Below are 72,089 nucleotides of genomic sequence, written 5' to 3' on the forward strand. Positions count from 1 at the left end.
GGTAAAGGGAAGGAGGAACTTAAAATTATCTATGTCTTTTTTTCGAAGAAAAATCAGTTTAAGGCCCTGTACCCACGGGAGCTTGCTTCTGCGGAGTTTGCTGCAGAAAACCTGCGGATTTATCCGGATTTCCGAGATAAATCCGCAGGTTTCAGCATGTACAAATACTCCCCATGTTATCCTATGGGACATGGGGAGTGCTGTGTCCACGTTGCGGAATGTGTGGTTGCGGAATATACTGCAGATATCCCGCAGCCGCACATAACTGCATGTCAATTATTCCTGCGGCATTACCTGCGGAAATCCCCTGCCTTGGTCCCATACTTACCTGCCTTGATAGCAGACACCCGGTCATTTTCCCTCAGTGCACAGGAGTAGGAAGGAGGAGGTGGGCGGGCCTGCATGAGCTCCGGTCATATGACAGTAAGAGCTAGTTCAGGCCCGCCCACCTTCTCCTTCACAGTGTAAACACGGCCGGAGACAGGAGAGAAGTGCTGCGTGATGGAGGTATGAACGCCCCGATCACTCAGCACTTGTTCTGCATTGAGGATACAGTGACGAAGCCATGGATATAACCGCAGGACACTTTCCCCCTTGGGAAACTTTTCAGTAGAAAAGTGATTTTTCTCAAGAAAATTTCTGGAGAAACTTCTGGGAGTTGAAGATTACCGCACATGCGGTAAAAAAACGCACCAAAACCGCGGGGAAAAACGCATGCGTTTTTGCCGCAATTTTGCCGCATTTTTGTCGCGGTTTTTCCGCAGGGTGGTCCCTGCGTTTTTTTTATGCTGTAACTGCAATAAATAACATAGATAATAGATAGATAATCGATAGATAGACAGACAGATAATGGATAGAGGGAAAGATGGATAGATGAATAGATAGATAATAGATGAAATAGACCTGTATAATATCCCACCTCCCTTCATATTCTAAGCTGGCACCCTTTAGTGACTTTCATGTGGCACTAAAGGGTGCCTAGCCTTGTATTTAGCCAAAAAATAAATAAATAATAAAAAAAAACGACTTGCGGTCCCCCATATCTTTTGTAGCCAGTTAGAGTAAAGCCAGTTAGAGTGCAGCCTGCAGACCACAGCTGGCAGCTTTACCTTGGCTGGTAATCCAAAACAGAGGGCACCCCACGCTGTTATTTTACATTAAATAAATAATTTAAAGCAAAAAACGTTGGGTCCCCCCCAAATTGGATCACCAGCCAAGGTAAAGCAGACAGCTGTGGTCTGGTATTCTCAGACTAGGGAGGTCCACTGTTATTGGACACTCCCAGCCTAAAAATAGCAGGCCACAGCCGCCCCAGAAGTGGCGCATCCATTAGACGTGCCAATTCTGGTGCTTCGCCCCAACTCATCCCATTGCCCTGGTGCGGTGGCAAACGGGGTAATATATGGGGTTGATGCCAGATGTCTAATGTCACCTGGCATCAAGCCCTGGGATAAGTGATGTCACGCATCCATCAGATACCCGGCATCACCAACCCAGTCAGTAATAAAAAAAAAATAGACAACAAAAAAAGTTTTATTTGAAAAAACACTCCCCAAAACATTCCCTCTTTCACCAATTTAGTGAAAAGAACAATGAATTCCAGGTTTGGCATAATCCAATAAGGGGGTCCTACGATGATCCATACCATAGTCACTGTCCCAGTCAATGAAGAACAGAATGCTCCCCATTGGCTGGGAGAGTAATGCAGTAACTTGAGCTAACATCAATAGGTGAGCCCAGGTCACTGCAGGGGATGACCTGGGCTGACTTCAGGAGGTTAGATGAGATCATTACCTGCTGTGACGATCTCCTGCTCTCCTAACGTCAGTGCTGTCACTGCCTTCTATGTCCGCCGCGTTCCCAGCAGTATCGCTCGTGACGTCACCGCTAGTAACAGTCTTGGACCGCCCGCGAGACGGGCATAGAAGGCAGTGACAGCACTGACATCAGGAGATCGTCACAGCAGGTAATGACCTCATATAACCTGACACAGGGGTCGTCATCCCCGCGGCTGCCAGCACTGCAGTGTGAGAAGCTGCTGATACTGCGGGCAGACACTGACAGTCCAGTGCAGGCAGCCGCGGGGCTGGAGCGGGACACAGACTGCACGGGCACCCTATGGAGGTCATACGGAAGCGCTTCTGTGCGGCGTCCAGGGAGTGTGACGTGTGTGTTTACTCTGCTCCGCTTCCTCGTCCTGTCATAATGACATCACTTCCCTGCAAAACGCAGGGTAGTGATGAACATTACCGCAGGTAAACCGCGACTATACCGAGGGTATACCGCATATCATTTGCTACCTGCGGTATACCCACGGTATTTCGCGATTACATTACAGTGAATGGAGTGAAATACCGCAGGTACCTGTGGAAAAGAAGTGACATGCACATTTTCTCAAGAAATTTTCTCATGAAATTCTGCAGAAAGAATGTTCTTGAGAAAAAAACGCAGCGTGCGCACAGCTATTTTTTTCCCATAGGTTTTGCTGGGAAATGTCTGCAGAAGAATTACATACATTTCTCAAGAAATTTCTGCAGCAAAACCGCGGGTAAAAACGCAGTGTGCGCACAGGGCCTAACTTGTGTTTTCTTCATTGACGTCACAGATATTTGTACGCCTATGAGTCCAGTGGGTGGTTCTACTAATGATTGACAACTATCTCTGCATGCACAGTTATACTGGTAAAGTACCCAGTTCATGTGGGTGCAAAAAAGCCCAAATCATCACCCCTACCCTAGTTGGTAGTGTTCTTCTGTGTTTGGTTTTCGGCAGACATCTCCCCGTTGTTTTTTTTTGTTCAAAGGATATTGTTCCAGAAGTCTTGTGGTTGTTTCAGATGCAAATTTGCAAACATTTAGCTGTGCAGTCATTTTCTTTATCAAAAGAAGAGTGTAATGGAAGTCAATGGGGACTTCAGGAAAACTCTTCAAATTCCCCATTGACTTCCATTACACTCTGTACTCAAGTCGCGCCCATCCAAGCGTCTGTCTGCTTGTTACGAGTATTGAGCACCCGAGCATGGCAGTGCTCACCAATCACTACCTATAACCCTTCCCAGATTGATAAGCAGCAACAATTTTTGTTTCTTTAAGATAATTGTTGATATCTTCCCTCCTTGGCATTACGTTAACACATACTTGAATGCTCCCAAATTTCTGCTTTTATAGAGGTCACACTTGCTAATGAATAATATTAATCAAGGGCATCTGATTAGCAGTAAATGGCTACTACACACCCTTATAATCCTTTGCAAGCAGTAAGGGGTACTTTGCAGGCTGCAACATCGCTAGCCGATGCTGCGATGTCGAGCGCGATAGTCCCCGCCCCCGTCGCAGCAGCGATATCTTGTGATTGCTGGCGTAGCGAACATTATCGCTACGCCAGCTTCACATGCACTCACCTACCCTGCGACGTCACTCTGGCCGGTGACCCGCCTCCTTCCTAAGGGGGCGGGTCGTGCAGCGTCACAGAGACGTCACAGGGCAGATGGCCAATAGCAGCGGAGGGGCGGAGATGAGCAGGATGTAAACATCCCGCCCACCTCCTTCCTTCCGCATTGAAGCCGGGACGCAGGTAAGAGATGTTCCTCGCTCCTGCGGCTTCACACACAGCGATGTGTGCTGCCGCAGGAACGAGGAACTACATCGTAGCTGTCGCTGCACCGGCATTATGGAAATGTCGGCCCCTACACCGATGATACGATAACGACGCTTTTGCGCTCATTAATCGTATCAAAAAGGATTTACACACTACGATATAGACTGCGACGCCGGAAGTGCGTCACCTTCGATTTGACCCCACAGACATCGCACCTGCGATGTCGTAGTATGCAATGCCCGCCTTCGCTTCTGAATTTTGTGGTGTAATGTTTCATGTGTTGTTGTTCATCTGAGGTTGTATTTACTTGATTTTAAGAAGATTTTTTTTTATTACGACCTAATAAATAAAACTATCGAATTTAAAGAGAATGTAATTAGTTTTAGTTTTTCTCATCATGACTTTATATTTATATTTCTTTCACTGCTTTTGGGGGAGAATTTGCTAACTTATTTCTGTGTGATTTAAAAATAGCTTGATTTGCAATTTGCATCCCATATGTTTGCTTCATTTTAAATTTAGCATTTGAAGACAGCATTTTGAAAAATAAGACGAAGAATTAACACAGTGTGTGACATGTGTTATGAGCTCAATGCTGTGTAAAACAATTGCAGCACAAAATACAGCATTATTATGGAAGATACTATGATTTTAATAAGGACCTAGAGTCTCTCCATTTTAGGAAATTTATATTCCACTTTTATTTTCTACTAGCTGTAGTACCCGGACGTTGCCTGAGATAGTATCTGGCTCTCTGGCTCTCTTCGAGTTTCTGTCTGTCTCTGTGTGTCTGTCTCTGTCTGTATCAGTTTCTCTATCTGTCTCTGTATCAGTCTCTCTCTAGCTCTGTGTCCATCTGTGTCTGTTTGTCTGTCTGTCTCTATCTGTCAGTCTCTTTCCCCGTCAGTCTCTTTCCCCGTCTGTCTCATTCCAGGTCTGTCTCGTTCCAGGTCTGTCTCGTTCCAGGTCTGTCTCTTTCCTCATCTGTCTCGTTCCCCGTCTATCTTGTTCCCCATCTGTCTCTTTCCCCGTCTCTCTCTTTCCCCATCTGTCTCGTTCCCAGTCTGTCTCTTTCCCCGTCTGTCTCTTTCCCCGTCCTTCTCTTTCCAGGTCTGTCTCTTTTCACGTCTGTCTCTTTCCACATCTGTCTCTTTCCAAGTCTGTCTCTTTCCGCATTTGTTTCTTTCCCCGTCTGTCTCGTTCCCCGTCTGTCTCGTTCCCCGTCTGTCTTGTTCCCCGTCTGTCTTGTTCCCCGTATGTCTCGTTCCAGGTCTGTCTCGTTCCTGGTCTGTCTCTTTCCAGGTCTGTCTCTTTCCCACTCTGTCTCTTTCCCCATCTGTCTCTTTCCCCATCTGTCTCTTTCCCCGTCTGTCTCTTTCCCCATCTGTCTCTTTCCCCATCTGTCTCTTTCCCCGTCTGTCTCTTTTCCTGTCTGTCTCTGTCTCTTTCCCTGTCTCTTTACTTGTCTCTTTCTCTTACCCCATCTGTCTCTTTACCTATTTCTGTCTCTTTCTCTGTCTAGTTACTTGTCTCTGTCTCTTTTCCCATTTGTCTCTTTCCCTGTCTATCTCTTTCCTTGTCTCTGTCTCTTTCCCTGTCTCTTTCCCTGTCTGGCTGTCTCTTTCCCTGTCTCTTTCCCTGTCTGGCTGTCTCTTTCCCTGTCTCTTTCCCTGTCTGGCTGTCTCTTTCCCTGTCTGTCTCTCTCTGTCTCTTTGTCTGTCTCTTTCTCTGTCTGTCTGTGTCTGTCTGCCTCTGTCTGTCTCTTTGACTGTCTGTCTCTCTCTCTCTGTCTCTCTATCTGTCTCCCCACAGACATCTTATTAGCTAACACATAAGCTTCTTATACTAACAATGTCCTTTGTTCCTATAGTAACCACTCACAGCTCCTATTAATAACCTAATAGCTTGCAGCTGCAATGACTTTAATGGAGGCAGGATTTTTGGAGAGTAACTGTAAAGCGCGGGGTTAAATATTCCCATCCAAACATAGTCTATGACATTCCCTGAGTCACATGGAGTGTCTGTGCAAAATTTCGTGATTGTAAATGCGACGGTGCGGATTCCTTTAGTGGACATACACAAATACATACATACATACATACATACATACACATACATACAGTACAGACCAAAAGTTTGGACACACATTCTCATCTCTAGAACAACTGTTAGGAGGAGACTTTGTGCAGCAGACCTCCATGGTAAAATAGCTGCTAGGAAACCACTGCTAAGGACAGGCAACAAGCAGAAGAGACTTGTTTGGGCTAGAGAACACAAGGAATGGACATTAGACCAGTGGAAACCTGTGCTTTGGTCTGATGAGTCCAAATTTGAGATCTTTGGATCCAGCCACCGTGTCTTTGCAGAAAAGGTGAACGGATGGACTCTACATGGCTGGTTCCCACCGTGAAATATGGAGGAGGAGGTGTGATGGTGTGGGGGTGCTTTGCTGGTGACACTGTTGGGGATTTATTCAAAATTGAAGGCATACAGAACCAGCATGCCTACCACAGCATCTTGCAGCGTCGTGCTATTCCATCTGGTTTGCGTTTAGTTGGACCATCATTTATTTTTCAACAGGACAATGACCCCAAACACACCTCCAGGCTGTGTAAGGGCTATTTGACTAAGAAAGAGAGTGATGGGGTGCTATGCCAGATGACCTGTTCTCCACAGTCACCAGACCTGAACCCAATCGAGACGGTTTGGGGTGAGTTGGACCGCAGAGTGAAGGCAAAAGGGCCAACAAGTGCTAAGCATCTCTGGGAACTCCTTCAAGACTGTTGGAAAACTATTTCCGGTGACTACCTCTTGAAGCTCATCAAGAGAATGCCAAGAGTGGACAAAGCAGTAATCAAAGCAAAAGGTGGCTACTTTGAAGAAACTAGAATATAAGACATTTTCAGTTGTTTCACACTTTTTTAAGTATTTCATTCCACATGTTTTAATTCATAGTTTTGATGTCTTCAATGTGAATCTACAATTTTCAGAGTCCTGAAAATAAAGAAAACTCTTTGAATGAGAAGGTGTGTCCAAACTTTTGGTCTGTACTGTACATACACACATACACTCAGCTTTATATATTAGATGTCTTCAATGGAAGAGGTGCAGTTATTCAGTCCTGCTTGAGACCCCCATTTATGATCCAGAGTGGAGAACACTAGAACTGAGTGTCTCTCACTTTGGTGGCATAATCACAGATATTTGCTACATTATTACATGTGTATGACTGCTATATACTACTTGGAGGGTATTTAAGTCGCTGTGTGCAGCTTTCTCTGGTGGTTACTACTGATCAGTGGTTATAAAATCTGGGCTTGCAGCATTCAGATGATGCAAATATTTAACACTCAAAATTTTGTATAGGCTTATCCTCCAGTCATCTTCTCTGGTTAAATAGCTAAACGTTTATTTCTTTAAAGCATGATGCCGGTATTTTCTTGATTTTTTTCAGTGCTGGAGTGATGCTTCTAATGTTCCTGACCCTAGTCTTGTACTCACCTGCTGATATCTTCAACTGTTATCGACACCGTTTCGGTCCTGTGGCGCCATCTTGTGACCACAACTTCGAATTGCCTGAAGTCAAATGTATGGGTCACAAGGTTTCAATGCAAGAATGAAGTTCTCATAGACTTGTCCTGACCCTAGTCACTAACGTGTTGCAAATCAGTACACGGACAAGTCATGAGGCAAAGATAATCGAATGTTCAGGAGTCAGATACTAGGAGAGCAAGTAAAGGATTAATGAGATAAACAGAGGTGTAGTCAAGTCACATTTGGGGTCAGAATACCTTGAGGATAGCGGATCAGAGCAAAGGGACAAGGCAAATGGTAGGTCCCTTGAGTTCCAAGGTCAGGCAGCAATAGCTCAAAACACAGAGCGCAGGTGAACTAGGCCAACAAGCACCACTGAGCAGAATACTACGACTGTCAGTGTTCTGGGATTAACTGCTCAGCTAAATAGCTAGGCAATCGCAGCAAGAACAGCAAAGACCTGAGGAAACCCAGCTCCTTCCAGTATCAGATTGGACAACTGAATTGTCACTCAACACAATGATAGCTCAGCCCAAGCCAACACCAGTTTGGATGACTGAGCTGTCACTCATCATACTGAGAGTTCAGCATGCCCTGATTTCATAGTACAGCAAATAGTCGCTCATTGCGTCCAAGACACACTGAGCATAGGAATTGTGACAGTACCCCCTCATCTACGGGGGCCACTGGACCCCAGGTTTCCCAGGAAACCTATGATGGAAGGTTCTGACCAATCGATTGGCCTTCACAGAAAGAGCCGAAACCCAGGAACTCTCCTCTGGTCCATATCCCTTCCAATGAGCCAGATATTGGAGGGAATTCCAGACTATTCGAGAATCCATGATCCTCTGTACCTCATACTCTAAACCCCCATCAACATAAATGGGAGGAGGTGGCGTCCAGGGAGACAATAGTAAAGGACAAATACTTTTAATGGGGATCTGTGAAAAATGTTAGTGACACGAAGTGCTTGAGGGAATTTCAATCTAAAGGCAACCAGATTGACCACCTCCAGAATCCTGTTCAGGTTAATAAATTTAGGACTCGACTTCAACACACTGACAGCTCAGCCCGCCACGGCACCGCATTTGATGACTGAGCTGTCACTCACCAAACTGACAGCTCAGCGTATCCTGATTCCAAAGTAGAGCGAACAGTCACTCATTGTGTCCAAGACACACTGAGCAGGGGAATCGTGCACTTACATTGAAAAGTGACCTCTGGCTCACTCCAGCAAACACTGGAGAGATCTGGAAGGTCACAAACTGCTGGAGACTGATTGGAGCAGTGGGGATAGAAGGTGAAGATGGTGGTAAGTATAAAACTGAGAGCAGGGAACTTAGATTAGAAGCACCACTCCAGCAGTATAATAAAAAATTAATAAATTGTGCTTTAATAAAACAATTCAAATGAGACAATTTGTAACATATCTTACTAGAGAAAATGCTTAAAGGGAACCTGTCACCACTTTTTTGGCCTATAAGCTGCAGCCACCACCACCGGGCTCTTATATACAGCATTCTAACATGCTGTATATAAGAGCCCATGCCACTGTGTAGAACATAAAAACACTTTATAATACTTACCTAAAGGTTGCGCTGTGGGCCTTATGGGTGTCTCCGTTGTCCGGTGCCAGTGCCTCCTCTTTCGGCCATCTTCGTCCTCTTTCTGAAGCCTGGGTTTATGACGCGTCTACGTCATACACACTCGCCGGTCCTGCGCAGGTGCACTACAATACTTTGATCTGCCCTGCTCAGGGCAGATCAAAGTGTGCCTGCTCAGGACCTGAATGTCGGCGAGTGTGGATGACATCAGAGTCGTCATGCACCGCGGGTAGAGAAGAAAGAGCACAAAGATGGACAAAAGAGGCGGCGCCGGCACCGGACAACAGAGACGCCCATAAGGCCCACCGCGCGACGGTTAGGTAAGTATTATAAAGTGTTTTTTATGTTACACCCCCGGCCTGGGCTCTTATATACAGCATGTAAGAATGCTGTATATAAGAGAGCGGTGGTGGTGGTCGCAGCTGATACGGTAAAAAAGTGGTGACAGGTTCCCTTTAATTCCCCACTTAGTTACTATTTTCTTCCTGCAGTGATCGATCACTTTGAAAAAGAAATGTGGAAATCTGTTTCCAGTGAGGGATCAAATTACATACAGTATGTTTCCTATAAAACCCTATGTAGTGGGAAGAAGGGGACTGGAGGGAAATAGAAAGGCACAAAAAGAAAGTCATGAGACTTCTAATACAGGGGGATACCTACTAGAAAGAGAGGCTACAAGTAATGTAATGGCCAGAAATAGTGTTGTTCTTCATGTACACAATGTCAACCATTTCTTATTCAAAAGTGTCACAAGGAGATTTTTGCAGACATCAACAACTGTCATGGTGGCATCAGGATCATTCTAGCACTCTGTTAACTTCTCTGATGTCTGTGATCAGTGCAGGGAAATGTGTGCGTCAATCCACAGACTTACATATAGAAGTACACTGCACACTCAATGAAGTGAATAATGTATTAATTTATTGAGAATTCAAAAAAAACATGCAAAGGAAAATGAACTAAAGGACAGAAAATTGCTCTGACGTTGCGGCCACAGGCCTTGTTCACAGAGTCTGCTGTCACTAATAGTTCTGTATTCCAGGGAGAATGCTGTATCAATATATTAGTAGAGAGATTGCATATCCACAGACTTAGGCAGGCTAGCAAGAGTTAATCTCTGCTGGGCTGCTTGTTAGTCTCTTTGATCATATGCTGTTGGGGAGCCAGTCACATTCGCTCCCCTCCTATATATGCTGGCTGGACTATTCACTTAATGCCAGCTTTAGCTTACCTATACTGGTCTGATGAGGTGTTGTGCTCCAGACTTACTGGTGGTTGTTGTGCATTATTGCAGTGAGCAGTTATGGTGTCAACCCTTGTTGTCTTTTTGTTGTTGCCTTCGTGCTCTTGATTTTCTCTTTAGTCTTTTACTGTTTAATCCTGTGAATTTGCAGGATCCATGAGTTTTGTTTTATCCATGTCTGTCTTAATCTGTATTTCCATCATACTCATGCCCCTTCCTTCACTGGTGGGGGTAACAGATTAAATCTGGTGTCAGGAGAATAGTAAGGAATGGGACTCGTGTTTCCACCTTCAGGGGTAATCTGGAAGGCAGGGATAGCCTAGTGTACCTTAGTGTGAGAGATTCTAGTCTGTCTCTCACTATTCTGCAGTGACACTGTGACAAAAAGTTAATGAGGTTGAGCTGTTTTGCATAGCCTGTATTTAGCATGTATACAATAAAGTGAATGCTATATTTCATTTCATACAGTACTGCCAGGGCCTGAATAGCCATCTGGCAATTCTGGCTAAAGCATTTTTAGCCAGTCTGGTAGTGTGCCGCATGGCTCGCTACACTTCTAACAGTATATATGTCTCCTGGACATGAATACTGTCAGCAAATATAGCAGAGTAGAGAGCCATCAGCTCCCTATTCTGCCACTTGGACAGGATGCAGACTGCTTGGCTGGTGCCTCAAAGGGAACATCAGGAGCCATGATTTGGAAGGAACTGATCATTATTCCTCTCTGCAGCCTCTAACTTTCAGCCATAGTGAGCAGCGGCTGTAACTGAGACCCCGGCACTGACTGACAGCCAGCTTTGTACTGGTTCACTGCTGAATTGACTGTCAGTCGGTGACAGACATGGTTACAGTTACTATTTACTATGTACTGAGCGGGTGACTGAAATCACACCGGCTGCACCTTTTATGAGTGAAAGCCCGAGGCTGCTGCCAGGAATAAAGTTAATTTCTTCCCAGCACCTGGACTCTCGCTGTGGCAGCCACACTGTCAGCAGATTAACCCCATATCTGCAAGTTAGTAGCATTTTTTTACATGACAGGTTCACTTTATCTCTACTACAGCTGAATAAGCAGCCTCAGACTTACAAGTAGCACCAGAATCACTCTGTGGACTGCGCCGGCATTGATATACTGCTACTGACTCAGCACTCACACTCAGTACCGCACTTTTGTGTTTTGTACTTCTGTGTTTACCTGTAATGTCCGATACGTGTTGTATGGCAGATGAATATGAGATTATGAGCACTACACATTTGTACTGGAAACGGGGTTATGCTGTGTGTGCGGCGCACACATGACCTGCACTCATGCTGGAACAAACTATAACCCATTAACTTACTACCGGTGGGATCTATTGGCTCTTCTGGTGTGCCATCATGTGTGTGGTCCACACTAGAATGCCGTTACTTGATCTATGTGTCATAGATCTCCCCCTGTGACTATATCCGTAGTTATTTACATATGAGCAAAGCAGAATTTTGTGTGTCATTGATAATTATCAATAAAATATATAGAAACACTAGGAATGTTCTGAAGTAATAAATATATAATAAATTGCTACTAAAATTCATACCAGTATGAGAACGAGTGTAAAGTTGCAAGATCCAGAATGCTTCTCTATGTAACATTGCTTGACGCCAACCACCACCTTGTCTGGGTTTGTTAACACTTACAATTCCAAAAAACGAAAAAAGTGTAACTTGCCATTACTTTTGTCTAAAAAACTCTTTAGTGGCACCCGAAATATTAACACTTTTATTTTTATTTATATCGGCTATATGTTCGGTGACTCTAGACATAATTTTCATATTGTGCATGCGACATATTGTAACCTACAACAGGTGCATCCACAATATAATCCACATGTGTGGTATCACAATTGATGAAAGAGCGGATTCTTTTTGTTACACCATTGTTGCACCTGTTACCACCACATTTGAGGAAACCATCTAATGCAAGCCCCGTATTACGAGATTTCACAATATCGGAAACAAAATAACTGGAAGACAATGTGTCACCAATAGAAGCCGCTCTTCTGGAGACACATAATTCCAACTTCTTGGATTTTTTTTTTAAGCATCATATCTTGATTAAGAATATGAAGATATTTACCGTAAGGATAATTCCTCTGATTTCATTATATTGCAAACTATAGTTTGTAGAAAAAAAAATGGTAAATATTTATTACAGTTATTTCTGTCTTTGCTTTTTATGATATTTCCATTCAAGAGTTGTTTGTTAATATTTTTAAACTTTTATTTCAGCTTTGTTTAATGTACAGTTGAAACCAGAAGTTTACATACACTATCTAATAATTCTGCATGTTTTTCTCACTATCTGACATGAAATCAGAATAAATCTTTCCCGTTTTAGGTCAATTAGGAACCAAAATTATTTATATTTGCCAAATGCCAGAATAATGAGAGATAATGTTTAAGGAATTTTTATTACTTTCTGTAAAGCCAAAAATGCATATACACTAAGGGGTACTTTGCACACTACCATATCGCAGGAGCGATGATGGTGGGGTCAAATCGAAAGTGACGTACATCCGGCGTCGCTGTCGATAGCATAGTGTGTAAATCCTTTATGATACGATTAACAAGCACAAAAGCGTCGTAATCGTATCATCGGTGTAGTGTCCGACATTTCTATAATGTAGCTGCAGCGACGGTACAATGTTGTTCCTCGTTCCTGCGGCAGCACACATCGCTGTGTGAGAAGCCGCAGGAGCGAGGAACATCTCCTACCTGCGTCAGTGGTGTAATACCCTATGGCAACTGAAGCCTAGGGGGCCACATTTGTATCTAAAGATAATGCTGTATCTGAACAGAAAGGCCGTATGTAATATAATGGGCTGTAAGTAACTAAACTTAATGCTGTAGCTGAATGGTGAGGTTTATTGGCAACATCTGAGTTAATTAGAGACACACCTGTGGATGTATTTTAATGCACACTTGAAACACACTGCTTCATTGTGTAGCATCATTGGAAAGTCAAAAGAAATCAGCCAAGATCTCAGGAAGAGAATTGTAGACTTGCACAAGTTTGGTTCATCCTTGGGTTCAACTTCCAGATACCTGAAGGTGCCTCGTTCATCTGTACAAACAATTATACGCAAGTACAAACAAGATGGGAATGTCCAGCCATCATAGCACTCAGGAAGGAGACGGGTTCTGTGTACTAGAGATGAACATGCTTTGATCAGACATGTGCATACAGTATACTTGTTATAACCCCTATTGTATAGCCTATTTTTATTGAATTTTTCATTGTTATATCGGACTGGCAGTAGTGAACATATTCTTTACGAATTTTCACTTTTAAGTGTCATGATAATGGTTGGGGCAGTAAAGGTTATGTGAGCATTCCTTGTTATGCTACCTATATGGATAATGAATGTGTCATTAGGCAGATGTACTCCTTCTGTTGTTGAACAGGTTGATGGTATGTTTGGTACAAACTGATAATATAACCACATGTGGAATGTCTAATATGATTGGTAAGTGGGTTAAGAACTCTTCTTTGATCAAACTTGAGGTATTCTTTTGACAAAGCAAAAGGCGAAACACATGTCATGGTGCCGTCATCCATTTCATTTTGAATAATTATTGGCTTCATAATGATTTATTTGCTATGTATATTTTTTTAATATGGAACTGGGATCTTAAAAAGCCTTATATATTATCACTATTTATCTAATCATGCAAAATCAGTTCTAGTATTTGACTTATATGAAATATTTTATGGCAAAGTTATATGAATTTAAATTGATTTTGTGATCATGCCTGTTTTTGATGTCACTTTATGAGTGAGGTTTTCTCTCATTCCTTTGTTCCAGCAAAACATTTTTAGATGATTGGAATAAAAATAGAAATTTTTATTAAATCAAAGGGGTTGTCGAGTCTAAATCCACAAGAGTGAAGTCACTCTATATGACTGCAGACTTGTGAATCCTCACATCACACGCACTGTGCACTGTCAGGACTCTCTAGTGTCATAGTCTGAAACGGCGGTCACATGGCCACATGTATGTGATATGCAGATTCCTGGCCACATTCCAGCTAGATGGGCATGGCCTTGCTCAATACACTTGAATTGCGTCAGGCCGGTCCTATCTAGTCAGATTCTGATTCACATAATTGAGGCCACGTGAGCGCCATTCCAGGCTCTGATACCCACGAATCCTCAAGTGCACAGTGCACAGTGTGTACAATGTAAGGATTCAAAAGTCTGCAATACATAGAGTGACACATAGAGTGACTACAGACTTGTGTATTTAGACTGGACAACCCCTTTTAGGCTATGTGCGCACGTTGCGTACAGTCACTGCAGATATTTCTGCAGCGATCTGAAGAGCACACGTGCGCTTCAAATCGCTGCAGAAAATGTCCGTAGTGAAAAAAAAGCCGATTCTATGCGCTCTGACTGCAGCCCCTCCCATAGACAGAGCAGTGTCTAAGACGCCAGGTGCGCACGGCTCCTGCATAATCTTCATAGATTATGCAGGGGACGCAGGACGCATGCAGCTACGCTGCGCTACAAAGTGCAGTGTAACTGCATGTAAGTACGCAACATGCGCACATAGCCTAAGTGTGGTACAGTGCTTGTAGGGTTCATATAGTAGTAGTTAAAGAGGTTTTACTAATGTGCCCCCTTTCTTTTATCCTAACTCTTCCTAACACTTTTTTCATATACTTCTGTGATCTACTTTGTACCTGTAATCTTATCTCTAATAGGCTCATAAATACCTTTATTGTTTTTGTAGCTTTGATCACTGGTGGGGGCTGATAGGAGAGTGAAGTGTGATCTGGGCATACATACCCAAACTTATTACACTCACAGAGAAGTGGCCCCGCCCCAACAAGGGACGTGCCCTGCTCAGTTGATCCGATTCCAGTCTGCAGCCGAAAGGATCAAAGCTACAACAAAGATAAAGCTATTTAGGAGCCTGTTAGACAAAAGCATACAGGAGCAGAGAAGATAGCAGAAGAATATTAGGAAAGTGTTAGGCTATGTGCCCACGCTGCGGAAAATTTGCGGAATTCGCTGTGATTTTTTTCGTGGAAATTCCACGGATTTCTCAAAAATCCGCAATATAGCGAGTCCCCAGACATTTCTATGGCATTTGGGGAGTGCTGTGCCCATGCTGAGGTTTTTTCCGCAGCGAAATTAATGCGGATTTCCCTGTGGAGAAATCTGTAGCATGTCAATTATTCCTGCGGATTTTTCCGCGCGATCCTACTTACCTGCATTGATTGAAGACACCGGAGTCACTTCCTCCGGTGTAGAGGAGAGCGGTGGGGGCCAGGAGCGGGAAGCAGGAGGTGGGCAAGGCCTGCACGAGCTCCAGTCATGTGACAGCCGGAGTTACTTCAGGCCCGCCCACCTTCTCCTGCAAAGTGCAGACAGACATGGCCGGAAAGTGAAGTGCTGCGTGATGGAGGTAAGTATGAACTCACCAATCAATCCAGCACTTGGTCTGCATTGAGGATGCAGTGCTGAAGCCATGGTACTGTATCCTCAATGCAGAATGACCGCAGCATATCCACAGGACAATCCGCAATACAACTGCAGCATTAAAACAGACAAAGTTGTGCTCCGGTTTTCCGGGAGATCCTGCAGAATGTCCTGAGGATATATCAGCAGAACACTTACCCCGTGGGCACATAGCCTTAGGAAGAGTTAGGATAAAAGAAAGGTGGTCACATTAGTAGTGGAATACTTCTGTAAGTGCCTGCACAGAGCATAGCCTGATTGATGTACTGCCTGTCTCAGTTAAAGGCTGAGGAATTGTTCACTCAGCTCTTGTAAAGGGAATCCATCTACCAGTCCAGCAGCACTCAGATTGACAAGCAAGCAGCGCAGCAATCATTCTATGCCCCGTGCCGGCACTAAACTACTGCTGCAAACTACTGTTCCCACTCTGAGCAGTAATGTGCAGGGGACGTACTGGTCTCTAACTGGTGTATAGGAATCAAGATGAGTGAGGGGCAGGGTCAGGATTCAGTCAGCTCTGCCTATTGCAAGGGATAAGCAGTGACACCGCAGCTTATCCAAAGCATTAAGCAGCACTGACTCCTGACTGGTAGAGACAAGCAGCCTGCATCTGACTGACCTTGTTCCAAAGCTGCAGGGGGACATAATGAGAACTGTAAAATCATAAAACACCACCAGTGGGGCCATTATTACTATATTGAAGCAAACATGGATGGATGATTATTGCTGTCTGGGGCAGTGTTCCCCGACTCCAGTCCTCAAGTGCCACCAACAGTGCATGTGCATTGCACAGGTGATAATTCAATTATCTCCACAGGTGATGAGTCTAAAGCTGGTGTCACACACTGCGACAACGACAACAACGTCGCTGCTACGTCACCATTTTCTGTGACGTTGCAGCGACGTCCCGTCGCTGTCGCTGTGTGTGACATCCAGCAACGACCTGGCCCCTGCTGTGAGGTTGCCGGTCGTTGCTGAATGTCCAGCTTCATTTTTTGGTCGTCACTGTCCCGCTGTGAAGCACACATCGCTGTGTGTGACAGCGAGAGAGCGACGAAATGAAGCGAGCAGGGAGCAGGAGCCGGCGTCTGGCAGCTGCAGTAAGCTGTAACCAGGGTAAACATCGGGTAACCAAGGGAAGACCTTTCCCTGGTTACCCGATATTTACCTTCGTTACCAGCCTCCGCCCTTGCTGCCAGCGCCGGCTCCTGCTCTGTGCACATGTGGCTGCAGTACACATCGGGTAATTAACCCGATGTATACTGTAGCAAGGAGAGCAAGGAGCCAGCGCTAAGCAGTGTGCGCGGCTCCCTGCTCTCTGCACTGTGACATGTAGCTGCAGTACACATCGGGTTAATTAACCCGATGTGTACTGTACCTAGGAGAGCAAGGAGCCAGCGCTAAGCGTGGCTCCCTGCTCTCTGCACATGTAGCACAGCGACGTTATGATCGCTGCTGCGTCGCTGTGTTTGACAGCTAAGCAGCGATCATAACAGCGACTTACAAGGTCGCTGTTACGTCACAGAAAATGGTGACGTAACAGCGACGTCGTTGTCGCTGTCGCTTAGTGTGAACCCAGCTTAACACATGTGCAATGATAAGGAAATCCTAAAAGCATGCACTGTTGGTGGCACTTGAGGAAAGGATTTGGAGAACACTGGTCTAGGGGAACAGAGGTGCATTGTTACTATGTAGGGCACAAATTACTATGTAGGTCACAGAGGAGCTAATATTGCTGTCTAAGGCATTGATTATAGCTTTATATGGTTTACGTAGAGGTGGGGGAATGTGAAGAGGGTGCTCAAAAAGTGAGACGAAAAGATGTCTGTGTGCTACATGCTGCAAAGACGGGTCATGGAATAAAGGAGTGGTCATGGCGGACTGGGCAAAATGGAAAAGAAAAAGGAAGCTGAATTACTATGATCTGTGAGAACATCATAAGTGATTAACTGTCACAGCCAGGGATAGAAGCTATACCGGCTGTATAGTACAATACAAAGGGAAGGGAAAGGAATGCCCTATCGCTAGGGAAACGGGAAAGTGGTGACCCCTGACAGCAACCTGCAGCTCACCCTCACTGCCCTCATCAGCCCTATACAGGTTCCTCACCTGTTGCCAAGCAGGAATACCTCACCCTAGGCAAACCCTGATCTGGGCCCTAAGTAAGGGTGGCGGGTATGAGCAATTGTCAACACCACTAACGCTAAGGGAGCCAAAAGGAAATAATACAGGGGAAACACAAATGCTACCACCTGAGACTAAGTAGATAGCAAAAGTCAAACACTTATGTTAGGAGCAGCTACCACAGAAGTCTCTGGAAGAACAAGAGGAGACAACTGCTGCAGACCACAGCCAGGAACAATTATGAACAGCACCCAAACCACCACAGGGTGAGGTTCATAAAGGAAGTCAGAGGCTAGAACTGAGAAGAAAAACTGAGTTTACCAGGGTCATAGAGTCAGCTGCTACAGAAACAGGGACCTTTCAGATAACAATACGTGCTGCCAATCTATGGGATTTTTTAACACTCGCTGCCACTGGAATGTCAGGCGGCCTTGACACCTTCGTGACAGTCATTGGATAAATCTGTACATTATACACATATATGGCCCACAAAGTACTGGCTGCAACTGGTTGTTACCATTATATGGTCACTTAGTAGTGGTAATACTAGTCTTAGTGCCATAGTTTTGGTTACTGATTAGTAAGGTTGTTAATGTCTGGCGGTATTACTTGTTTATTAAATTGCATAAATTGCTGCATTGATGGTAATACAAGTCTTGTTATAGTTATGTTTGGCAATGATCAGTATGGTGTGATTATTCCATTACTATGTGGGGGCATAATGTGGTCATCTGAAGGCATTATTATTTAAAGGGAGACTAAGAGGTCCAACATGCCAGCATTTGTCTATTCTTTTATAAATACCCTCTCTAACAGTGTTTGACACATAAACATCTCTTTAAAAAAAAAAGTATTTTTACAGTCCGTTCATTAAACCTTTTGATGCGATGGGGTGTTAGTTTGCCTAGACTAGTCGTCCCACTCGGCATGTTATCACAGCCCTGTGGGCTGCATAACATGATTTGCAAGAGATGGTGTCTTTGCCGGCTACCTGCAAATATCGCAGATATGCCGACTTTCATTCCTACAGGTCAGTGCCAGGTGTACGCTTCCTATCTTGCGCAAGACTTTGCAGTAAGCCGGCAATGACGATGGCTCTTGCAAACCATGTTATCAGGCCCACAGGGGTGTGATAACAAGAAGAGTGGGACGACTAGTCTAGGTAAATTATTGCCCCATCAACTAGTCAAAAGGTTAATAGGCACAGTTTTTTAAAAGAGCTGTTAATGTGTCAAACACTATAAAGGGGTTTTTAGGCAGAATATTTATAAAGGAATAGACAAACGATGGTGGTTTGGAGGGAATGGGAAACCCGTCAGGTTCACTGTAACTTTATATAGCGGAAGTATTGATTATATTGATCTTTCAGTAAATCTCGATTTCCTCCAATGTCAGTCAGGGTCTGATTTGTGATAGAGATATTTCAACCCCCCATGTCAAAAACCTGGTGTAGGGTAGAGGGCGCGGGCGGTGCTTTATAATGCCAGGGCTGTATTTCAGTACTCAGTATTACCCTGAGTATTGCACAGTATCATGTTATTTTTGTATCTCAGATGTCTACATCTTGACATACGGGAAAATCTAGATCCATGAGTTCAGATACAAAGCAGAGTATTACTTTTCTCCATAAATATTCATTTACATTGATGTGACTCCTGAGAGGATTGCATTTTTTTTCAGCGCCTGATGGGAACAGCTTTCAAAGACTATTTTCAGCAATTATTTTCACTCATTGAAGTGTCTCTTATCATTTTATACAACTCTATGTTCTGTTTAATACCAGTTTATTCTTGACTGCTAATTTACATTGCAAACTAAGTAACAAAGCAATTGAATTCTAAGCTAAAGCCAAAACTCATCCATAACAGAGAGGGGGCATTTATTTATATCAGGTCAAATTTTTAATCAGCCCCTAGCACGCTTTGTTTTTACATTTCTGAGTACAGAAGTGTCCCTAAAGCTCTATGGTTGTAATAAAGGGGATAAAGCACCCTTCATCCAACACCGGGTTATTCCTACGCTTTCTATGTGAATTAGCCTAGGCTACTATAACATTTTACATTTTTGTGCAACCCTCAAAGTTCTCCATATACTTAAAGAGGACCAACCAGCAGAATTTTGCTATATGAAGAAAAGGCAGTGCCATACAGGCAGTAAGATGCTGAATCCAGGCATACATGTTGTAGAAAGATCGAATGCTTGGTTGATGAAATATCTTTAATCAGAGTTGCAGAAATGCACTGCACTTTGATTGATGTGTGCAACGGGTGCGGTCTTTGTGGGTTGGGTCCTCGGCGTTTATATCTCCTCCTACATCCTCCTGGTTTGCCCCTTTTTCTTTATTTGAATATCACCCCGCCGTTATTGTTGTTGGCGGTGCATGCGCATTACCACAGTAATTATGTCTTCATTAAAATAGAGCTGGAGTCTGCGCATGCGCGTACCGTGATCTCCAGCGGCATTTTATTGAAGACACTGTGGAGAAGATCATGAGAAGCATCGGCTCATGCGCAGATTTTTTTTCTTTACATAACTGACACCTACAGACTATTACAATATACTATGTCGCTCATGACAAATGTTAAAGTGAAACTCGACCTTTTAAGAAGGTTTTTAGGTTCAACATTCTGCACTCAGTAATTTATTTACACATCTTTATAGTGAACAAAGCTTCATTTTTCTGCTGCGGAGCTCCAAATTCACCAAGGAGTTAAAGAGAATGTGTCATCCCAAAAAATTACCTAATGTTTACATTTTGATTTTAAATTAAATTTACAACTATTTGTTTTTCTTCACAATCTGTATTAGAAAACAAAATTACGGTAGTATTCTTGCAATTTTCACACTGGCCAATGGGGATATGTTAGACTTCTTTTCAGGAAGAGTTTACAGCAGTTTTCTTATCATCAGAGGCAGGATTATAATGACAGGTAATATCTCTGCACACAGCTGATAACACATGAGTCACCAATCACAATACTTCATGTCACTGCTGACTGCACCTCAACACAATGATTTTTACATGCTCATTAACGGGAACCTGTCACCAGATTTGTACCCTATAAGCTGCGACCACCACCAGTAAGCTGTTATATACAACATTCTAGAATGCTGTATATAGGTGTCTAGGCTGGTCTGCATAATGTACTCATCTCCTATGGGTGTCGCCGGTCTCGGTTCAGCTCCTCCTCTCTTCTGGCGATCACCGTCCTCCTTCTAGCTTCGTGTGGATGAGGCATCCTACGTCATCCACACAGAGTGCTCCATTGCACTCCTGAACAGGCGCACTTCTCTCTGCCCTGCTGTGGGCAGAACAAAGTACTGAAATGTGCAGGCGCAGGGGAAGGTCAAAGAACACCTGCGCATGCGCACCACAATACTTTGATCTGCCCTCAGCAGGGCAAAGAGAAGTCTGCATGTACAAGTGCGCAATAGAGGACTGTGTGGATGATGCAGGACGTGTCATCCACATGAAGCAGTGAGTGAGGACGGCGATATCAAGCAGAGAGGACCAAGACCATCGGACCCTACCGCTCTGTAGGTGCGTATAATAGTTGTTTTTCTATGTTATACAGAGCGGCTAGAGCTCTTAAATATACAGTATTTTAGAATATAGATATAATAAAATATTTATTAAAAAAAATGTGATGGGTGTACTCACTTTTGTGATATACTGTAACACAGCTTTGAACAGAGACAGCTTACTGAGTATGGGCTGCTCTCTCATTTGAGAATCCCCAGCACATGCCGAGAGACTCGAAATGTCAATGTAAGTAAGAAAAAATATAAACACTGATAGGAAAGAAGAGAGGGAAGGGTAGGGATATTGTAATTTAAGTATATTAGAAAAGCTTAGTTGGGTTTTTTTTACATTAAATAGATCACATTCAATTCAATTAGGTTTCAAACAACCACTTTATATTCCAGTAAAAGGAGCAGGTAAAAATTTGGGCGCGTTTTGTCATTCACAGAATTTCCTTTACTGTACAATTGACTGACATCTTGTGGCAAAACTTATACAAACAGGTTAATAATGCTCTTGTTACATTGCAGTTTAAATTTTTGGTATTTGTAATGTTTTGTAAACAAAAAATAGTAAATGATCATTTGAAGATTCACCTATCCTGTCTTTTCTCTATATATACACCAAACAGCTATTCAAAAAGCAAAAATAAAGACAATATATGCACAAAAATGAATTACTTTTTGCCCAAAGAAGACTATGATTACAAGACTTGTAGAATACACCAGACGTGTAAAAAATTAAATAAAGAAGATGGAAGGGGAACCGATTATACAATACGATATTAAACAAAAGTATATATAGTCCTGAAATAAAGTGACAGTGCAATAAACATGACTTTTAATCAAGGCCATTTTTTGGTCAATAAAGTCATTACTTGTTCACATATTGTCTTTATATTTTATTGTTTAAGGTAGTTCCTTCTAAAATAGGCCTTTTATAAAGTGGGCTTTACACGTTGCGACATCACTAGCGATGTCGCGAGCGATAGCACCCGCACACGTCGGTGGTGCGTCACGGGGTGATCGCTGCCGTAGCGAACAATATCGCTATGGCAGCGTCACACGCAATTACCTGTTCACCGACGTCGCTGTGGCCGCCAAACAATCTCTCCTTTAAGGGGGCGGTTCGTTCGGCGTCACAGCAGCGTCACTAAGCGGCCGCCCAATAGAAGCGGAGGGGCGGAGATGAGCGGCCGGAACATCCCGCTCACCTCCTTCCTTCCTCATTGCCGGCGGCCGCAGGTACGATGTTGTTCCTCATTCCTGTGTGCTGCCACAGAAATGACAAACAACCTGCGTTCCAAACAAGGAACGATTTTTTAAAAATGAACGACGTGTACACGACGAACGATTTGACACCTTTTTGCAATCGTTACTGATCGCAAAAAGGTGTCACACACAACGACATCGCTAACGAGGCCGGATGTGCGTCACCAACACCGTGACCCCGACGATATCTCGTTAGCGATATCGTTGTGTGTAAATGGGCCTTAACTGTTATGTAGATAGACTGAAAATGCAGCTAGATTATCACAAAATCTCATGCTAGATAATAAATTTCATGCATGTTTTGCCTAACTTTACATCACTTCACGGCTTAGTTTACACCAAAAAATTTGCACAATTCTGATGCTTGTTGATGCAGTTGCTTTTTTCCCCACAAAACCACATTCACTCAGCAAGTGAGACACAGAAAGTGTCCGAATACATAATACATGTAGTGCAACTCACGCAGAATATCAGTGTATGTGATACATGAACAGGGCCATTTCCCAAGAGCAGGAGTCAGTGATACTCAGCAGATTTCCACTGTCGCTCATAAAGAGGGATGTGAAGCGGAGAACATCCCTCTGTATTATCCATATGCCCTAACAGACTTTTTTAAATGCAAAGGCTTCAATTCAGCAGTTTTCCCTCTACTGTTTTATGCTATTGTCTGTATTGTAAAAGTAATGTGTTTTAGGTACTAAGTACTCTGTTAATGTATGTGGTAAATTTACTGCTGCAGATAGTGAAGCAGAGGACCAGGTAGTGGCCGTCGCCACCTAGCAGTCGGGTAAGTGCAGCGTGAGATTAGGAGCAGGTGGGACAGATGGCCAATGTGTTGGTAAGGCCGGGGCCACACGGTGACTAATGCGATCCTCGCATGACACTCGGAGCTGCGGGGGACGGGCCGGCACTGAGGAGGGGCGGGCTGGCACGGAGGAGGAGAGGGAGCAATTTATCTCCCTCTCTCCTCTGTAGCCGGCTATTGCCATTCTCGCACTGCACTCGGGGTACACCAGTGTACCGCGAGTGCAGTGCGATCTTTCTCTTGCCCCATAGACTTGAATGGGTGCGAGAGAAAGAGTCTCGCATTACAATCGCAGCATGCTGCAATTGTTTTCTCGGTTCGATTGGGGCTGAGAAAATAATCGCTCATGGGTGCTTGGACATAGGTTAATATTGGTCCAAATGGAATGCAATGTGTTATCGCATTCCACTCGGCACGATTTTCATGCCGTGTGGCTTACTCCTTAGAGAGACGGGCCTTGTCAGAGGTGAGTTCAGCATAAGGGTTCAAGGACTAAAGACAAGGCATGAAGTAAGGGAACCCTGAGATAATCTCCTAAAAGTCCAGAGCTTTACGGAAGTTATTTCAGAGTTATCCCAGAGGTGGACTAAGGGCACCCGACCCAGTGAAGACCTTCCAGCATCAATTACATTGCGCACCCAGCACCCTATTGGGGGAGACAGAAGCCAGTTTCCCTGGAGCAGCCTTGGAAACCAAGGCGGAGGTGGTGGGTTCTTTGTCTCACTCGGCCATCTATGTGAAGTTGGGGGGAGTCAAAGACCACCTGGGTCTGAGGACAGACGTGAGCTGTGCGACAGGATGCATTGCCGTTCTTCGACTACACCCTCAGTTGTGCTGGTTTCACTTACGGGACAGTTCTGTGTTCTGTGAGAGGGGCGGGTCAGGAGACCTGCTCCCTGCAGTTGGGAAGTTGGCCTGGAGTAGCCAAAGTTTTCTCCCTCTCACAGTTGTTTTGCGCATATCACGCTCCACTCTGCTGGAATGGAGAAACCTTGGGCTGGTGACAAAACCGCTCCCACTAGTGCTGTGGTTGACTGCTCTAGGCCTCATGGACTTTGCTATTGCCCCGAGGACATGACCCCTTGTCCCAAGGATTTGACCCATGGATCTCTGTCCACACCTGGCGCTCAATGGCATGGTGCACCAGGGACTTACAATCGCAGAAAGGGGAGGAGGAAGGAACTAGTGGATCCTAAGAAGTGGGTCTTGGACTGTTATGAGCCCTGTTGAAAGGGGCAGATGCATGGATGATACTGCCGATGGCAGGAAGAGGGACCATTGCCTATGGGATACTTGTTTTGAAAGTTTTTACCCTTGTCTGGTTTCCAGATGTGTGACGTGGACTCTGGCCCTCGGGTCTTATGAAATGCAAATTTTGAAAGTGTGCATGACAATGTTATTATACTATTGTTTTATCTGTTTTACTGTCTTATACGGTGGTTGTGGTCGAGGACAACCACATTTAAGTAGGGAGACATGTCAGAGGTGGTTGCGCCCTCCCCACCTAATATTTTATGCTACTGTCTGTGTTGTAAAAGTAATGTGTTTTAGGTAAATACATATAGAACGGAGGAGCCTGCTTGCCCTATGTCAGCTGCTGGATTAGAATCTTCATCTGGTGGGACCCGCTCATGATTCAGGGAGGAAGCGCTCCAAAAAACATGAAAAAAGAACAAGATCAAATCCGGCGGTAATCTCCAAATACCAGATTATATAGAAAAAGTAAAACATGCAGTTTTTATTGATGTAAATTTAAAAATCCAGCCATAGTACCAGTGACATCCTGGAGGATCAACCAGAGACTAGTTTCGGCACCCATTGACTTGTATTGGTGAGTCTCGGACGTTTTCAGCAGCAAATCGCAGCATGTTGCGCCTTTTCTCGCATCCAGAATTTGGATGACAAAAAAGCTGACCACCTGCTCTGCCTCATTGACTAATATTGGTCAGAGTGCAATGAGAGATTTTATCGCATTGCACTCATCCCATTCATATGCTCGTGTGAGTGTACTCAGATAGTGCCAGTATAGCACTGACTTTAGGTTATATACGAAAATCCTGGTGATTGGTTCATTTTAAGTAAGAAAAAAATTGTCCTCAAAGGTGAATAATACCTCTAAGTCTCACAACCTGCAAAAAGATGGGATCACTGAATTAGAGAATTAGATTAAAATATATGTTGCTGCGGTTTTCAGTCTGCAAATAAGTTTTTGATGGAGTAATGGATGCTAGATTTATGGAATTAAGTTTCTGAGACAATGTATTAATGTTGGATATTGTATAAAAGTTCAAGAGTATTACTGACATTCTGATTTATGTAGATGGGGATACAATACATTACAACAATAGATGATTGCAGGGTTAGAGATGATAGATAGCGAATTGCTAGACTGGGACTCATGCATATGACTGTATTTTCAGGCTAAATGCTCTCCATCAAAAAATTGGATCACACTCGGACCAATGTTATTCAATGAGGCAGAGCACATGTCTACTTTTTTTCCGTCACCCAAAGTGAGAGGGCATGGAGAAATCATTGAGGATTTGCTTGTCCAACTAGTCACCTGTGTGGCTTGGTCTTTGACAGCTTTTAAAGAATATTTTTCTCTGAAACGTCGCAGTGTATTAGAGTCAAACATACCTGGCTTAACCCCTTTATGACCTTGGACGTATATATACATCCATGGTCATAACTGTCACTTTAATGTGGGCTTACACATCTGATCAGCCAACATGTGCAGCTAACAGGCAGGGGTGGATCCCCGATCCACCCGTGTCTGTTGACTAGTTAGTTTGTGTGGTCAAACCCTGAGAGCGCAATCTAACATGCGACAGAGGGTATCTCACCATTCCTTGTTGCCTTCGGCATCCCCGGGACACAATCACAGGGCGCCAATGAGTTGTCATGAAAGTGTGGAGGTGAGCTGCTGACACCTGTCACTGTCATGAAGTGCTTCCTGAAGCATTGCTCTGAACAGCAGAAGTGATCGCAGTGTATGAGCTTCAAGTACCCTAAGGCGACTACTAAAATCAATAAAAAGGTTTAAAAAAAAATGAAAAAAATCTAAGAAATATCACCTTTCTTTTGTCCCATTGAAAATATAAGAAAAACAAACAAAAAAACACATATTTGGCATCACTGCTTTCAGAAATGACCGATCTGTCAAAACATGAAATCAAATAATCTGATTGGTAAAGAGCGTAGCAAGAAAAAAAAATAGAAACGCCAGAATTACGTTTATTTGGTCGCCGCAACATTGCAACTGCAGTAACAGGCAATCAAAACATTACATCTTCCTAAAAATGGTATAATAAGAAATGACAGCTCAAGCAACAAAAAAACAAAAAAAAAACCATTACTGAGCCCCAGATCCCAAAAAATGAGAACGCTACAAGTCTCGTAAAACTGCGCCAAAAGCAATTTTTTTTTTTTTTTACAAACTTTTTTTCACCACCTAGGTAAAAGTATACATGTTTAGTATCTACAAACTTGTACCAACCTGGAGAATCGTACTGCCAGGACACTTTTTACCATAGAATGAACATGATAAATAAAAAAAAACTCTAAAACCATTGCGCAATTGCACACTTTTTGCAATTTCACCGCATTTGAATTTTTTCCACATTTTCCAGTACAATATGGGGCAGAATGAATGGTGTCGTTTAAAAATACAACTTTTCCAGCAAAAAACAAGCCCTCATATGGTTATACTGACAGAAAAAAAAGTCATAGCTCTTGGAAGAAGAGAAAGAAAAAAAAAACGGAAATTCGCCACATGGTGAAGGGGTTAAATCACGCAGCGAGTGTCCAATACATGCAGCAAGGGTTCCTGTCAGGTTCCCTATAAACAAATGTCCAAGATCAGTGGTTCAAGCACATTTGAGAGAAATGGTAGCTCTCCGGGTCTTCTGGAAAAGCGAGTCTGTATTAGTTTACAGGGTCTGATCTGGGCTCCGTATTTAATTTCGTGTGTCATGAAGACGGTGGCTCAGAATAAGTTCTCTATAAGGTGATTAAAAATTTGCTTATTCTAACAGCCGCATCATTATTCCGTCAGTCCAGATATTTGCTCTGATAAAATAGCAGCTGCTGTTTGTCTGCAGCGGTCAAATGACACAGCAATGTCACGTCACTCACTGACAACAGCAGCAGAGCGTCGCTGCTGCGGGAGGGGAGTATACAGTGATTTGATATTCAATGGAGCCCTGAATTGATAAAGCAGGGGTTGTCCAGTAGTGTCCAAACTTTTTAAAGCTAAAAAGTGCAGCTAAAAAGTCACATCTTTAATATGACGCTGACTAGAATCCATTCAGGTACACTCTACTGACATCTTGTGGCAAAAATGCTGTATGACCACTGAAATATAAGCCTGCGTTTAATCACTGTGAGAAGCTCCATATATGTATGTATTATTGACACACAGATTTAGCCATGTGTTGCTTTTTTACGAGAAATTTGTCAGGTCATTTTTTTTTAGAACAGGTTGTTAGGTATGTGCAGGAGATATAACTCTATTTCTCCCCAGTATATGACTTTTGCCTCCTGCATTGCTCATCATTTGTCTTCTCCGCAGGCTCAGCTGTTGGGTGGACACAATACTCAGTACACAGAGATTTGAAGATTTTATTCTCCCCTTTTCAGAAGCAGCAGCATGGAGGACAATCTACAGCAGCACTGAGCGGTGTAGCTGTGAATCCAGCACTGAGTGGTGTAGCTGTGACTCCAGCACTGAGTGGTGTAGCTTTGAATCCAGCACTGAGCGATGTAGCTGTGAATCCAGCACTGAGCGATGTAGCTGTGAATCCAGCACTGAGTAGTGTAGCTGTGAATCCATCACTGAGCGGTGTAGCTGAGAATCCACCACTGAGTGGTGTAGCTGTGAATTCATCACAGAGCAGTGTAGCTGTGAATCCAGCACTGAGCAATGTAGTTGTGAATCCAGCACTGAGCAGGGTAGCTGTGAATCCAGCAGTGAGCGGGGTAGCTGTGAATCCAGCAGTGAGCGGGGTAGCTGTGAATCCAGCACTGAGCGGTGTAGCTGTGAATCCATAATTGAGCCGTGTAGCTGTGAATCCATCATTGAGCAGTGTAGCTATGAATCCAGCACTGAGCTGTGTAGTTGTGAATCCAGCACTGAGCCGTGTAGCAGTGAAACCAGCACTGAGCGGTGTAGCTGTGAATCCAGCACTGAGCGGTGTAGCTGTGAATCCAGCACTCAGTTGTGTAGCTGTGAATCCAGCACTGAGCGGTGTAGTTGTGAAACCAGCACTGAGCGGTGTAGCTGTGAATCCAGCACTGAGCTGTGTAGTTGTGAAACCAGCACTGAGCGGTGTAGCAGTGAATCCATCACTGAGCTGTGTAGCTGTGAAACCAGCACTCAGTTGTGTAGCTGTGAATCCAGCACTGAGTGGTGTAGCTGTGAATACAGCACTCAGGTGAGATAAACACAATAAAGCACTCTGTGTCCATGCTTCTATCTTTCCACCTGCATCTCCTGTCAATAGACAGCTGTAATGTGATCCCACAGTGAGCAGGCAGTTTCCCTATTTTTATTAGGGTGTATTTTAGTTGTTTTTTTTTCTAAAGTAAAATGTTAGGGGTAGAAGTGGACTATAAGTGGAAATAAAAAAGGCGTATTTCTACAAGAAAATGTTTTAAAAAGTTTATGATCTTCACTAGTGCAGTTGGCTTTTGTAGAAGGAACGATGACCATTTTGGATGAATTTAATGACTACTGCAATAATTATGCTGCCTGTAATCTCATAGGGACTTGTGTGAAGCCTGGCGTTTGCTGGAGGAATTTCCCCAACTTTGATGCATGGTTCTCATGTTCAGTCACACATGTAGACACCACCTTAGGGTGGCTACACAACTGACAGAATCAAAACAATTATTTATTTGCATTTTTTGGAGCAGAAACTCATCAGAAATTACAAGAAGAGCAATGTGGATGAGATATAAACGAATTACATCCACATCCTGCGAGAACTGCAGCTCCGCTAGTATTCCGGTGAACAGGAGCGGAGTTGCAGTTTTTAGCAATGGCCACTTACTTTTTACAGTCTTCATATCCAGCCACGGCCAGAGCTGATAGGTGAGGGTGCTGGGTCTCCAAACCCCACAGATAGGATACTAATGGCCTATCCTCAGGGTAGGTCATCAATAGAGAGGAGAGAATTTATTTGAATGGAATTGAATTTGACTTCAATTTTACACCAAAATGCTGATTTGTTTTTTTGTACTGCGGTTCCACAAAGCTTCAGCAAGATGGCTGGCATATTGATGAAATGTAATGTGACGCCCTGGCCTATCAGGTCGTCAAAGGGTATTGTGCAATCTGCCCTTCTGTGCAATATCCACCTCCTCCTTGGTCCCTGACCTTTGGTGTTGCCAAGAACAAGCTAATCAAAATCCTAGGAACACTCTGCACCACACCCACCAGACACACCAGTGGCTAACCTGAAGGGAATAGGGTTGCCCACTTGGGGGGTTGTTTAAGGGGCGGTTAGGAGTGTCAGGAGACAGTCAGTGAAGTGGTGACTCTCAAGAGGAGAGGTCAGGAGCTGGGCTCCTTGGTACTACTAGGTGGCAGACGTTGGTCTGGGCCTGGTAGGACCTGGACCCCGGTCGCAGGGGATCGTGACAAGGGGCACGGACTGTCAAGGAGGACAGCCAGCAGCCTTGTGCCATCACCGGGCAGGGGCCAGGACACGACGGAGTACGTGGACCCTAGGTCAGGAAGGAGCTTCAGGCGTCCTGACAATTTACTCGACGAGGACAGAGCCTTCAAGATCCGTTCTCCACCTGTGGCGCCCTGGACAAGCCAGGTCGTCACAGGTACTACACCAACACACCCCACACCCCGGCTAGGCACACCTAGGTCAAACACAAATCCTTGTGGCCTTCCTCCAAGGGCTGATGTCCACACCAGGGGGTGGGCCAGGTGGTTGGCCCCACCCACCGAGGAGTTCACAGTCCTGGAGGCGGGAAAAGTAGGCAGATGAGTTGAGGAGTTTGGAGAGTGAAGTGGTAGAGGAGCAGCCTGACTGTGTCCGGGTGCGTGGCCTGCGCACGTACAGCAAGGTTGGCGGACGGTGGTGACCGTCTGCAGGAGAGGCTGATTGGAATGAACTGTAAGGACCGGGGACGGGCGGTGGCCCGCCGGTACTGGATCGGGGAGTGAAGAGAAGCCAGCACCATTCGGCAGGGCCTACGGACCCCGACCAGGCTAGGAGTCGCCGTAAAACTGGTCAAATCCGTTAGCGAAGGGAACCTCCGGGGTTTCCCAGCAGTCAAGACCCAATTGAAGGCAACAGCTCACACCATAAAGGGAAACACAGTCACCGCCAAGGCTACAGTTCCCAGGCCCAGATCCTGCGGGCAAAAGGGGCTCCCTCAGCATCCATCCAAGCTGGGGAGTGGGTTACCAGTGGGAAGCCATTGGAACCGTAAACACAACACAGGTGCAGGGAAAGGCAGTCACCATCAACCTACAGGGAGGAGAACAACCGCAGCCATCTGTGGGACCCGTCCATCCAGCCGTTTGTTTGACCAGAGACTCTGTGTAAATTACTGGCTGAGTGAGTACCACCGTGCCATGCGGCACAGCGCTGCCCCTGTGACCCTGCACCTCACCAGGCCCCGTAACCCGCCTGTCATCCTCAAACCCTCACCGGGGCCCCGGGACAACCAACCCCCCTACCCACGGAGGGGAGAACCAACATCCAAGCTGCTCCCTGTCATCGCTCCCGGGATCCCCGTCCAGAGCAGCGGTGGTGTCACAACTTCACCACAACCGTGGGTGGCGTCACGGACAATATTCCCAAACCACACACCAACCCCCCTTTCACTCACGGGCGAGGAACGCCGCTCGAGTCCCCGGGATCCGGACCACCGCTCGAGCCACCACCGAGCAGCAGCCGGACCCGAGCAGTGGGTGAGCGCAGCGTCCCCTCCTCCACCCGCGACACACCTGCTCCAAAATCGGAGTACTAGCGCAACGAGGGGGATAGGACATTCCCACTACACAGTCCAGAAAATCCCAAGCGTGAACCCTGACAGCAAGTTCACCTGGTTAGCCATACTGGTGAGCGGGACTCGATTAGTTTCAGGCTAAAGGGACCCACGAGAAGACTAGGTGCCAAGGCAAAGGCAACACCAATGGGTATGGGATCCAGGCGTGTTCCCTCTAAGCGGCAGCGGTGTCCAGAACTTTGGCTTACCACAGTTGTCGGTGTCAGCATTATTGACTGAGTGAGTACACAAGTAACTCTTACCGTCCCAACGGCACCTCCCCGTCACCATCACCGAGTCCCGGGGCATTTCCCCTACCCGTGAAGGGGTTAAACACCTACCTGCCCACACCATCGCCACCGGGTACTCCCAATCACAGCGGTGGTACTCCATCTTACCACGCACCACAGGTGGCGTCACAAACTTTACACACCATACCTTGTAAATACTCCCCCTTTATTCCGAGGGGCCGCGCGACCCCGACCCCCGGGTCCGGAGATCCCTCGAGCCACCACGGATCCGGATCCGAGCAGCCTGGCTGCTGACGCAGGGGCGGCCCAGTAATCCAAAGGAAACAGGGGTGGGGAGAAAGGTCACCATTAGTTCTGCATACCCAGAAGTGCGTGGACGTGGCTGGCTACCACAAGTTAAATAGAAAAAAGGAAAGGTCCAGCGCCAAAATTTTCGATAAAAAGTTCTGTCTTCTTTATTGAGAAATCACATTCATGATAAAATCAAATATGTCCCATGATGTGGACCAAATATGGCGGGGGCTAATAAGGCAAATGCATGCTCCCTCATCTACGTCGGTCTCACGTCCCGTGAGCTCCGGGTACGGGTGAGGGAGCATGTGAGGGATATTGGGGCAGCCATGTCAGTGGAAGATGCCTCTCTCCTTAAGACACTGCCACGTCACTTTTCGAACCATCATAATTGTGACCCTAGTTCACTGAAGGTGAGGGGTATCGATGTCATCCATGGCGGCAACAGAGGTGGAAATCTCAAAAAACTTTTGGCCCGCTGTGAAGCGAGGTGGATTACTGTTCTGGGGACCCTTACCCCAAAAGGTCTTAATGAGAACGTTAGCTTCTCATCCTTTTTATGAGTCCTTTTTATGAGTATTTGTTTTTGCTCTGTTTTTCAGTTTCTTCACCTTGGGTTTATCATATATATATATATATATATATATATATATATATATATTTTTTTTTTTTTCTTATCACTTTTTCCTTTTTTCTTCCCTGGATGTTTTTTGACATTATTATCTGTTTTTAATAATTATATTTTTTTCTATTATTCTTTTCAGATGTATTCTACTTTTCTCTCACTCACTATGATGATTTTTTTGTCTTGACTCCCATCATGTCATGGCATCGGCTGTTTCTGAGTACTTGAAGAAAATGGACATGCAAATATAATATGGCTCTGGACTAATTGCCGCCTTTCTACATGTGCTGTTGCTATTAATAATGTTATCTGTGGCATTCTAATTATCTATGTCTATTTCCCCCTGCATGTCCGGATTTCTATTGCAATACATTGCCTGTGCGCGTGCGTTCATGCTCCTCTCCCCCCGCCCTCCGTCCTCGGCGTCTTGAGGGCCTCTGCGCAGGCGCGGGCGTCATGGCTGTTGCCGTGCCGCCTGCGCGTGCGCGTTGTGCCCGGACGGCTGGATCCGGTGGATGGGGTGGCGAGGACCTTGCACGCATGCGCCGCTCCAGCAGTGTCTGAATGCACGTACAGCTGATCGCTATTATGGCATTAGGTGGAGGGTTTAAAGCAGTGCACACCGCATCCTGGGATCACTATTCTTTCTTTCCCTGATGAAGCTGGTGGTTACCTCACTCTTGTGAAACGTACGTAGGTGTTTTCCCTTGGTCCCAGGATCTATGGTTTGCTGATATACTTTGATATTTTGCCTGTGTCTTTGGAGACTTTTTTCATTACTGAATTGTGCACCTTTATTTGGAGGCGCCGGTTATACTATTAGCACTTTAGCTCTGGCATGCACATACAGTCTTTGTTTACATCCCTTCAATACACACTCACTTTATATATGTTATTTATTTAACTTGTGTCCGTCCTTTTTAACTTTTTACCTGGGCTTTGTGCAATTTATTGTATTTACTGTCCCTGTACTGGCCGGACATATTTATACTCTTGATTGGCTTACAACCATTTTTCCTGGTCCTTTTTTCACTTTCTATGTTCACTTTTCCTTAACCCCTTGGGGGTTTTTTAATTGCCATTGTTATCAATAAAATCATTTTTGCAAGCAATATACTCGTGTTTCTCCGGTTTTTATTGACTTTGAGTATGCTTTATGCCCCTTTTATCAAAGGGGCACACTATATGTAATCCCTATGGAAATTGTTATTTATACCCAGAAGTGCGTGGACGTGGCTGGCTACCACAAGTTAAATAGAAAAAAGGAAAGGTCCAGCGCCAACATTTTCGATAAAAAGTTCTGTCTTCTTTATTGAGAAATCACATTCATGATAAAATCAAATATGTCCCATGATGTGGACCAAATATGGCGGGGGCTAATAAGGCCCCCGCCATATTTGGTCCACATCATGGGACATATTTGATTTTATCATGTATGTGATTTCTCAATAAAGAAGACAGAACTTTTTATCGAAACTTTTGGTGCTGGACCTTTCCTTTTTTCTATTTGGCATTTTGATGAGCCTTAAGGGGACAGCAAGAAATCCTTATACTCACTTCACCGCTCAATACTCCAGGCCCTTCGCCCCTCACCATCCTCTGTCTGGTCCTAGTTATACCTTCTAACTGTCACCATAAATGCTGACATACTCGGGGATTTCAACACTCAGGATGGAGATATGAAGATGTGACTAGGACTAGACAGAGAATGGTGAGGGGCGAAGGGCCTGGACTGAGCAGTGAAGTGAGTATAAGGATTTTTATTACATTTTTTACATATGTTTATGCTCTGGTGTCTGGCGAGACACAAAAAATCTGCATAACTCTGCAAGTTGGAATTTTGCCAGATCTGCTCATCTTTGGTCATAAATAAAAAGTAGTTGACACCCCCTTTAAAGTGCCTATTCACATTAAAAGCAAACCCAGCCAACTATCTAATGTGTACAAGGGTATCCCAACTCTCCGTCAATAGATGATGTCCATGTAAAGAAGGGTCAAGGCAGTTTAATTTTTGACACCCAAATATTTTATTCTCACTGGAGAAATGCCAATGCCAGAGATGTCCTAAAACGGCTAAAATAGAAACTGGATTGGTCGATCTAAGGGGGGCTTTGCACACTATGACATCGCAGGTGCGATGTCGGTGGTGTCAAATCGAAAGTGACGCACATCCGGCGTCGCAGTCGATATCGTAGTGTGTAAATACTTTTTGATACGATTAACGAGCGCAAAAGCGTCGTTATCGTATCATCGGTGTAGAGTCCGACATTTCCATAATGCCAATGCAGCGACAGGTACGATGTTTTTCCTCGTTCCTGCGGCCGCACACATCGCTGTGTATGAAGCCACAGGAGCGAGGAACATCTCCTACCTGCGTCTCGGCTGCAATGAGGAAGGAAGAAGGTGGGCGGGATGTTTACATCCTGCTCATCTCCGCCCCTCCTCTGCTATTGGTCGCCTGCCGTGTGACGTCGCTGTGACGCCGCACGACCCTCCCCCTTAGGAAGGGACGTCGCAGGGCAGGTAAGTGCATGTGAAGCTGCTGTAGCGATAATGTTCGCTATGGCAGCTATCACAAGATATCGCTGCTGCGACGGGGGCGGGGACTATCGCGCTCGACATCGCAGCATCTGCTTGCGATGTCGCAGCGTGCAAAGTACCCCTAAGAATGCATATATTGTGCGTAACAGGAAGGGAGAGGGTAGAGGCAGGAAAAGGAGTTTCCCAAAGATTTAGCCAATAGCTATGTTAGATGTATGGACACATTTAATACATTTAATATTACAGAGTTATACCTGTGCTACAAAATCGGGCTAGGCAGGAAGGCAGTGTTAAAGTAAGCATATCTGCAAAAAACTTGCTTATTCTTTGTTTACTTGTATTGTAACGGTTCTCTTCTCACTCATTGTCAGACTATTGGATCACTAGTAAGGCCAACTTCAGAAAGGTAAGCAGGGCTATACATGAGTGCTTAGACAACATAGATGCTCACAGGTGGTGGGCAAAGCAGTCGTGTTTATTGAGACAGTGAGAAGGCAAAGTAACACTCCACACAAAGTTCCCATGGGAAATTCCACCAACAGCCCCACCCCCACCTCAGAGGTTAGCTCTCAAAACAATGCATATAAGATAAGAAAATATTAGACAAAATATGCAACTAGAAAAAACAACCCTTTTATGTCACACATAAGCTTGCTATGTACTTTGATTAATTTTTTTCTTTGCCGCGGGTGCCAAGAGTACCGGCCTACGCTACTGGAATTTTGCCAGATCTTAGAGCGGTGGCCAAGCATGCGTAACTGCTGCAGTACTGTAGCACTAGGCAAATTTACAAGGAAGATTGGAATTTAAAGGGAACCTATCACCACTTTTTTGGCGTATAAGCTGCGGCCACCACCACCGGGCTCTTATATACAGCATTCTAACATGCTGTATATAAGAGCCCAGGCCAGGGGTATAACAAAAAAAAACACTTTATAATACTTACCTAACGGTCGTGGATGGATATGGATATGGATGTCTCCATTCTCCGGTGCGCCTCTTTCAGCCATCTTCGTCCTCCTTCTTCTCTAGCCGGGGTGCGTGACGCGTCCGACGTCATCCACACTCGCCGGCATTCAGGTCCTGAGCAGGCGCACTTTGATCTGCCCTGAGCAGAGCAGATCAAAGTATTGTAGTGCGCATGCGTGGGACCGGCGAGTGTGTATGACGTAGGATGTGTCATGCACACAGTCTTCAGAAAGAGGACGAAGACGGACGAAATAAGCGGTGCCACCGCCACTGGAGAATGGAGTCGCCCATATGGCCCACCATACGACCGTTAGGTAAGTATTATAAAGTGTTTTTTATGTTTTCACAGCGGCCTGGGCTTTTACATACAGCATGTTAGAATGCTGTATATAAGAGCCCAATACTGGTGGTGGCCGCAGCTTATACGCCAAAAAAGTGGTGACAGGTTCCCTTTAAAGCATGCTAACTCCTGATCCCTGCCACCTCTCTCTGTCAGCTTTGCTTACCTACCGTCCTACGTGTCCTTTAGATTTGTCCCTCTGCAGCATTGGATGCCCTTGTGATGGCTATGAGAGTGTCCCCCATCCCTCGTTCACTTTCCACCAAGGAGAGGGATCTCTCGGACCTGCAAAGCAGCAAGTGGCTTCTGTCATAGACAGAACTATTGGACTGTAAAGGACCCATATAATGTTATTGCATAGGATCCATTTTGAAGTTGGCTGGCTGGTGAGCTGTGTGCTCCTAAGGTTTCAAGATGAGAATAATCCATATAGGAAACCTGTCAAAGAAAAATAGCTCTATCAATCTGCAGTTATGGGGTTAATCTGCAGGTTAATTGCATTCTAAAGCTGCCCAGCACCTGCACTAAGAGCGCCACTGCTAGGAGGAAATGAACCTTAAAAAGGTACATTTCTTCATGACAGCAGTGGCTCTAAAGGCCACTTTACACACAGAGATAAATCTGCGGCAGATCTGTGGTTGCAGTGAAATTGTGGACAATCAGTGCCAGGTTTGTGGCTGTGTACAAATGGAACAATATGTCCATGATTTCACTGCAACCACAGATCTGCCAAAGATTTATCTCTGTGTCTAAAGTGGCCTTTAGTCAGAGCGCCAGAGGCTTCAGAATGTGATGAACCTGCAGATTAACCCCATATCTGCAGGTCAACAGCATTTTTTTTTTTTAGCATGACAATTGTCATGCCAGTGACCCACACTCACCTTCTTGCTCACTGCGGGTGTTGTCCTGCGCATGGCCTGCTTGCTGAGCACTCCCAGCTCTGCTATATCCACCTGTCTAGAGAATCTCCACCTGGCTATAGGGAGGTGCAGCCAAACTCTGCACTAATTTATATCATTGTGTTCAGCAGAGTTCTGCCTTCCTGGCCAATCTCCTGCCAGCAGGTGCCATATTAGCCTGCCACTCCCTCCATTTTAATTTCATTTCTGTTTGTGTGCAAACTATGTTTGTCCCGTCTGCCCTCCCGTTCTGTATTTCTTCTCGTCCTGTCTGTTTGTTCGGCTCTTTCTGACTATCCATTTTGGTCCTCTCCTCATCTTGCCATTCTCGCCCTGGTTTGCCTCCTATTTGTTCCTGACCTCCTCTGTAGTCCTTTTCTGTTTCCTAAACCTGTGCTGTTTGTCCCATCCTCGTCCAGTCTGCCCGTGTCTCTGGGTTCTGTGTTACGTCTCCTGCACCCTGACTTTCCGGTCAGCTGCTACAGGCTTGGGGACTGCCCTGGGATAGTGACGTGCCCTCGGGTTCTGGGGGGTTACTCATCACCGGGCCGTAGTAGGGAGTTAAATGTCACAGCGGCCAGGCCCGGTTCCGTGACCCTAGCCGTGTCAACAAAGATGAAGGGGTTATTTACAGGGGAGAAGAGAGTTTGTATTCGTGACGCCACCTGTGGTGTGTGGCTTACATAGGAGCCCCGCCGCTGTGGGGAGGTATTATCTGGGGCAGATGGTAGTACAGCTCGGTTGGTGCAGCTCTCCACAGGCAGGGACGTTGGTAGTCTGCTGCTGCCGTGCAGCTAAGGCGAGGGTAGGGGCGCGGGAAGGATTTGACAACACAGGGGTTGCAATCAAACTTCTTTATTAACTGAAGTATCACCGCCTCTGGAGTGCCGGATCCCGCTGTCATGGTCCCCAACCGATCCCAGATAGTTTGGAGGTCAGAGCCGGTGCTTTGCTCTGTGAGTCCTTTCTCCCTGTGCTGTGTGTGTTAGTCTCTGTGGCTTGAAGCCACACAGTGACCCTCTGCCTTGTATTAGCTCTGGTCCTGTCCCATATGGCAGGCAACGCGAGTCCTTTACTGATGCCGCTCTTTTGTCATGGCTCCTGGCTCTAGTATGCTGCTGTGCCCCAGACACTTTGTGTGGGCCAGAAGACTTGAAATCTTCTGCCCGGCGGATTCTGCTGGTGGGACTTGATATACCCACCCAGCCTAGGGTTCCGCACCCTGTTTTCTGCGCTCGGTCTTGAGGGAGCTATTGCGCAGCTCTCTCCTCAGCGATCGTCTTCTCTCCACACCTCACTTGTTCCCAGTCTGACTATTACTGTCTCTTGTGTGTGTCTGGCGCCTTAGCCCCCATGAAGATGTTCCACCCCCCAGGTTGCCGAACTAGTGGGTGGGAGGTCAATACTTTGTGATGTGCACCCCCAGGGCCCAACCCTAACCCAGTCCCAGTGGAAGGGCAACTGATTGTGTGTCGTGTGTATTGTGGTTGTAACCAGCAATGACCTCCTCCTTACCCGGGATAGATACCGCATCTCAGTCGAGGTGCAGTACCCTGTGGTGACTTAAGCCTCAGGGGCGCCACACTAGCACCTGGCGAATACTTGCAGCCCAGCCCATCCTCACCACCAGAGAGGATCTAGTGAGGACCAGGTAGTTGCTTCATTACACCCTTCCAGGGTGAGCTTGGTTCCCGTGGCGCAGCGTGTCCACACTCACTAGCCGTCATAACACTTGTCATTAGTGAAGATCACTTGTCATTGGTGCATTAGTGAGGATGTGAACCTGTTACACAGACTTTTTACTGTATTCATCCGGCATAGGAGGGCTATGTAATCCAATTTGCCAATTTATTGATTGTCCGGCATAGGAGGGCTATGTAATCCAATTTGCCAATTTATTGATTTGTCCGGCATAGGAGGGCTATGTAATCCAATTTGCCAATTTATTGATTTGTCCGGCATAGGAGGGCTATGTAATCCAATTTGCCAATTTATTGATGTTTACCGATAGTGTCCGGCATAGGAGGGCTATGTAATCCAATTTGTCAATTTATTGATTTTTAAAAACCACTTGTTGAAACTTTGCCCTCCTATGTTAAGGATACCACGGACGTCCTGAGGCATCTTGATGGCGTTTTTATGGCTAAGGACATGCTCCTGGTCTGTGCTGACCCTATACACCTGCATCGGACACGAGGATGGACTGGAGGCAGTCCGCTTCTTCCTTGGTACCTCCAGTCGGGATGGTACGCTCAATGATTTGATCCTAGAGCTGCTCCGGTTTGCCCTTACCCATAACTTTTTTGTTTTTAAGGACATCTTTTATCTGCAGCGGTGCGGCACTGCAATGGGCGCGGCCTGTGCGCCTTCGTATGCCAACCTCTTCCTAGGTTACTGGGAGAGGTTGGTGTTTGGAGACGGAGGCGCCGGGTGCGGCGCCCATGTGCAGTGCTGGCTCCGCTACATAGATATTTTTATTTTTTGGCAGGGCACACCTGAGCAGCTCGGATCATCATTGACACTCTCAACCACAATCCGTACAACATTAGACTCACTTATAGATCTAGTCATACCGAAATCGACTTTCTAGATGTCCGGATTGTGGTTGATGAGTTTGGTGGCATGCAGACCGACGTATTCCGAAAGGATACGTCGGTGAATGCGCTACTTCATGCATCATCTAGTCATACTCCCGCCACCATTCGCGCCATCCCTACCGGACAATTCCTAAGGATGAGGCGGATCTGCTCCACAAATGACACCTTTTGAAGCCCAGTCCTCCGATCTCCGGTGCAGGTTGAAAGTGAGGGGTTATGGCAATAGGTGTATAAAGAGGGGTTACAACCGTGCCAAATATAACCCTCGCAACCAACTTCTCTCCTATATTCCACGTCAGCCAAACCGGGACACCAATGTCCGTTTTATCAGCACCTTTAATCACGAGTGTGACACAATGAGGGGCATTTTAGACAAGCACTGGCCAGTACTTCTGACTGACCCCATCCTGGCAGAAGTGCTGTCCGATCGGTCCCTCATGATGGCCAAGCGAGCAGACAACCTTGGGGATCTTCTTGTCAAGAGTCATTACATCCCTCCCCGAACCAATTATTTCGGTTCGAGTGGCCCACTTCGTGGGTGTTACCCTTGCGGCCATTGCGTGGCATGCAGCAACATCCTTCGGAGCAAGTCTTTTTCCTCCTCTGATGGCACCAAGAACATTTCCATCTACCATTACATCAACTGTGGGACCATCCACATTGTGTATTACGCTACCTGTGCCTGTTCCCTGATCTATGTGGGGCTCACCTCGCGTGAGCTCCGCACACGGGTCAGGGAACACGTCCGGGATATTATGGGTGCCAAGACAGCTGAGGATATTAGCCTCCTAAAAACTCTACCCCGTCACTTCAGACTCCACCACCAAAGTGACCCTAGTTCTCTTGAGGTCAGGGGTATTGATGTTGTTCAGGGCGGAATTCGTGGGGGCATCCTACGCAAGACCCTTGCTCAACGAGAATCCAAATGGATAGTACTCTTAAATACCCTGGTACCTAACGGCCTCAATGAGGTTGTCGGCTATGCCCCCTTCCTTTAATTCTGTCATCTTACTCTTTTATATTTCTAGGGTGTTGCCTCCCCTTTGAAAACTTCTCTTGGCCCCCTCATACCCTTTTACTATTGGAACCTTGAGATTTCTCCGGCTGAGGGTTGGCCCCTCTTCCTGAGTTCCTTACTTTACTCTGTCCTCCATATGCGATAGACTTTTGCTGTGTCCCCTCGCAGTCTCGCCTCTAACTTTTAATGATTTCCTAACTTGTAGTATATATATATATATACTCTTGTGATATATGAACTCTCTTTTTTCTCTTTTTTTTCTTTTTTGGAGCAATATATACCTCCCGACATGCTTTTATCATGTACAAACTTTGACAGCTTGTGTTAATGATGCATTTTTGTGCCTACTATGTACTTACACCAAAAGATGTTGGTAAAGGTATAAATTATTTATTTACCTTTATATATTTTGTATTAAATCTCTTCCTCTGTCTTTTGTCTCTGTTCCTATGTCTTTTTCCCTAGGTCTTTCTTAAAGGTTTTTATGAATATGAAATTATGTTTTGGGATCCATGGCTTTATCAAAACCATCCTTTTCCGATTCCCCTTGGAATAACTTAAATATGGAAACCTGCATTTATCGTACCTATGTCTCTTGTTCTCATGTTTTATGTGTTCCATTCCGTTATCCCTATGTATTTCATATTCGTGTCTACATTTCGCTATCCTATATTGCTTACACAATTTGTCAGAGGAGACCTTCTGCTTGTACCAATGCGCACGCGCTGACCTGCTGGCTGCGTGGACGCCCTGCGTCGCCGTGTGCGCATGCCTGGGACTCATGGTGACGCGTCCCTGCCTCCTGGGCGTGCGCCTGAGCAACGACGCTCGTGGCCTCCCCGCCCCCTGCCCCTCGGCAATCGGCGCGTGCGCTGCACCTGTCTGCAGTTGTATGATTCATCTCCTTTGTGCCAACACTATTTAAAGTGGCACAGCTCCTTCCATCCGTGTACTGCCCCTGGAAAAAGCGCTCCCATAGCGAAACAATCGTTGGGGGGACCCCTCTCCTGCTCCCAGCGACCCTTTATCTTTAAACAGGTAACTTTTGAGTTTCTTACCCATGCATATTTAATCCTAGTTCACTTATACAAAACTTCTCTGCAGTGGAAGTGCACGTACAGGAGGGACATCTTATCTATATGCACAGCCTGTATGTCTTTACCGTATATCTTTACTGGTTGTCCTAGCGCATGGACTGGCCATCTAACCACTAAATAAAGAAACACTTTTTTACATTGCATTGTGGTAAGCTAGATTCCCAGCCCATGCACTTCGTTACTGCAGCCACTGCTAGATTCAAACGTATATGTTTCCCAGTAGACCACCTTTTTTCCTTATCAGGCTTGTTTCTCATCTCTCCTCCTCATTTTTGCCCTTACCACACTGGGTCGCTCTGTGCAGGAAAGGGGTCCTTTCACTGTTACTGTCCTTTTGTGCAGCCGATCCCTCGAAATTTTACCCCATTCTCTTGTCTCTGACCCTTTATGCTTTTATGGACATTTTTTGCACTATAATAAATAAAGTATTTATATTACACCATCATTCTTTTCCTTGGTTTTGTTCTTTTCTTCTCCGGTTTCTACTTGTCATTAGTGAAGATCACTTGTCATTGGTGCATTAGTGAGGATGTGAACCTGTTACACAGACTTTTTACTGTATGCCTGGTACCACTTTATCCAGTAAGGAGTTTCTTAGAGGGAAAAGGTTGACTGAAAAGAGTGAGTCTCAGACAGCATTGTCTATACTTACCGTATATAGTAATATCTCTCAGGTATTGTTACGGGGGGCTGTCTGATAATAACTTAAAGGAGTATCAGACAGTCAGGGTCCACCGTGCAAAGACTCTGCTGCAGACTATGGCAGAGTGCAATACCTCTGTTAACTCACAGAAGGATATAATAAATAAGTAAAGCAATTCCTCCCTTACTTGGAGGGTGTGTGGAATGATCTCTGTTAATAATCACAGAGACAAAGGCAATGTGTGCGAAATGGCACCTACCTAGGTCCGCTCTTCTAGTGGTGCAAAAGAGACGAACAGCAGCGTAAGCCGCACAAAGCTCCTACCTGCGTTCGCTCCACTAGTGTGCGAGGACACGAACCACTAGATATGGCACCTGCCTAGGTCCGCTCTTCTAGTGGTGCAAAAGAGACGAACAGCAGCGTAAGCCGCACAAAGCTCCTACCTCTGTTCGCTCCCCTAGTGTGCGAGGATACGAACAACTGCCAGACGCAGTATAAGGAACGTTACCCTAGCGGCAACGTCCACCTACGAGTCGAACCACAAGGCCCAGCCAGACCATGTGCCTCAGGCACCTGCCTATGTCCGCTCCCCTAAGAGGTAAGGATACGGACAGCAGCCGAAGCTGTAAGGTATAAGAACGCTACCCTGCCGGTAGCGCTCACCTAGCATAGACAGAGGAATGCCTGGAGGAACGCGCACAGAGCGTCTACTCTTATGCATGAACCAAGAGGACTGAGCGCCATACGGCATGTGTCAGGGTCTTATATAGACTCTGTGCCTCATCCAAGATGGAGGACACCAGAGCCAATCCGCTGCCAGAACGACAGGAGTGACGTCATGCTGGCCTATCACCGAGCAAGGCATCACAAGCACATGACCAGCGACCAATCGGCATAGAAGGTGTCAGAGACATGTGACCTTGTGTCAGCGATGATGTCACCCGCACATGTGCAATGGCTCCAAGATAGGACTTAGTCTCCGGCGCTTGCACATGTGCAGTAGCAAGAAATCTGGACTTAGTCTCCAGCGCTCGCACATGTGCAGTAGCAAGAAATCTGGACTTAGTCCCCAGCGCTCGCACATGTGCAGTAGCAAGAAATCTGGACTTAGTCTCCAGCGCTCGCACATGTGCAGTAGCAAGAAATCTGGACATAGTCTTCAGTGCTCGCAGCAACCGTAACAGGTATGCTTAATAATAAGACTCTTGGGCAGAGTTAGAAATGGAGCAATTTATAGATTTCCCATCTGACATCTGAATGTGTCTCTAAGAGTTCCACTATTACAATAGCATGATAAAGAATTTTTTTCATAAATACTCCTAACGTCATTAGGATTATGATGCGCTGCATGACTGTAGTACAAGGTGCCAAAAACATGCACAGACCAAAATGTGTGCCCCATTATTCAGTATGAATGAGTAATTCTTATACAGAGGCGGGCTACGGCATGAAACAAGGCATTGTTTGCTGAACTATGACATTCTCTTGTTGGAACGATTTCCACTCTCAAACCTGTTATTCCTTGTAATACCATGTCAATTAGCATTGTGTCTTGTACAATACCCCAGTTATCCCAAACAGTGCACCTGCCTAAATACACACTATATTACATTGATAAAGCATCAGACAAGAGGTGAATTATAAGTAAATATATTAATGAAGATATCTTGCTATTAATGTTAAAGATAGTGATGGGCGGACCCAGACTGTAAGGCGGGCTTTGCACGTTGCGACATCGCAAGCCGATGCTGTGATGTCGCACGCGATAGTCCCCGCCCCCGTCGCAGGTACGATATCATGTGATAGCTGGCGTAGCGAAAATTATCGCTACGCCAGCTTCACACGCACTCACCCGCCCTGCGACCGTCGCTCTGGCCGTCGTCCCGCCTCCTTCCTAAGGGGGCGGGTCGTGCAGCGTCATAGCGACGTCACACGGCAGGCGACCAATAGCGGCGGAGGGGCGGAGATGAGCAGGATGTAAACATCCTGCCCACCTCTTTCCTTCCGCATATCCTACAGAAGCCGCGGTGAGGCCGGTAGGAGATGTTCCTCGCTCCTGCGACTTCACACACAGCGATGTGTGCTGCCGCAGGAACGAGGAACCACATCGGACTGTTGCGTCAGCGTAATTATGGATTACGCCGACGCTGCAGCGATGATACGATTACGACAATTTTGCGCTCGTAAATCGTATCATCTAGGCTTTACACACTACGATGTCGCATGCGATGCCGGATGTGCGTCACTTTAAATTTGACCCCACCGACATCGCACCTGCGATGTCGTAGTGTGCAAAGCCGCCCTAAAAGTTCGGATCCGCGCAGTTTCAAACTTACGCAATTGCTGGACCCAGGCCCTGGATTTCGGGTGTTGATCCGGATCCAGCAACTCAGGAAATAAAACAAACTCAAGGAAAAATAAAGAAAGTAAAAATAAAGCGAGCGCTTCATACTTACCGAGGCTATGGCTGTAATTGCTCCCACAGCCTCTCCATCACTTCCTGGGCCGCTCATTATTGCTCATCCAAATGCACTGCTTTCCTCGCCCATTAGCTGTCCTAGCATCTGTGATTGGTTGCAGTCAGACGCGCCCCCAGCCTGTGCAATCAATCACAGACCCTGTCTGCGGGGCTATATCGTATAGTAAAAATAAATAAAAGTATTTGGCTTAGGGTTACTTCGTATTATGATACCCAGCTCAGATAAAGCCCCCAACTGCGCATTAATCTTGGCTGTGTATCAAAATAGGAGGAACCGCATTACTTTTTTTTAATTATTTAACCCCTTCAGCCCCCGGGCACTTTCCGTTTTTGCGTTTTTGTTTTTTGCTCCCCTTCTTCCGAGAGGCGTAACTTTTTTATTTTTCCATCAATCTTGCCATATGAGGGCTTGTTTTTTGCGGGACGAGTTATACTTTTAAATGAAACCATAAGTTTTACCATATAGTGTACTGGAAAACGGCAAAAAAACTCCAAGTGCGGAAAAATTGCAAAAAAAGTGGGATTGTACAATAGTTTTTGGGATATTTTATTCACCATGTTCACTATATGGTAAAACTGATGTGTGGGTATGATGCCTCAGGTCGGTGCGAGTTTATAGACACCAAACATGTATAGGTTTACTTGTATCTAAGGGGTTAAAAAAAATTCACAAGCTTGTCCGAAAAACGTGGCGCACGTTTTGCGCCATTTTCCAAAACCCATAGCGTTCTCATTTTTCAGGATCTGAGGCTCAGTGATGGCTTATTTTTTGTGTCTCGACCTGACGTTCTTAACGGTACCATTTTTGCACAGATGCTATGTTTTGATCGCCTGTTATTGCATTTTGCGCAAAATTTGCGGCGACCAAAAAACGTAATTTTGGCGTTTGGAATTTTTTTGCCGCTACGCCGTTTACTGATCAGATTCATTGATTTTATATTTTGATAGATCGGGCATTTCTGAACGTGGCGATACCAAATATGTGTGTATTTTTTATTTTTTTAACCCTTTAATTTTCAATGGGGTGAAAGGGGGGTGATTTGAACTTTTAGGTTTTTTTATTTTTTTTTAATTTTTTAAAACTTTTTTTTTTACTTTTTTTTTTATTTTACTAGTCCCCCTAGGGGGCTATTGCGATCAGCAATCCGATCGCTCTGCACTATCTGCAGATCTCAGCTACAGAGCTGAGAACTGCAGATTTGCTGCTTCACTTTCAATGCCGGCTGTATTCCGGCATTGAGAGGAAGTGACTCATGTTAGCCACAGGCGTCATCACATGACCCTGTGCTACCATGGCAACCGCCGAAAGTCACGTGATCATGTCACGTGACTTCCGGCGGGGGCGGGGTAAGTCACTGTCATGGCGGCGCCCATATACATATCGCTGCCAAGACTTTGGCAGCGAAATGTAAGGGGTTAATGGCCGCGGGTGGAAGCGATTCCACCCGCGGCTAGCAGGCACACATATCAGCTGTTGATAACAGCTGATATGTGCGCGTCTCGCCGCCGCCGACCGGCGGCAGGGGGCGGGGCTTACCGGCACACGATCCATGACGTATTCAGTACGTCATGGGTCGTTAAGGGGTTAAATAAATCATTTTAAAAAAAGAGCATGCGGTCCCCCAAATTTTGATACACAGCCATGATAAAGCCCGACAGCTGGCGCTGGTATTCTCAGGCTGGGGAGACCCATGGTTATTGGCAGCCCCCACCCAGCCTAAAAATAGCAGCCTGCAGCCACCCCAAAATTGTTGCATTCATTAGATGTGACAATCCTGTCGCTTTACCCTGCTCTTCCCGATTCCCCTGGTACGGTGGCAATTGAGATAATAAGGGGTTGAATGACAGTGCACAACTGTCATCAAGCCCAATATTAGTGATGTGTAGGGGTCTATGAGACTCCCCCAACACCAATCCTATAAGTAAAAAAGAAATAAACACAAACACAGAGAAAAATCCTTTATTTGAAATAAAATACAGCACCTTCTTTCCCCTATTTATTAACACCAAAAAGACCCATGACCCATGGAGTTTCGCCGTAATCCACTAGACGTCCCACAACGGTCGTGGCTCTGCAAGCTCCGGGCCTGGGGAGTCCAAAAACATGTCCGATTTCTCCAGGCTCTGGGAAACACAAACAAGGGGGAACCGGCTGGCAGCAGTGACGTCACTCAGTTCACCATAGGTCATACCAGTGTTCCCATGGTATGATGACCTCTGGTGCCCTGAAGCACTCTGGCTTAAAGTGCAGGGCTGTGCCCCACACCCCGCCAACCCTTTCACACTGACAGTGCCGGCCAGGGGTTGGGGAGTGCAGGGAATCTGTCACCAGTTAAAGGGAATCTGTCACCAGGTTTTTGCCACCTAATCATAGAGCAGCATGATGTATAGACAGAGACCCTGATTTCAGTAATGTGTCAATTGGTGTGTGCTGTAGTTACAATAAAATCAGTTGTTTGTTTTTATCAGCATGAGATTATCAATAGCAGACTAATTGTCTCATGCCATGTAGTCCTTCTGCTGTGTAACCCAGCCCCCACCATTGATTAGCACCTTTCTGCCTATGCACAGTGTACACAGAAAGCTGCTAATCAGTGATGTGTGTGGGGTTATATAGGCCTCAGTATTCAGAGAACTGGTAAATCTGCAGCAGAGAAAAATGATTTTATCAAATCTACAGCAAGAACCATAGAAAATGAGGAAGTGACACATCACTAGAATCAGGGTTTCTACCCATAAGTCATTCTACCATCAGAAAGAATAGCACAAACCTGGTGACAGATTCCCTTTAGTATGCTGTATGTATCCTAGCATAACTCATTTCAATAATGAAAATGTGCTGTTCAGGACTTGCATTCATTTGCGGACTAGGAGGCCAATTCATCAGTTTGTGCCAGAAATCTGGCATATAACTGTTCAATAATCTTGCAACTTTTGCCATTTTTATGCCAGCTTTGACAACTTTTTTTGAGATTGGGTGCACCTTAGACGGGAGGGAGTACGGTTGACAAACAATCAAACTTTGCAGCACAAAATTTAAGCCATAAATGCAAACCTGAAGTACGTTTCTTAAAGGGAATCTGTCAGCAGGTTTTTGCCACCTAATCTGAGAACAGCATAATGTAGAGACAGAGAACCTGATTCCAGCGATGTGTCACTTCCTGGGCTCCTTAATGTAGTTTTGATAAAAATCACTGTTTAATCAGCAGTAGATTATCACTAGATGCGTACTGCAGGTAGTCCAGTATATTCATGAGCTCTGTATAACTGCGAGATCTGCGGCAGAGAAAACATTAATTTTATCAAAATGACAGCAAACAGCTCAGTAAGTGACACATCGCTGGAATCAGGATCTCTGTCTCTACATTATGCTGCTCCCAGATGTGGGAGCAAAACCTGGTGACAGATTCCCTTTAAGTTGGTGAACAGCGGGTGATTGATATGGCAAATTCAGGAGTGGACGCCTCTTACTTACATAGTCATGTAGAGTCGAAATGTATCAAGTGTGATTCTATATCTGATGATTAATTGGTGACCAGAAAGACAATAACATTCTATCATTTTTTTTCGAAAGCATACTGAACACCTTTAGGCTATGTGCGCACGTTGCGTACTAGCCCTGCAGAAATTTCTGCAGCGATCTGAAGAGCACATGTGCGCTTCAAATCGCTGCAGAAAATGTCCGTAGAGAAAAAAAAAAAAGCCGATTCCATGCGCTCTGCCTGCAGTTCCTGCCATAGACAGAGCAGGAGCTGCCGGCAAAGCACACGGAAGAAGTGACATGTCACTTCTAGAACGCAGCGCTTCGGGCAGCAGCCGAAGCGCTGCGCTCTAAGACGCCATGTGCGCACGTCTCCTGCACAATCTCCATAGACTGTGCAGGGGACGCAGGACGCATGCAGTTACGCTGCGCTACAAAGCGCAGCGTAACTGCATGTATTTACGCAACGTGCGCACATAGCCTTACATAGAATCTGCAGGTGATGTGCTTTAAATGATTATTTTCATATAGAACAAAGGTCTGTTTTACAAAAAGATCCCTTTAATTTACAGTGAGATGTTGCCAAGGTTTCGACGTGGGTCACAATATCTAATTTCAATTCCCGTTGGATGGTAGTCTTAGTTTCAGTCACATGACTGCTTGATAAGAAATTATAGAATGTTTCTTTGTGTTGAAAATGTTCGGATTTACGGTCAGATCCGTCTGTTCTCCATGTGCTTAAATGGTATTTTATCATGAATGATCATCTAATCAATGTAGGAAACAAACAATGGGCAGCACAAATTACAGAATGAAACTTATATGCAGGTGCAAGAACACTGTGATTGCAATACAAACAGGTTATATGAGCAATATACAATGGGGAAAATTAAGTATTTGACACACTGCCGATTTTGCAAGTTTTCCCCTCTACAAAGAATGAAGAGGTCTGTAATTTTTAGGGTAGGTACACTTCAACTGTGACCAACAGGATAAAAAAATAATCCAGAAATCACATTGTATGATTTTTAAATAATTAATTTGCTTTTATATCATGAAATAAGTATTTGTTACAATAGAAAAACAGAACTTAATATTTGGTACAGAATCCTTTGTTTGCGATTACAGAGGTCAGACGTTTCCTTTAGTTCTTGACCAGGTTTGCTCACACTGCAGCAGGGTTTTTGTCCCATTACTCCATACAGATCTTCTCCAGAACTTTCAGGTTTCGGGGCTGACACTGGGCAATATGGAGTTTCAGTTCCCTCCAAAGATTTTCTATCGAGTTCAGGTCTGGAGACTGGCTAGGCCACTCCAGGACCTTGAAATGTTTCTTACAGAGCCACTCTTTTGTTGCCCTGGCTGTGTGTTTCGGGTAATTGACATGCTGGGAGACCCATCCATGACCCATCTAAATGGTCTTACTGTGGGAAGGAGGTTGTTGGCCAAAATCTCGCAATACATGACCCCATCCAACCTCCCTTCAATACAGTGCAGTTGTCCTGTCCCATTTGCAGAAAAGCAACCCAAAAAGATAAGGTTTCCACCCTCATGCTTCCTGGACAGTGCTCTTGGAGTTGTACTCATCCTTTTTTGTCCTCATAAAACGATGAATGGAGTTGATACCAAAAGGTTTTATTTTGCTCTCATCAGGCCACATGCCTCTTCTGGATCATCCAGATGGTCATTGGTGAACTTCATACAGGCCTGGACTTGTTCTGGTGTGAGAAGGGGAACCTTGCATGCCCTACAGGATTTTAATCCATGATGGTGTAGTGTTAAGAACTGTAATATTTAAGACTGTGGTTCCAGCTCTATGCAGGTAATTGAGAAGGTCCTTCTGTGTATTTCTGGGCTGATTCCTGACCTTTCTAAGAATCATCCTTACCCCATGAAGCAAGATCTTGCATGGAGCCACAGACCGAGTACAATTGCCAGTCATCTTGTTTTTCTTCCATTTTCTAATAATTACGCCAAGAGTTGTTGTCTTCTCACCAAGCTGCTTGCCTGTTGTCCTGTAGCCCATCCCAGCCTTGTGCACATCTACAGTTTTGTACCTGGTATACTTAAACAGCTTTTTGGGCTTGGCTATGGTGGAAAGGTTGGAGTGTGATTGACTGTGTGTACGATAAAAATTACAGATCTCTCTATTCTTTGTAGATAAGAAAACTTGCAAAATCGGCAGTGTATCAAATACTTATTTTCCCCACTGTATGTCCCACTAGGAGACAGCACTGTCCAAACAACAAATACATGAACTCCTCTATAGCTAAACATGTAAAAAGAGTGAGGGAATTAATATCCATTTACACTGCACGATTATCGCAAACAATTCCTATTAACATTTTCTGATATTCATTGTCTAAATAGTTTGCTGATCACCAGACGAAAGAGCAAAACACAGATACGATCTTTTAGTTTGCCCAAAAGATCATCACTTTCTGCAGGACATCGCCATGTATAAACTGGGCGAGTCCTGCCAAGACATTGCAGCCTATTCATACAAAAGGATCTATTACTGATCAATGAACATTGAACCGCCATCTATATAACCGACAGCCAAACATGTTGCTGGTCAGCGGTTGTTTAACGCTACATGCAGCTTACAAAGGTTGTGCGTTGTGCAGTGTTAATTGACCGCGAACCCATAGCATTCTTGCCTGTCTGCAGTCGTTTAATAGCCATTTTAAAAAGGCCAACCCAGTTTAAGATGGCTGCCCGTTCCCAGCTACGCATGGCCTGTGTTCAGAGGAAGATGTGTTGCAGAGAACAATTATCATTTGTTCAAAAAGATGATTTTACAGTCTAAAGGCCGCTTTACACGCTGCGACATCGCTCAAGCAATCTCATTGGGGTCACGGAACTAGTGACGCACATCCGGTCGCTGTAGCGATGTCGTTGCGTGTGACACCGATGAGCGATTTTGCATCGTCGCAAAAACGTGCAAAATCGCTCATCGGTGACATGGGGGTCCATTCTCGAATATCGTTGCTGCTGCAGGTACGATGTTGTTTGTCGTTCCTGCAGCAGCACACATCGGTACGTGTGACACCGCAGGAACGAGGAACCTCTCCTTACCTGCCTCCCGCCTGCAATGCGGAAGGAAGGTGGGCGGGATGTTCGTCCCGCTCATCTCCGCCCCTCCGCTTCTATTGGGCAGAGGTTCAGCGACGCTGCTGTGACGTCGCTGTGACGCTCAACAAACCGCCCCTTAGAAAGGAGGCGGTTCGCCGGTCACAGCGATGTCGCAGGGCAGGTAAGTAGTGTGACGGGTCCGCGCGATGTTGTGCGCCACTGGCAGCGATTTGCCCATGTCGCACAACCGATGGTGGCGGGTACGCACGCTAGCGATATCGGTCACGATATTGCAGCGTGTAAAGCGGCCTTAAGTGTTTTGCTTATTTATCAGGTCAGGTGATCGGCTTGTAGGGGATCATTCGAAGTTTGTGTTGCGGCCTCAACAAGCTCCTCAGTGCCGGTACCCCTGAGTTAGTGTGTGTGATGTTTACCCCTTTATAGGCCACAAGTGTTTAGATGCAATGGGGACCTTGAACATAGTTTTGAAGCATCAATGAAATAAGAATATAATGTAAAAAGATAAAAACAGCATTAATGGAATTCATTAAATACAATTAACAAATGATAGCAGGCAAAATAATTTTGGTACAAATCTTCTGTATCATACAAAGGCTCTCTCTGCATGCGTTTCCAATACTCTCTGGTATTCATATTTTACACGAGGGTCAGAGTACTTCTCAAGCTTCTCATCTCTGATCAATATCTTTATTCACTGTTACAGGTGTACCCTCGTTCCCCGCCTGGACAGAGCAAGATTTAAACTTCAAGGACTGGCTAACACGGCGCCCTTGAAGCCCATTATTACCATCTACCTTGAGGAATTATGCATCCCACCACTGATATGATACGGCCGTACTCACTTCAGGTTGTATATACCTTCTTAATCTTCTTTCTCACTCCGGCCGTGTGAATGAGATGTTGAATGATTACAGCTCTCGAACTTGCTATCCTTAGTTCTCCAGAATGAAACACACTCTCCACATGTGGCCTTTATGTCAACAGCCAATTTCTTTCTCCTTCGGTAACTTCTCCTAGTTATGCCAAACACCAACTCCTAGAAACAGGGACTAAGTTCCTAATGCCGCATATCTGGTGCCCCTGAGGCTTCAGTCGCCACAAGGTACTGCGCCTCAGTAAAGGTGCGGTATTAATTCCGGGTAAGGAGGAAGTTCATTGCCGGTGTGATCACATTTCATCCATACACACAGCTTAGTAGCCAACCACTGGGTTGGCTAAGGTAGATATTGGAGGTGGCTGTAATGGGAACGGGACTTTCCACTCACTAGTTAGCACCTGGGAGGTGGAGCTACACAGTGGGGAAAAAGGAGTAACATTCACAGATAGTCAGTCTGCTCAAGACAGGAGTCAAGTCGGGACCTCGGTCCAGGCAACATCACACAGCAGGGAAAGAAGCAAACTGGGGCGCCCGCGGCTTGGAGCTGGAAGCTCAGCCTGGGCCCTCTAAACTTCGGGTGGAGGAAACTCTGGGTGAAAGGATCATCCTTCACTACACCAGCGGTGACCCCCGAATTATCCGGGATCGACTGAGGCCCACTGTGGTTTAAGCCGGCACTCCAAGGGTGACGATATTACGGTGAGTAAAGAACTTGAACCACAATTCCTGGTGTCGTCGCCATTCTTGCCGGTGCCCTATGCTCTGGCGCCATCAGCTACTGCTACCACTATCATCCTCCCTAGATCCTAGCTCTACTTGTGGGGAGCTGCGACACCCGTGTTGCGTTACCGTCCGCCCCAGAAGAGACCTTCTGCAGTGGCGGCTACCCTCCTTCCCTCATAGCCACATACCACAGGTGGCGTCACAAGACAACCCCTCCTTCTTTATTGACACCGTCGGGGTCACAGACCCAGGCCAGGCTGCCGTGACAAGCCCAAGCATCACCGGCCGGTTGACGAGTGGTGAACCCAGGGACCCCGTGGGTGTGTCATATAAGTCCACCAAAGCCATAGGCTAGCCCAATTGTTAACCCTTTAATACCAGGGTAACTAAACTATTGCAGATCCACTAACAGGAAGAATAGCGGCAGCTCACTCTGGGGTACATGCAGCGTTTATTCTGTAAATGCAGATCACATCAGGTGAGGGAGAGCAGAGTGCGGGTCCGCCTCTCGCACCCGCACTCCCTTCTCCCCCAACTGATGAGATCTGTATTTACAGAATAAACTTTGTCTGTACCCCAGAGTGAGCTGCCGCTATTCTTCCTGTTACTGGACCTGAAGTTTTGATCGCGCTCTTAGCTTAGCACCACCTGGGACGGCATAGAAGTTTTTGCACAGCAGATTGCTGAAATCTGTGAGTGCGGCTCCACCACACAGCTTTGTGCTGCAGTGCTCAACTTTCTATATACTTTTGTTTAAACTATTGCAGACTACCTAAATACTACAAACACACAGATAAACCGATCAATACATTAGATTAATTCAAAGTCTTCAGATGAGATGTCAAACAGCTTTCCACTCATTTACAAGCTCCATGCTTATAATGCACCATTATCGTGAAACAAGCATTCGTAGAAATGCTCACTCATAATCAAATGGATAGCATACTGTATCTTGCTGCACGTTGTGCAATATGGTAGGTGACACATTTGCACAAGCATCTGTGCTAAGTTATCGTAGGTTCTGCAATGTTGGTGGACGGGTCGCATACACCTGCTGTTTGATGTGACCTCACAGAAAGAAGTCCAATGGGGTCAGGTCAGGTGAGAGTGGAGGCCACTCCACGCAGCCACCATACCCAATGACTTGTAGGAAGGTCTCCATGAGGTATCGCTTCACGTCTGCAGCCGTGTGAGTTTTACACATTCTAATCATAGCATTTCTGTATGCAAGGTGTCGATTTGTATTGAATTGATGATGCCCTACAACTTTGTAATTCCCTTTTTTTCTCTATCTCGTTCCATTTGAGATAAAAATGCTAACTCCGTTGTTTTCCACCAGGTGGCGCTATAGGTAGTTTCATTGCATACCGCATGGATACTTTACTATACCTAGACACCACTTCTATGCAAAATTAATGGCGGGACAGGATATCGGTGGACACACTGTATATACACATTATGAAGCTATCATCCAGCCTCAACGATGCAGAGCTACAGCTTGTGAAAAGGTTTGTTTTTTAACACTTTGTACGAGAAACAGTAATGGATTAACACTTAGTTGAAAAAGAAAAAAAAAAAAAGTGTGCAAATTTGTAACAAATCAAGCCTAGTGGTAACCTGAATAAGTCAAGTTTAGCCTATAAATAATTGCACCAATACTCATCCCAGAAAATGGGACTAGTGCCATTCAAGTGTGGTATTTTTTTTTTTTGCCTTGCATCCATGACGTGTTTGCAATGCGATATATAGTTATTCTGCAGCTACACTGGAGAACAAAATTACAGAACACACAATTGCCTAAATGTTAAGGTCATTGTGTAGTCATATGTGATTATATCCTAACATGAGTAACCTAGCGCAACTCCTTGGCTAGGTCCTTCCCGAAGGGATATCTAGCTATTTTCCGTGACGATACTCCTAACAGAGGCTCCACAGACCTTTTTGATTTGCATACTTCCCAGGGGGCAATGCACCTAGGATTTCATTGTGTTGAGCATCTTTGTTGCCTGCCGGCAGTGTTTTCTCTGGGTGGTCTTCCCGAGATCAGTGATTGTTTTAACTTGAGTAACCTAGCAGTATTAAGTTTTTCATAAATTGATTTTTTTTTTTTTTTTTCAAAAAACACAAAAATGTAAATAACTGAAAAAGAACACCGATCAAAATTAGAGAACACTTTCAGATACCTGCAAGTTATTGGCGTTAATGTGGCAGCTGTGATAATTTCCTTAATTATAAGGCAAATCACATTTAACTAGCAACCTAACTTTCCAGCTTGAAAAAATGGTGTGCCATTCCAAAGGGAGTGAAACCCTCTGGCAGCAGGTTGTCCAAATGAAGGCTAAAAGGCTGACCCCATCAGACATAGCAAGAGAAGTTGATCGTTCCAAGTCTGATTTCGAAAATATTGCATCTTTACAACATCACAACTCAAGTCCCCCAAAAAGGCTGGTCACCCTCGAAAGACAACTGCAAGAGAGGACAAGATAATGGAGAATCTCCATGGGTAATAGTTTCAACACTGCAGCTGGAATTTCTCTCCAGTTCAGCACTGAACAGGGTAAGGATGGGTCCTAGTCATACAGTATCACGACATTTAAAAGCATTTGGACTGAAAGCCCACTCTGCAGTAACCAAACCTCTCATTAGCAGAAAGAATCAAAAGGCTAGACTCATCTTTGGTGATGAGCATATTGTGTGGACAGAGGAGAAGTGCTCCACAGTTCATATTACTGATGAAAAAGTTTAATTTATTTAGGTCTGATGGGAAGAAGGGAATTTTGTTTACTTACCGTAAATTCCTTTTCTTCTAGCTCCAATTGGGAGACCCAGACAATTGGGTGTATAGGCTATGCCTCCGGAGGCCGCACAAAGTATTACACTTAAAAGTGTTAAGCCCCTCCCCTTCTGCCTATACACCCCCCGTGCTCCCACGGGCTCCTCAGTTTTGGTGCAAAAGCAAGAAGGAGGAAAAGAATTAAAAACTGGTTTAAAGTAACTTCAATCCGAAGGAATATCGGAGAACTGAAACCATTCAACATGAACAACATGTGTACACAAAAAAACAGGGGCGGGCGCTGGGTCTCCCAATTGGAGCTAGAAGAAAAGGAATTTACGGTAAGTAAACAAAATTCCCTTCTTCTTTGTCGCTCCATTGGGAGACCCAGACAATTGGGACGTCCAAAAGCAGTCTCTGGGTGGGTAAAATAATACCTTGTAAGAGAGCCGTAAAACGGCCTCTTCCTACAGGTGGGCAACCGCCGCCTGAAGGACTCGTCTACCTAGGCTGGCATCCGCCGAAGCATAGGTATGCACCTGATAGTGTTTCGTGAAAGTGTGCAGGCTCGACCAGGTAGCCGCCTGACACACCTGCTGAGCCGTGGCCTGGTGCCTCAAAGCCCAGGACGCGCCCACGGCTCTGGTAGAATGGGCCTTCAGCCCTGAGGGAACTGGAAGCCCAGCCGAACGGTAGGCTTCGAGAATTGGCTCCTTGATCCACCGAGCCAAGGTTGATTTGGAAGCCTGTGACCCTTTACGCTGGCCAGCGACAAGGACAAAGAGTGCATCCGAGAGGCGCAGGGACGCCGTACGAGAAATGTAGAGTCTGAGTGCTCTCACCAGATCTAACAAGTGCAAATCCTTTTCACATTGGTGAACTGGATGAGGACAAAAAGAAGGTAAGGAGATATCCTGATTGAGATGAAAGGGGGATACCACCTTAGGGAGAAATTCCGGAACCGGACGCAGAACCACCTTGTCCTGGTGAAAAACCAGGAAAGGGGCTTTGCATGACAGCGCTGCTAGCTCAGACACTCTCCGAAGTGAAGTGACTGCTACTAGAAAAACCACTTTCTGCGAAAGGCGTGAGAGAGAAATATCTCTCATTGGCTCGAATGGTGGTTTCTGAAGAACCAGCAGCACCCTGTTCAGATCCCAGGGTTCTAACGGCCGCTTGTAAGGAGGAACGATGTGACAAACCCCCTGCAGGAATGTGCGTACCTGTGGAAGTCTGGCTAGGCGCTTCTGGAAAAACACAGAGAGCGCTGAGACTTGTCCCTTAAGGGAGCCGAGCGACAAACCCTTTTCCAGTCCAGATTGAAGGAAGGACAGAAAAGTGGGCAAGGCAAAAGGCCAGGGAGAAAAACCCTGAGCAGAGCACCACGACAGGAAAATTTTCCACGTCCTGTGGTAGATCTTGGCGGACGTTGGTTTCCTAGCCTGTCTCATAGTGGCAATGACGTCTTGAGATAACCCTGAAGACGCTAGGATCCAGGACTCAATGGCCACACAGTCAGGTTGAGGGCTGCAGAATTCAGATGGAAAAACGGCCCTTGAGATAGCAAGCCTGGTCGGTCTGGTAGTGCCCACGGTTGGCCGACCGTGAGATGCCACAGATCCGGGTACCACGACCGCCTCGGCCAGTCTGGAGCGACGAGGATGACGCGGCGGCAGTCGGCCCTGATCTTGCGTAACACTCTGGGCAACAGTGCCAGCGGAGGAAACACATAAGGGAGCTGAAACTGCGACCAATCCTGAACTAAGGCGTCTGCCGCCAGAGCTCCGGGATCTTGAGACCGTGCCATGAACACCGGTACCTTGTTGTTGTGCCGGGACGCCATGAGGTCGACGTCCGGCACCCCCCAGCGGCAACAGATCTCCTGAAACACGTCCGGGTGAAGGGACCATTCCCCTGCGTCCATGCCCTGGCGACTGAGATAGTCTGCTTCCCAGTTTTCCACGCCTGGAATGTGAACTGCAGAGATGGTGGAGGCCGTGGCTTCCACCCACATCAAAATCCGCCGGACTTCCTGGAAGGCTTGCCGACTGCGTGTGCCGCCTTGGTGATTGATGTATGCCACCGCTGTGGAATTGTCCGACTGAATTCTGATCTGCTTGCCTTCCAGCCACTGCTGGAACGCCTTCAGGGCAAGATACACTGCCCGTATTTCCAGCACATTGATCTGAAGCGAGGACTCTTGCTGGGTCCACGTACCCTGAGCCCTGTGGTGGAGAAAAACCGCTCCCCACCCTGACAGACTCGCGTCCGTCGTGACCACCTCCCAGGATGGGGGTAGGAAGGATTTCCCCTTCGATAATGAAGTGGGAAGAAGCCACCACCGAAGGGAAGCTTTGGTCGCCTGAGAGAGGGAGACGTTCCTGTCGAGGGACGTCGGCTTCCTGTCCCATTTGCGTAGGATGTCCTATTGAAGTGGACGCAGGTGAAACTGCGCGAACGGAACTGCCTCCATTGCTGCCACCATCTTCCCCAGGAAGCGCATGAGGCGCCTCAAGGGGTGTGACTGGCCTTGAAGGAGAGATTGTACCCCTGTCTGTAGTGACCGCTGCTTGATCAGTGGAAGCTTCACTATCGCTGAGAGGGTATGAAACTCCATGCCAAGATATGTCAGCGATTGGGCCGGTGTCAGATTTGACTTTGGAAAATTGATGATCCACCCGAAACTCTGGAGAGTCTCCAGGGTAGCGTCGAGGCTGTGTTGGCATGCCTCTAGAGAGGGTGCCTTGATCAACAGATCGTCCAAGTACGGGATCACCGAGTGACCCTGAGAGTGGAGGACCGCTACTACAGTAGCCATCACCTTGGTGAAAACCCGTGGGGCTGTTGCTAGGCCGAACGGCAGTGCCACGAACTGCAGGTGTTCGTTTTCTATGGCGAAGCGCAAGAAGCGCTGGTGCTCTGGAGCAATCGGTACGTGGAGATATGCATCCTTGATATCGATCGATGCAAGGAAATCTCCTTGGGACATTGAGGCGATGACGGAGCGGAGGGATTCCATCCGGAACCGCCTGGTCTTTACGTGTTTGTTGAGAAGTTTCAGGTCCAGGACAGGACGGAAAGACCCGTCCTTCTTTGGGACCACAAACAAGTTGGAGTAAAAACCGTGACCCTGTTGCTGAATAGGAACAGGGACCACCACTCCTTCTGCCTTCAGAGTGCCCAGCGCCTGCAGAAGAGCCTCGGCTCGCTCGGGAGGCGGGGATGACCTGAAGAATCGAGGTCGGGGGACGAGAGGTGAACTCTATCTTGTAACCGTGAGACAGAATGTCTCTCACCCAACGGTCTTTTACCCGTGGCAGCCAGGTGTCGCAAAAGCGGGAGAGCCTGCCACCGACCGAAGATGCGGAGTGGGGAGGCCGAAAGTCATGAGGAAGCCGCTTTGGTAGCGGCACCTCCGGTGGCCTTTTTAGGACGTGACTTAGACCGCCATGCATCAGAGTTCCTTTGATCTTTCTGAGGCCTTGTGGACGAGGAGAATTGGGACCTGCCCGCGCCCCGAAAGGACCGAAAACTCGACTGCCCCCTCCTCTGTTGGGGTATTTTCGGTTTGGGCTGGGGTAAGGATGTATCCTTTCCCTTGGATTGTTTGATGATTTCATCCAAACGCTCGCCAAACAATCGGTTGGCAGAAATTGGCAAACTGGTTAAGCGCTTTTTGGAAACAGAATCTGCCTTCCATTCCCGTAGCCACAAGGCCCTGCGGAGTACCACCGAATTGGCGGCTGCAACCGCCGTACGGCTCGCAGAGTCCAGAACAGCATTAATAGCGTAAGACGCAAATGCCGAAGTCTGTGTGGTTATGGACGCCACCTGTGGCGCGGACGTGCGTGTGGCTGCGTCGATTTGCGCTTGACCTGCTGAGATAGCTTGCAGCGCCCATACGGCTGCGAATGCTGGGGCAAAAGAAGCGCCGATAGCTTCATAGATGGATTTCAACCAGAGCTCCATCTGCCTGTCAGTGGCATCTTTGAGTGAAGCCCCGTCTTCCACTGCAAGTATGGATCTAGCTGCCAGTCTGGAGATTGGAGGATCCACTTTGGGACACTGAGCCCAACTTTTGACCACGTCAGGGGGAAAGGGATAACGTGTATCCTTAAGGCGCTTAGAAAAACGCTTATCTGGACAAGCATGGTGATTCTGGACTGCCTCTCTGAAATCAGAGTGGTCCAGAAACATACTCGGTGTACGCTTGGGAAACCTGAAACGGAATTTCTCCTGCTGTGAAGCTGACTCCTCCACCGGAGGAGCTGAGGGAGAAATATCCAACATACGATTGATGGACGCAATAAGGTCATTCACTATGGCGTCCCCGTCCGGAGTATCAAGATTGAGAGCGGCCTCAGGATCAGAATCCTGATCAGCTGTGTCCGCATCATCAACTAGAGATTCCCCCCGCTGAGACCCTGAACAATATGAGGATGTCAAGGGAATTGTCAAGCGAGCTCGCTTAGTCGGTCTGGGGCCGGGGTCTGTGTCAGAACCCTCAGCCTGGGATCCATGAGACACCCCAGGAGGACATTGTTGGTCCAACTGAGGTGGGCCAGGGGACAAAGATTCAACAGAGTCCCTGTACTGAGATACCGGCCTGGACTGCAAGGCTTCTAGTATCTTAGCCATAGTCTCAGAGAGTTTTGCAAACTCTGTCCCCGTCACCTGAACAGTGTCAGCAGGTGGCTCCCCCTGGGCCCCCCTTAGCAGAGGCTCTAGCTGAGTAAGTGCCACAGGGGCCGAACAGTGCACACAATGAGGGTCAGTGGAACCTGCCGGTAGCGGGGTCATACATGCGGCGCAGGCAGCATAATAAGCCTGTGTTTTGGCACCCCTGCCTTTCGTGGGCGCCATGCTATTATCTTCCCTGAGTAACACAATAGGGTATATAGCCAGAAATCAACTGTGCACCATACAGTGTAAAATATGTATACCATAAACATATAATGTTACACTACTGCACAATGGGGCTAGCACCACAGGTGCTGCTTACCACCCGCTTAAAGCGGTTGTGAGGCCACCAGAGTCCCTGCCTGAGTCTCCCAGACTTTGTCCCCCTCTGTAGCGTCCAAGGAGCTGACAGGAATGGCTGCCGGCGTCCTGAGGAGAGGTGGGAGCCGTGGGCGTGGCTCAGAAAGAGCGGGAGCTGGTGCCTGCACTGTGCACAGTGAGGGGAGTGGAGTATGCAAAGCATGCTCCAGCCCTCAGTGCTGCTCGTTCTGTGCAGCGTCCCGCCCTTCCCCTGCCTGTCAGGGCTGTGGGCGGGAGGAAAGGAAACTAGGCCGCAAAAAAGCCGGGGACTCTAGTAATAAACGCGGCCGCCGTAAAAGCGCGGCCGGCGCGAAAGTCCCCGGCGCACTACAAGTCCCAGCCGCGCCGCAGTGTTTCCCTGGCAGCGGCGGTTAGTGCGGCAGTCCCTATACATAAACACACTCAGCAGCGCTGAGTGTGTAATGGCACATATTAACCCGGTCAGCGCCGCGGTCCCCGGTGCACTAGCACACCCAGCAATGCTGGAGTGTTGCTGTGCGCGGTCCCCACGGGGACACAGAGTACCTCCAAGTAGCAGGGCCATGTCCCTGAACGATACCCGGCTCCTATCCAGCAGTCTCCCAGGAGTTGTGGATGAAGCACGGTCTCAGTGCCTGGAGACCGATAGGATCCCACTTCACCAGAGCCCTGAGGGGGATGGGGAAGGAAAGCAGCATGTGGGCTCCAGCCTCCGTACCCGCAATAGATACCTCAACCTTAACTACACCACCGACAAGAGTGGGGTGAAAAGGGAGCATGCTGGGGGCCCTATATGGGCCCACTTTTCTTCCATCCGATATAGTCAGCAGCTGCTGCTGACCAATCTGTGGAGCTGTGCGTGCGTGTCTGACCTCCTTCGCACAAAGCAAAAAACTGAGGAGCCCGTGGGAGCACGGGGGGTGTATAGGCAGAAGGGGAGGGGCTTAACACTTTTAAGTGTAATACTTTGTGCGGCCTCCGGAGGCATAGCCTATACACCCAATTGTCTGGGTCTCCCAATGGAGCGACAAAGAAACAGTGTGTTCAGTCTTTCCCCAGTTTATTGATGAACATGAAGAGTGTTAAGAAGTCCGTGAAAGGTAATAGAGGAAGTGTCATGTTTGGGGAAAGTTTACTGCAGCAGGAGTTGGACCTCTCATACAGCTACATAGAGTGAATGCAAGCATGTTACCTTTTTAAACAAAACATGGTTCCTTTGTTCATCACTCAGCCAGAAATTTCCATGCAGGACAGTGTTCGCTTTCACACAGCAAAGCGAGTAAAGCAGTATCTTGAAACAGAACATTAATTGACCCGGCAAGAGTCCTGATCTAAACCCAATAGAAAACCTCTGGAAAATCATTAGTGACAAAGTTATGGCGAAGATACCACAACAGTCAAATAACTGTGGAAGAGACTGGGAAGAAGAGTGGACCAAAATCACAAATGAGAGACTAGTGATATCCTGTGGCTGCAGATGTGCTGGAGTCACTCACAATTGGTGACTGTTACCTTCAGAAAATGTAGTTAATCTTTCTCTGTGCTACAGTCATTGCTGTTCTCTAATTATGATCATCACGTTTTCGGCAAAAGAAGAAGGGAATTTTGTTTACTTACCGTAAATTCCTTTTCTTCTAGCTCTAATTGGGAGCCCCAGACAATTGGGTGTATAGGCTTTGCCTCCGGAGGCCGCACAAAGTATTACACTTAAAAGTGTTAAGCCCCTCCCCTTCTGCCTATACACCCCCCGTGCTCCCACGGGCTCCTCAGTTTTGGTGCAAAAGCAAGGAGGAGGAAAAGATTATAAACTGGTGTAAAGTAGATTCAATCCGAAGGAATATCGGAGAACTGAAACCAAACAACATGAACAACATGTGTACACAAAAAAACAGGGGCGGGTGCTGGGTCTCCCAATTAGAGCTAGAAGAAAAGGAATTTACGATAAGTAAACAAAATTCCCTTCTTCTTTGTCGCTCTATTGGGAGACCCAGACAATTGGGATGTCCAAAAGCAATCCCTGGGTGGGTAAAATAATACCTCGTAATAGAGCCGTAAAACGGCCTCTTCCTACAGGTGGGCAACCGTCGCCTGAAGGACTCGTCTACCTAGGCTGGCATCCGCCGAAGCATAGGTATGCACCTGATAGTGTTTCGTGAAAGTGTGCAGGCTCGACCAGGTAGCCGCCTGACACACCTGCTGAGCCGTAGCCTGGTGCCTCAAAGCCCAGGACGCGCCCCCGGCTCTGGTAGAATGGGCCTAGAGCCCTGAGGGAACCGGCAGCCCGGTAAGCTTCGAGAATTGGTTCCTTGATCCACCGGGCCAGGGTTGATTTGGAAGCCTGTGACCCTTTACGCTGGCCAGCGACAAGGACAAAGAGTGCATCCGAGCGGCGCAGGGGCGCCGTACGAGAAATGTAGAGCCTGAGTGCTCTCACCAGATCTAACCAGTGCAAATCCTTTTCACATTGGTGAACTGGATGATGACAAAAAGAGGGTAAGGAGATATCCTGATTGAGATGAAAGGGGGGTACCACCCTTGGGAGAAATTCCAGAACCGGACGCAGAACCACCTTGCCCTGGTGAACATCAGGAAGAAGGGAATTTTGTTACTTACCGTAAATTCCTTTTCTTCTAGCTCTTATTGGGAGACCCAGACGATTGGGGTATAGCTACTGCCCTCTGGAGGCCACACAAAGCACTACATTAAAAGTGCAAGGCCCCTCCTCCTCTGGCTATACCCCCCCGTGGTATCACGGGTTCTCCAGTTTTAGTGCCAAAGCAAGAAGGAGGAAGCCAATAACTGGTTTAAACAAATTAACTCCGAATAACATCGGAGAACTGAAAAACCGTTCAACATGAACAACATGTGTACCCGCAAACAACAAAAAAACATCCCGAAGGACAACAGGGCGGGTGCTGGGTCTCCCAATAAGAGCTAGAAGAAAAGGAATTTACGGTAAGTAACAAAATTCCCTTCTTCTTCAGCGCTCTATTGGGAGACCCAGACGATTGGGACGTCCAAAAGCTGTCCCTGGGTGGGTAAATAAATACCTCATGTTAGAGCTGCAAAACAGCCCTCCCCTACGGGGGTGTCACTGCCGCCTGCAGGACTCTTCTACCTAAGCTGGCATCCGCCGAAGCATAGGTATGCACCTGATAATGCTTGGTGAAAGTGTGCAGACTGGACCAGGTAGCTGCCTGGCACACCTGTTGAGCCGAAGCCTGGTGACGTAATGCCCAGGACGCACCCACGGCTCTGGTGGAGTGGGCTTTTAGCCCTGAAGGAACCGGAAGCCCCGCAGAACGGTAGGCCTCTAGAATTGGTTCTTTGATCCATCGAGCCAGGGTGGCTTTAGAAGCCTGCAACCCCTTGCGCGGACCAGCGACAAGGACGAAAAGTGCATCGGCACGGCGTATGGGCGCCGTGCGGGAAATGTAGATTCTGAGTGCTCTCACCAGATCTAGCAAACGTAAGGCCTTTTCATACCGGTGAACCGGATGAGGGCAAAAAGAAGGCAAGGAAATATCCTGATTAAGATGAAAAGAGGATACGACCTTAGGGAGAAACTCCGGAATGGGGCGCAGCACAACCTTGTCCTGGTGGAACACCAGGAAGGGAGCCTTAGATGACAGAGCTGCCAGCTCAGACACTCGCCGAAGCGATGTGATCGCAACAAGAAACGCCACTTTCTGCGACAGCCGAGAAAAGGAAACTTCCTTCAGAGGCTCGAAGGGCGGCTTCTGGAGAGCAACTAGTACCCTGTTCAGATCCCATGGATCTAACGGTCGCTTGTACGGGGGCACAATATGACAGACCCCCTGCAGGAACGTGCGCACCTTAGGAAGACGTGCTAGACGCTTCTGAAAAAACACGGATAGTGCCGAAACTTGCCCTTTAAGGGAGCTGAGCGACAAGCCCTTTTCTAACCCCGATTGCAGGAAGGAAAGAAACTTGGGCAATGCAAATGGCCAGGGAGACACTCCCTGAGCAGAGCACCAGGACAAGAAAATCTTCCACGTTCTGTGGTAGATCTTAGCCGAATTCGACTTTCTAGCTTGTCTCATTGTGGCAATGACTCCCTGAGATAATCCAGCAGATGCTAGGATCCAGGACTCAATGGCCACACAGTCAGGTTCAGGGCCGCAGAATTCTGATGGAAAAACGGCCCTTGGGACAGTAAGTCTGGTCGGTCTGGTAGTGACCACGGTCGACCGATCGTGAGATGCCACAGATCCGGATACCACGACCTCCTCGGCCAGTCTGGAGCGACGAGTATGACGCGGCTGCACTCGGATCTGATCTTGCGTAGCACTCTGGGCAAGAGCGCCAGAGGCGGAAACACGTATGGGAGCTGAAACTGCGACCAATCTTGAACCAAGGCGTCTGCCGCCAGAGCTCTTTGATCGCGCGACCTCGCCATGAATGCCGGGACCTTGTTGTTGTGCCGGGATGCCATTAGGTCGACGTCCGGCACTCCCCAGCGGCGACAGATTTCCTGAAACACGTCCGGGTGAAGGGACCATTCCCCTGCGTCCATGCCCTGGCGACTGAGGAAGTCTGCTTCCCAGTTTTCTACGCCTGGGATGTGAACCGCGGATATGGTGGATGCTCTGTCCTCCACCCACATTAGAATGCGCCGGACTTCTTGGAAGGCTTGCCGACTGCGCGTCCCTCCTTGGTGGTTGATGTATGCCACCGCTGTGGAGTTGTCCGATTGGATTCGGATCTGCTTTCCTTCCAGCCACTGTTGGAAGGCCAGTAGAGCAAGATACACTGCTCTGATCTCCAGAACATTGATCTGAAGGGTGGACTCCTGCGGAGTCCACGTCCCCTGAGCCCTGTGGTGGAGAAATACTGCTCCCCACCCTGACAGACTCGCATCTGTCGTGACTACTGCCCAGGATGGGGGCAGGAAGGATCTTCCCTGAGACAATGATGTGGGAAGGAGCCACCATTGTAGAGAGTCTTTGGCCGTCTGGGAAAGCAAGACTTTCCTGTCCAGGGACGTTGACTTCCCGTCCCATTGGCGGAGAATGTCCCATTGAAGTGGGCGCAGATGAAACTGCGCAAAGGGAACTGCTTCCATGGCTGCCACCATCTTCCCTAGGAAATGCATGAGGCGCCGCAAGGGATGCAACTGGCCCTGCAGAAGAGATTGCACCCCTGTCTGTAGTGACCGCTGCTTGTCCAGCGGAAGCTTCACTATCGCTGCTAGAGTATGAAACTCCATGCCAAGATACGTTAGTGACTGAGTCGGTGATAGGATCGACTTTGGAAAGTTGATGATCCATCCGAAAGACTGTAGAGTCTCCAGCGTAGCATTCAGGCTGAGTTGGCATGCCTCCTGAGAGGGAGCTTTGACCAATAAGTCGTCTAGGTAAGGAATCACCGAGTGTCCCTGAGAGTGCAAGACTGCTACCACCGCCGCCATGACCTTGGTGAAGACCCGTGGGGCTGTCGCCAGACCAAATGGAAGAGCTACGAACTGAAAATGGTCGTCTCCTATCACAAAACGTAGAAAACGTTGATGTTCTGTAGCAATTGGCACGTGGAGATAAGCATCTTTGATGTCTATTGAGGCAAGGAAGTCTCCTCTGGACATTGAGGCAATGACAGAGCGGAGGGTTTCCATCCGGAACCTCCTGGCGTGCACATGTTTGTTGAGCCGTTTTAGGTCCAGAACAGGACGGAACGAGCCGTCCTTTTTTGGAACCACAAAGAGATTGGAGTAAAACCCTTGCCCTTGTTCCTGAGGAGGGACTGGGATAACCACTCCTTCCGCCTTTAGGGAATCCACCGCCTGCAGCAGAGCATCTGCTCGGTCTGGACGTGGGGAGGTTCTGAAGAACCGAGCTGGAGGACGAGAATTGAACTCGATTCTGTACCCGCGAGACAAAATGTCCGTCACCCACCGGTCTTTGACCTGTGACATCCAAATGCCGGAAAAGCGGGAGAGCCTGCCCCCGACCGGCGATGCGGAGGGGGGGGGCTGGAAGTCATGAGGTAGCCGCTTTGGAAGCGGTACCTCCATTTGCTTTCTTGGGGCGTGTGTGAGTCCGCCACGAATCTGAGTTTCTTTGCGTCCTCTGAGTCCCTTTGGACGAGGTAAATGGTGTCTTGCCCGAACCTCGAAAGGACTGAAACCTCTGCTGCCACTTTTTCTGCTGAGGTTTGGGTGTTCTGGGTTGTGGTAAAGAGGAGTCTTTACCCTTGGACTGCTTAATGATGTCAGCCAATGGCTCGCCAAACAGTCTCTCTCTAGACAAAGGCAAACTGGTTAAACATTTTTTGGAACCAGCATCTGCTTTCCAGTCCTTTAACCACAAGGCTCTGCGCAAAACTACCGAATTGGCGGACGCCATTGAGGTGCGACTGGTAGATTCTAGGACCGCATTGATAGCGTAAGACGCAAACGCCGACATCTGCGTGGTAAGGTGCGCCACTTGCGGCACTGCTGGATGCATGATAGCATCCACTTTTGCTAAGCCAGCTGAAATAGCCTGGAGTGCCCATACGGCTGCGAATGCCGGAGCAAACGACGCGCCTATAGCTTCATAGACAGATTTTAACCAAAGGTCCATCTGTCTGTCATTGGCATCTTTAAGTGAAGCGCCATCCTCCACTGCAACTATGGATCTAGCTGCAAGTTTGGAAATCGGGGGGTCTACCTTTGGACACTGTGTCCAGCGCTTGACCACCTCAGGGGGGAAAGGGAAACGCGTATCTTTAGATCGTTTAGAGAAACGCCTTTCTGGGTGAGCGTCGTGCTTCTGGATTGATTCTCTGAAGTCAGAGTGATCTAACAAAGCACTCAATTTACGCTTGGGATAAAGGAAACGAAACTTTTCCTGCTCCGCAGCCGCCTCTTCTGCTGAAGGGGCTGGGGGAGAAATATCCAACAGCCTATTGATGGCTGAGATAAGGTCGTCTACCATGTCATCCCCATCCGGGGTATCCAGGTTGAGAGGGGTTCCAGGAGTGGATTCCTGATCACTCTCATCAGACACACCACAGGGAGACTGATTGCGCTGAGACCCTGAGCAGTGTGAAGACGTCGAGGGTCTTTCCCAGCGAGCTCGCTTAGGGTGGCTGGGGCCATCATCTGAGTCATAATCCTCGGCCTGTGAAGCCGGGGACCCCCCTATGGGCTGGATACATTCCAAGTAAGGGGGACCTGAGGACAGAGGCCTCGCCGTGCCCAGAGACTGAGCCCCATGCATAGATTGCAAGGTCTCAAGGATTTTTGCCATAGATACAGACATATTATCTGCAAAAACTGCAAAGTCCGTCCCTGTCACCGGGGCAGAACTTACAAGCGCCTCAGCCTGGGTCGCTACCTCTCCTGACTCCGGCTGGCGAAGCAGCACCGGGTCGGAGCATTGCACACAATGGGGGTCATCGGAGCCTGCTGGTAGATTAGCCCCACATGCAGCACACGCAGTATACACAGCCCTTTTTGCCTTGGCCGCCTTGCGTTTTGAGGATGACATGTTGCTGCTTCCACAGAGCGATCTGGGATATGCAGCCAGAAGCGCACCTCACAGTGCAAGAAATACAATATCTATATAACTGTATCTAGTACACTGATACACAGTGAGGCACTAGAGGGACCAGCACAGAAAAATCGCTTACCGCCCGCTTAAAAAGCGGGTGTGTGGTCGCCAGATAGCCCCTAGTCCAGGTCTCCCAGAGCCTTGCGTCCTTCCTCCAGCCAGGCATGCATGTAATGGCTGCCGGCGTCTCGAGAGAGGAAGGGGGGCGGGCCCTGGGCGTTCCTGGCCAAGAGCGGGAAGCCTGCTTCCCTCTGTGCCAAGTGAGAGGGCTGGAGCATGTAAATCAGGCTCCAGCCCTCGTCGCTGCTTGCGAACAGCGTCTCTCCCCTACCCTGAATGACAGGGTGGGGGCGGGAACGAGACGGAGCTGCCGGCGTCCTAGGCCCAAAAAGCCGGGGACTAAAGTTATAACCGCCGCCGCCGTAAAAGCGCGGACGGCGGATCCCCGGCGCACCACAAGTCACAGCAGCGCCGCCCGGTCCAGAGGGGGTCGGCGCTGCGTTCCCAAACACAAACAATCCCCCAGTAATCTGTAGGGACACCAACTCCACGTTGCGGTCCCCGGCGCACTATAACACCCAGCCAGCCCGGAGTGTGTCTGTGCCTGCCGGGGACACAGAGTACCTGTAAGATGCAGGGCCCTGTCCCTGATCGTACTCCTGCTCCGAATCCATCAGGTTCTAATGGGTCTGTGGATGGAGCCCGGCATCAGAGCTGAGAGGCCGGCAGGATCCCACTTCCACAGAGCCCTACAAGGGGATGTGGAAGGAAAACAGCATGTCAGGCTCCAGCCCTGTACCAGCAATAGGTACCTCAACCTTACAACACCATCCAGGGGTGAGAAGGGAGCATGCTGGGGACACTATATGTGTCCTCTTTTCTTCCATCCGACATAGTCAGCAGCTACTGCTGACTAAAATCTGTGGAGCTATGCATGGAATGTCTGACCTCCTTCGCACACAAAGCTAAAACTGGAGAACCCGTGATACCACGGGGGGGTATAGCCAGAGGAGGAGGGGCCTTGCACTTTTAATGTAGTGCTTTGTGTGGCCTCCAGAGGGCAGTAGCTATACCCCAATCGTCTGGGTCTCCCAATAGAGCGCTGAAGAAAGGGGCTTTGCACGACAACATTGCTAGCTCAGACACTCTCCGAAGTGAAGTGACTGCTACTAGGAAAATCACTTTCTGCGAAAGGCGTGAGAAAGAAATATCCCTTATTGGATCGAATGGTGGTTTCTGAAGAACCATCAGCACCCCGTTCAGATCCCAGGGTTCTAACGGCCGCTTGTAAGGATGAACGATGTGACAACCCCCTGCAGGAACGTGCATACCTGTGGAAGTCTGGCTAGGCGCTACTGGAAAAAACACAGAGAGCGCTGAGACTTGTCCCTTAAGGGAGCCGAGCGACAAACCCTTTTCCAGTCCAGATTGAAGGAAGGACAGAAAAATGGGCAAGGCAAAAGGCCAGGGAGAAAAGCCCCGAGCAGAGCACCACGACAGGAAATTTTTCCACGTCCTGTGGTAGATCTTGGCGGACGTTGGTTTCCTAACCTGTCTCATAGTGGCAATGACCTCTTGAGATAATCCTGAAGACGCTAGATCTAGGACTCAATGGCCACAGTGTCAGGTTGAGGGCCGCAGAATTCAAATGGAAAAACGGCCCTTGAGACAGCAAGTCTGGTCGGACTGGTAGTGCCCACGTTTGGCCTACCGTGAGATGCCACAGATCCGGGTACCACGACCTCCTCGGCCAGTCTGGAGTGACGAGGATGGCGCGGCGGCAGTCGGCCCTGATCGTGCGTAACACTCTGGGCAACAGTGCCAGCGGAGGAAACACATAAGGGAGTTGAAACTGCGACCAATTCCGAACTAAGGCGTCTGCCGCCATAGCTCTGTGATCGTGAGAGCGTGCCATGAATGCCATGACCTTGTTGTTGTGCCGGAACGCCATTAGGTCGACGTCCGGCCTCCCTCAGCGGCAACAGATCTCCTGAAACACGCCCGGGTGAAGAGACCATTCCCCTGCGTCCATGCCCTGGCGACTGAGAAAGTCTGCTTCCCAGTTTTCGACGCCCGGGATGTGAACTGCGGAGATGGTGGAGGCCGTGGCTTCCACCCACATCAAAATCCGCCGGACTTCCTGGAAGGCTTGCCGACTGCGTGTTCCGCCTTGGTGGTTGATGTAACCCACCACTGTGGAGTTGTCCGACTGAATTCGGATCTGCTTGCCTTCCAGCCACTGCTGGAACACTTTTTTAGGGCAAGATACACTGCCCTGATCTTCAGAACATTGATCTGAAGCGAGGACTCTTGCTGAGTCCACGTACCCTGAGCCCTGTGGTGGAGAAAGACTGCTCCCCACCCTGACAGACTCGCGTCCGTCGTGACCACCTCCCAGGATGGGGGTAGGAAGGATTTCCCATGCGATAATGAAGTGGGAAGAAAGCCACCCCCTAAGGGAAGCTTTGGTTGCCTGAGAGAGGGAGACGTTCCTGTCGAGTAGCAGGGCCATGTCCCTGAACGATACCCGGCTCCTATCCAGCAGAGTCTTAGGAGCTGTGGATGGAGCACGATCTCAGTGCCTGGAGACCGGTAAGATCCCACTTCACCCAGAGCCCTGAGGGGGATGGGAAAGGAAAACAGCATGTGGGCTCCAGCCTCCGTACCCGCAATGGATACCTCAACCTTAACAACACCGCCGACAAGAGTGGGGTGAGAAGGGAGCATGCTGGGGGCCCTATATGGGCCCACTTTTCTTCCATCCGACCTGGTCAGCAGCTGCTGCTGACCAATCTGTGGAGCTGTGCTGTGCGTGTCTGACCTCCTTCGCACAAAGCAAAAAAACTGAGGAGCCCGTGGGAGCACGGGGGGTGTATAGGCAGAAGGGGAGGGGCTTAACACTTTTAAGTGTAATACTTTGTGCGGCCTCCGGAGGCATAGCCTATACACCCAATTGTCTGGGTCTCCCAATAGAGCGACAAAGAAAAGGCTTTTTCATGATAAACTTTTGATCTTTTGTTGAACACTGATCTAGTGGCATTGTGTACCCCTAAAAAACAAAAGCCCTTCAAAATGTTGATCAATGAAGATTGCATTACTTCTGGAAAAAAAAAAAAAATTAAGTGATCATAAATTGTTCTTACATCTCCAGTGTATGCAATGTCACAACCCTCCTACATATGAATCAAACGGATAGGGACAAGATGTGTGACCAATCTTATCATATTATAAGGACTGCACCCAAAATACATGAGCACACACAAAGAGAACAGGGGTAACGCAGTCATAGATTGAGTCAATAATCAATATACCAACCTTTGCAAAAATATCAAAAATATTTATTCATTTTAGTGCTTAGCAAAGGGAATAGTATAAAATACATATTAAAGAAAAGTAGTAAACAATGATCAGGCTAAGGCAGAGTCATAGATGAAAAACAGATCACCAGATCATATGGGGAGTGCAGTATATCCATATCCTCACAGTAGGGGGGCCTCACAGAGTTAATAGTAGGACCAATATAACCTATTTATACATTTACACAAGTCATATACAAAGTTAGGGACATAAAAACCCTAACTAGACTAATAGGTGTAATAACATT

The sequence above is a fragment of the Anomaloglossus baeobatrachus genome, chromosome 5 (assembly GCF_048569485.1).
Source record: "Anomaloglossus baeobatrachus isolate aAnoBae1 chromosome 5, aAnoBae1.hap1, whole genome shotgun sequence".
Taxonomy (NCBI): Eukaryota; Metazoa; Chordata; class Amphibia; order Anura; family Aromobatidae; genus Anomaloglossus; species Anomaloglossus baeobatrachus.